The sequence below is a fragment of the Melozone crissalis genome, unplaced genomic scaffold (assembly GCF_028551555.1).
Source record: "Melozone crissalis strain CALT ecotype California unplaced genomic scaffold, PUWL_Pcris_2 ptg000018l_1, whole genome shotgun sequence".
In the NCBI taxonomy this organism is placed as follows: Eukaryota; Metazoa; Chordata; class Aves; order Passeriformes; family Passerellidae; genus Melozone; species Melozone crissalis.
In genome coordinates, this window is record NW_026535796.1 from 27617553 (window position 1) to 27689641 (window position 72089).

At 37.2% G+C, this 72089-nt stretch overlaps 1 protein-coding gene across 1 annotated transcript; it reads left to right on the plus strand.

Moving 5' to 3' along the window:
* The first annotated feature begins 6471 nt into the window (after nucleotides 1-6471).
* Nucleotides 6472-52582, plus strand: AQR (aquarius intron-binding spliceosomal factor). Its single transcript, XM_054275997.1, has 34 exons — nucleotides 6472-6573; nucleotides 7416-7456; nucleotides 8460-8495; nucleotides 9540-9660; nucleotides 10941-11081; nucleotides 12648-12716; nucleotides 13210-13310; nucleotides 13967-14043; nucleotides 15254-15318; nucleotides 17210-17326; nucleotides 18786-18899; nucleotides 19658-19761; nucleotides 20269-20371; nucleotides 21387-21507; nucleotides 23245-23386; nucleotides 24090-24268; nucleotides 26053-26220; nucleotides 26635-26804; nucleotides 29918-30159; nucleotides 31656-31799; nucleotides 32319-32388; nucleotides 33335-33445; nucleotides 34594-34703; nucleotides 36044-36179; nucleotides 37844-38053; nucleotides 38864-39001; nucleotides 39875-39946; nucleotides 41373-41560; nucleotides 43158-43329; nucleotides 45592-45762; nucleotides 46540-46625; nucleotides 47426-47600; nucleotides 48892-49005; nucleotides 52059-52582. Exons 1-34 carry the CDS (start codon nucleotides 6472-6474, stop codon nucleotides 52302-52304), a joined length of 4356 nt encoding a protein of 1451 aa, XP_054131972.1. The 3' UTR covers nucleotides 52305-52582.
* The last annotated feature ends 19507 nt before the right edge of the window (nucleotides 52583-72089 follow it).

The window sequence follows — 72089 nt, forward strand, 5'->3', positions numbered from 1 at the left end:
ATACTGTAGTTTACATTACAGTAGAAGGGTTTTTACAATAAAAGGAATTATTAAAAGTCAAAACTTTTTTTTTTATTACACGGGTGTGAATTTGCTGTTTTCCATATGTATTCTGTTTTATTGCCATTTTATACTCCTTTAAAATCCTGAAATGCTAATGGAAATGTCTACCAAAACCCTAGAAAACAAAGAGAAAAGCAAGGATGAAAGCTTTAGGAAACTGGAGTTAGCTCTCAGCATGTTAGAATTGCTGTCTTGAGTTTTATGCTGCGTATTAGAAATGTTACAGTTTTGTCCGCAATGTGTATTTTCTTCCTTGATTGTGAGAAAAGAGGTGTGATCAAGAATGTACTTTTGCAATGATGCTGCAAATGGACCCAAATTTCTATAGCACTTCTCATGTCAGCACTAGCAGAAAGGAAATTAAAAATCTCACTTCAGTGATGAAATTTCTCCATCAAACAGATTTATTTCACATTAATTTTTTCCACACAGAAACATCACCACATAAAAGCCTCTCACAGGATTTTTATCAATATTGCTAGAGCTTTTCTGACCATTGATCTCAACTTCTAAACACTGTTCTCTCTCAGCTGGCAGGAACCTAGCTAGAAGTCTCTGAAGAGAATTAGAATAGTCCTGAGCCTGCTCTAACTTGAGCTGTTACCCAAAAGTGAGCCCAGCAACAGAAAGCTAAGAATGACACAAAGTCTCCTCTTTCACCATCTCCTTCACTAGAGGCATTGCTTGCTATTCTGGGATATAAAAGCAGCTGGGTTGCTGAATTAACCATATTTTCCTCTAGTCATGAGCTCAGAATATCCATTAAAGTTACTGTAAGTTTTGCACAAAAATCAAGGGCAGTACATTGGCCAGAATGTGTGCTAAATAAATATTTATACACAAATCAGAATGCTACTGATGGCTTCTTTACACTTTAAAATTCTAAATATTTTAAGAAGCATCTGTTACTAAACTGAGGCATCATTTTTGAAAGTACCCATATTTACTGAGTGGAAGTACACATATTTAATGAGATGAACACAGTGACAAAAGTCTTGGACTAGAAGAATGCACATAAATAAAATAGTAAAACCAACGTGACATGATTGAATTAAAGCTGCAATGAACAGACTGAACATTTAGTTTGTATGAATATTAACTGCTATGAAGGATGAGCTATAACCAAAGCAATAACCCCCTGTCATTGTGTCTAAGCTTTTTACATGTTAAAGGATTCCTCTAATCTTTTTTGAGAAGATTTTCCAAATTTTATTTACCTGAAATCAGGTTTAAATTAATATATTTTTTCTATAATTTCAACCAGTTAGAGACAGAGATTTCAGTTCTTCTTTGATAATGTACATATTGTTCTATTAATATGCAGTTCATCCTTTCATCACTTTCAAAAACTTATTTCATATAACTTAGCAAGAAATATTTCAAAATATTGCATATTAATAATCACTTTTGTCCTTTTGATTAGAAGAAAAGGGGTATGTGCAAGTTGGTATATTTACGTGATGCATGATGACACTTGAAATTCTCATATGTCAAGATTTCAGTTCCAGAGCTTTTCAGAGGGATGCCTCTTGAAAATCTCATGTGTACGTGCAAAAGTCAATAAACTAAGATAAAAGCTGATTTTAAAGCGATGTGTTCCCTAAGCTTTACAGACTCACTTCACAGAAAGCCTACCCAACATATGGCTTAGTGTCACTCAGGCTGAGATTCATCTGCTTTAAATGAAGGTGTGCAGCGTGCAGTTGGGCACCTCCCCAAAGCCAAGTGTACACATGTAGTACGATGCAATGACATTAGGCCAGACAACACATGCCCATACAGCAGTGAGGTGCATGCCAGATATTTCAATCCCCATCCTGAGAAGCATAGTTCTATTAAAAACCACCTCAAAATCTGTAAGTTGTGCACAGAGAAAGCACAATTCAGCCATCAAAACTTAGATGGTTTTGTCTTTCTGCACACAGAGCATGGCTGTCAGAACACTCAGGGCTCACTTTCAAAAAGGGAATGTAAACTTCCCTTGGCCTCTGAGTTATGGAACACATGGGCCAAGAAACACTAAGGGTATTCAGTATATGCAGAAAGGAGAAAAAACTGCTGTCGAAAGGGGAAGTACAGTCCCAGTCAATGATTTGGGAAGGAAGAAGAGTCTCCATCTATCAGGCCCCAGTGTCTCTATCAAGAAGCAGTTGAGGCCAAAGACTCAACAGCCTTGGTCATGTACTGGAACTTTATGCCTAGCTTGAAACGGTACAGGTGGACCAGCAGCAAAACAGCTCCTGGATGGGAGAGCATGGGGCAGTACAACAGTGCTGCTGTCAGTGAGCTGCTTTTCTCTCTTATGAGAGTGGTGTTAGCACACCCTCAGCTATGAGGGAAAAGAGTCTGCACCCTGGAAAGAAGGTTTTGATATCTTCAATTCCATCTTATGTCAGGGAAACGTTTGTTCTGCTCCCCTGGCCACCTGGACAGGTGACAGTAAAGTTGTGAAAGTAGCCACCCCATCATTCCAGATCAAAGAGCCAGGAATAGTCACTGCTCTGTGCTGCAGTGACCAGGCTGAGGCACATGGGGAATCATCTGACCCAGCAGAATGCTTCCTTGGAGGAGAACAAGTCAGTTGTCCACCTGACAAGATGCCTGTTCATAATTTTGAAAAAATTTGATTACTACAATGGGCAAGATAATGCCATTTTGCATGCTGAGTACAGTGTTGGTATTTTTTACCTGCTTTGGAACCAAACTTTCCCACCAGAGTATACAAAGGTACAAGATGGTATCCATACAGAGTCTTAGAGCAGAGTTTATGTCCAAGAAGCTGAAGTCTAAATCTTCATGTGATAGACAAACAGTCAAAAGTGAAACAGTGTTTACATTAGAAGTATGGCCCTGCTAAATCTGTGGCACTGCTGAATCTGCTAATTCACTGGTCATGTCTCACTGATGACTCTGTAACAGTAACAAACAAAATCAATAAATGTTTGAAATCTTTATGAATTGTCTGGAGTTTTCATTGCCAGGAATTAATATTTTCTGTGGCTCTAGGAAGAATCTAAAATAATCCACAAGGTAGAAAGCAGAGAACATAGACTCAACCCCTGCTGATTATCACTAGGTACTTCCTGTTCTGGTGGAACTGTGCTCAGGAGAGTATAAGTGAAATAAAACCAGTGGCCAGCTCACTAATGACCTTGCCTTATACAGTTTACAAAGAAAAGGAGAAAAGCCTATTTTTCCTGGTTACAATAATATAGAAGGGGAAGCATCCAAAACAAGAGGAGCTAATTAAGTGAGAAAGCAGCATGGAATATAAATTGACCAGGACTGCAGCCTAGGAATGAATAATAGTCTTGAAAACTGCATCTACTCAAATATGTGACTTTTAAATAATACATGTCTTCATTAATGAATTAACAGGTTTTTGAAAGGAATGTTTGATTTTCTTGACATGTTAAGCCAATGAGTATAGAAAGATGGAGAACTTCACAGAAGGCTGCTGGGATGATGGGGTACAGGATTTTATCTCTCTTCAGTTACAAAGGAGTTTGGAGTGGAAAGTGTCAGATGTGCCTCCACTCTGGGGAAACTGAGCATAGGAATTCAAGAGACCAGTCTTATTAGACAGTTGTGAGCTGGGGTGAGATTTGCAGATGGGGACAAAGGTACAACACTGGGTGTCATTGTGCTTGGTCTCCCACAATTCTTTAAAGGTTCCCCTGTTCTTGAGGAGGAAAGCAGTGTATTTTTCCAAAGCATTAATTTATACTTTTGTTATTCATTTGTAGTCCTACTGTCCTAAGCACTTTCCAAATAAACAATATCCTCTATAGAGAAAAAAATTAATATATTATTTGTAGGGAGAGGATGTTTGTCACTTGATTTGACATTTTCACTGAGGGATGTAATCTTACTGCCTAACATTAGGCATCTAATATTAGTTTCTGATACCAGAAGCTCCTTCAGAGAATGAGAGCACTTAGATTCGTTCTGACTTGCCCTTTGGAAGGACATCTGTTGCCACACTGACTGTAGTGAGGTTGAAGACAACTGACCTCCTCACTGGGACACTCAAATGCCTAAAGTTACATAAATGTGGATTCCTCCTTGAGGTTTCATAGCTTTGATAACGTATAGAAATTTGTGGGTTTTGACAGAGGCCTGATGATCCAGCATAACCAGAAGATTTAGGTTAGCCTTGCAAGGCTGTTCAAGAAAATTCACAAATTGTTTTACAAAATTTATGAAGTCCAAAATGCATTTGCCTGTCCTAATTGTCCCGTCTTAGCACAAACCAAAATTTTGGCTTTCATCTGAAAGTCAGTTCAGAAACGTTCCTATTTTCAGCCTATATATATATATATGATAAACTTACATTCCTTTGTCCTTTTTTATCACTGTTTTGTAGCTTCAATTTCAATCCTTGTTATTTACAAAATTTGTTATTGGTACTTTTGTAAATTTTAAATTTTACTAGTTCTCATCTTCCTGAATCTTCTAAAGGAAAGGCATGCAGTAGGCATATTTGTTTGAATGCAGCCATTGTCTGATCCTATTCAAGGTACTGTCATTACCTTTCCCACTCCCATTGTACATTCTAATTCAACTTCAAAAAGAATATTTAGTTTAACCTCTGCTTGAAGAAATGAAATGGAGATCACCTTGATAGGAAAACAAAGGAGGTCATATTCAAACAGACTTCAATGGGACCTGCCTGCAAGTTTAAAGCACTCAAGTGGCAGGTGATGGATAATGAGCCCAGAAACAAAGCACAGTGACTTCCCTGGGGAGTCTGGCAATTTCCTCCTTAATTAGTTTACCAAATAGGGTAAGTTAATTGCAAACCATTCTAAAGCATTACCAAACTGTTGACTTCCTTGAGCATGCAATTTTACCCTTGTAAAATTGCATACATTTCAAGAGATTCAACAGAGTACGCTGAGTTGGAAGGGACCCGTAAGGATCATCCTGGCCAACTCTTAAGTAAAAGGCCTTAATTTCGGGCCTGTGGATGGGACAGAGCGCTCACCCACGCTCAGGAGTCGGTGGCAACTGTTTGATATTAAAAAGAGTGTGTTTTTTTCCGCGTTAGATGGACAGAAAGCTGTGCTCTAAGTGATACATAAAATAGAGTCCCCCTGAGCGTTGAAAGGCTAAGTGTGGCAGCAACCCCGTGCGCTGACAGCCTCCTTCACCTTTTCCTGCAGCCTTTCACCACCGACTCCTGAACTCCGGCCGGCGGCAGGAACGGAGCAGTGGTGCAGGGAGGAAGCAGCAGTGCAGGAGGGAGCTGCGGCGGTGCGGGTCGGAGCTGCAGCGGCACGGAGGGAGCAGCAGATGGCGCGGCCGCCACCCGCCTCCCCGCGGCCGCTCCAGCCCTCCCGGCCCCGGAAGCGCTCCCGCCTCCGCTGCTCCCGGCCCGGAGATCCCTCCCTCGGCCTGGCGGCGCCGGGGCACCGGGGCCTGTGCCGGGCGGCTCCAGACGGCGGCACCATGGCGGCGGCCGCGGCCGCGGCGACGGCGGCGCCCTCGGCCCCGCCGAAGAAGATCGTGGCGCCCACGGTGTCGCAGATCAACGCGGAGTACGTGACACAGGTAGGGCCGGCGGCGCCTCCGGGCCGCCTCTGCCGCGGCCGCGGCTCGAAAGGACATCCTGGCGATGTTTAAATAGCCTTTGCAGGCCTATTGTGGGTGATAGGGACAGGGTCTCGCTGGTCGCAGTTGGTGAGGGATGTACGCCTCTGTCCTGTACGAGAGGTGCTTCCCCCGCGCTTCCGACCAGCGGGATTTACAAAGCAGCGCTGCCAAACGCATCCGTGCAATGCACTGCGCGTCGCTGTAGGGCGTGCTTTAATGTGAGAAAAGCTGCCGAGAGTTCCTTGTTAGTTAAAGTTCTACGTGATTTCCTACAAGTCTTCTTTCTTCTTTTCTTTCTTATTTTATTTTTTTTTTTTAAATCTGCTCTCCTTCCTCTACCAGACCATCAAGAAGCTTGAATAAAGTTGCACAGGAAGCTCTTGTCATCATTGCTCAGGAGTATTGGTGAAGTGATGGCTGCAGCAAAGAGCCTTAAAATGCTAGACTTTTCTATATCGCCTCTAGTTAGTTGTCACATTCCTCAAGGAAGCATAATCACTAGCCATTTGACATTTGCAGTTCCTAAAAGTTTATGGCTTATTTTTGATGGATTTGTTAGACGTTAGTTAAGAATAGGAAATGTTTGTTAGATAGCAGCCTATGCATCTGAAATTTTTCCAAAGAATCGCATTTCTGTTGAAAGAGGTTTAGGCATAAAAGCCTATAAACAGCAGTGCTTATCAGCCTTAAATAAGCATGGCTGTTAAAAACATGATTTTGTTACTTGTAGTTAGCATAAGCTGAAATTAAGCAAGATACTAGTGAAATAAAGTTTGGAGATGGGATATGTTGTAGAGATGTTGTGTCATTGACATGAAAATGTATGTATTTAACCTTTCTTTTTTTTTCCTTCTGCAGTTAGCAAATAAATACTGGGCTCCACATGTGAAGAAAACATTGTCTTTTGATGTAAAGGTAATTACTTCTACTGGAATTTTGTTGGGGGCTGTAAAGGAATGAGGATCAACCAGTCTGTGATGTACCAATATTTAGCGTTGCTTATTTTATATGAGACTATTAGGAGACTGCTTGGAAGGTCAGCTGTTGCTTGAGACAATGTAATTTGTTATGTATTTGTAGTTTATAAATGTAGGCACTACATTTACAGGAAGGTATGCTGTAGCATGCAGTTATTTTGTATTCTATTCAGTTTATTTTGGCCCGAAGTTATGAGGGCAAAAGACTTTCAAGCATCTCCTTGGAGGTGAAAAGATGCTTGAAGAGGTTCTACTTTTAGAAATCAAATGGGGGTGAAAGATGCAGGTATTACTGAACTGTGTTCTTTCTAAAAGCTTCTTTGGTAAGCTTCCATTGGACAACTTTATTGCCATTGTGGTGGACATGTGCATTTTGAATGTTTAAAATTTGGCATAGTGTGTTAGATTTTGTGTATTGCAGGGTACTTAAATAAGTATCCTGCAATATACAAAAGCTAAGTTTCTTTTCCTTGTGGATATTTGCCTAAATCTCCATTTAGCCTCAGTTTATTTTGTAGTATTTGTGATAGTTAGAACTGTAGATTGTTAGGATGTACATCAACAGCTGAACTGCATCTCTGTGTCATGTGATGTCAAAATGTGCCAGACTAGAAGTCTGTTATGACTTATAGTGCAGGTTCTTTCATTCTTGTTGGAAAAATTTTTTGGAAGTATTTTAATAGCTGTAAGCAGAGAGTATCTAATTCAGAGTAAAATGTCTTAATGCATTTTGAATCACATTTGTGGGTATATAAAAGTCTCTTAAATTTTTTTCCATAGGTCATTGAAGATGTTTATACAAAAGAAATTGTCAGGTCAAAGTAAGTAGACCGGTTGCTTTCTCTTATTTACTACCATTCCAACAGTAACAATGTTGGAGTTGTTTCTGATGTTTGATGGAACACTTTCAAACTTGCCTATATGTTAAAAGCAGATGAAAATTACTCAAGTGCATTTAAGTAATTTAACTATGATGGTATTTCAAAGTCTGAATGTGGTAACAAGAGAGTTCCTAAGCCCATAAACCTTAAATGTGATGGTTGGAGTGAATATTTTTCAGACCCTTTCCCTGGTGGCCTGTTGTCTTTTATGTTGGTTTTGTTGTGGTTGTTATAGAAGGCTGATCTCTTCTTTTGCCACTAAGGAATGTAAAGAACAAAAACTGCTGCAGAGTGCACTGCCTCCACCTTCCTCCTCTGTTCTGGCTGCTCTTACCAGATTCATGAAGGGAAAGTGGTTTCAGTGAATTGTACTGTTAGATGGGGGGAGACAAATCCGAGATACACTGCACTCTGCAGCTCTCTGTGCAGAAAAGAGGTGTAACTGTAGCTGGAGCTTTTTGGGGAAGATTGAGCTCTGCAGAGAATTCTCTTTATTATTCCTGTATGATAACAATCTTAAGAATTTGTCATATGGAGTCAAAGCAAACTTGCATTGCCAGTCACTAAGAAGAAAACACCATTATGAACAGATTAAAAATATAATTGTAGTTTTCCAGGAGACACTCTCATCCACAGGCAGTTTGTATCATCAAGGCTATTAGAAGTGGTGTTTTCATATTTAAAAGACCTACATGAATCTCTTTGAAATGTGAATTTAATTGCTTAATGAATCTCTATGAACTTTAGCATCTCCAGTGTTCCAGCAGTTGCTTCTGCATTCAAGTGGTTGCTATTGCATGGAAATGTCAGGACAGAAGTAATTCCTGAGTGTTTCTACAAGTTTCCTTCTATAATGAAATAAAGGAAAATATAGTAATTTTCCATGCAGCTGTGTGTGGGAGGCTTTCTTTCCTGTGTTTATTGATTAATTTTTCCTTTTTAGGTTTGCCATTAGGAAGATAATGCTTCTTGAATTCAGGTGAGCTAATGGGAGGGAAATTTGGAGTTACATTTTCCTAGGAACCTGTAAAGTTGAGAAGGAAATGCAGGGCAGTAAGACAGTTTGAAGGTAGTGTATTTGTTCATAGTTTGTAATGCCTTGAATTGTGTACTGAGAAAAATTAAGTGAGGAGACCTTAGTTTAAAGAGGAAATAATTCCATAAATATAAGTGACATCTCAGACTGTCTTGTTTTATGATTCTCAATTTCTAGTGTCAGTGGAACACCGAGAAGGAGAGTATGAATGAAATAAGTGAAAAACTTGGGTCTGTAATTTGGAATGTATCATTAAGCCTTAAATCAGAACTCACTGAAATCAGAGAAGTTTTTGGATTATGTCTCTTAGTATGAGGTTAAAAATGGATTTTGCTGCAGCAGCATCATTAATATTTTCTTCTCTTGAAAAAGAATGGAAATCTGTTTAAACAGTGGTTCACAACTGCTTCAGACTTTCCTGGAAGAATTTACAGAGTATGTCTAAAAAGATGTAAAAGAAATATTAGCAATATGTACTTAAAACCACAGTATTTTATGTTCTGTTTGGTTCTTATATCTCTCAAATCTTAAGAAAAAATATGAGCTGTTTTTTGTTTGAGATACCTTATATATTTCAGAAAGGCTCAAGTCCCTAAGTTAGTATCAGTAACTACAAGGGACAAACTTCCCTTGGTTTTTTGCATCTTAATTAGAAAAAGTGCAGAAGAAAAAATGTCAGTTGTGGTTAAGGGTTTGACACTAACAAATGTCATGCAATGGACTTCTGGAATTTGTATGTCAGCAGTAGAACAGGGTTAGAGGTTCCTGTCCTTTCTGTGAAAGTGTTAGTGTCATCAGTTACTGAGTCTAACAAGTTTTGCTTCAGTGACCTAGATGAGAGGTAACTTGAGGAACTACTCACAAACTATGAAGATGGCTTCTGGGGGAAGGAGGGGAAAAAAAGCCTTGTGGATAACTGCTTTTTTAAATGAGTGACAGATTATGTGGGTGGCTGCAACTAATGAAATACTCTTTATCTCTTCACAGTCAGTACCTTGAAAATTACCTATGGATGAATTATTCTCCAGAGGTGTCCAGTAAGGCATATTTAATGTCAATCTGCTGTATGGTGAATGAGAAGTTCAGAGAGAATGTCCCTGCGTGGGAGGTAACTGATTTCAATTGCAGCTAGAATTGACTTTGATCTGCAAGTTGCAGCTTTTACAGCGTGCTCACTTACAGTGACAGAAGGTGGAAGAGCTTGTAGTGTTAAAAAGGAAATGGTGCCTCAGCTGGAGTACCTCATGTGGTGTTTCAAACTTTGTGTTCTTTTTTGGGGAAGGGAATGGACAGGTGAAACATTACTTGATTCCTTCTGGTGTGAAAGTCCTTGGTTCTGCTGTGAGATGCTGAACATTATCACCAGCTTTTACTTTTTTGTCACTTGACAGAGGTTGGGTATTTACAGGGAAGTTCTTGTTCTGATATTGAAGGAAAAAGAAGGATTTCTATATCTGTATATTCAAGATGGCACTGCTGAAAGTCTAATGTATTATCCAATAACACCTTGCTTAAAACATGTGCATATTGGTTTCTACTTTTTTGCTTTATTTTAAAATAATGTCTTACTCTTCTTTTGTGTATATTGTTTGGTTGTTTGGTTTTTTTTTTTTTGGTAATAATAGGTTTAGAAATTATTTAATGTTTCTACAAACAATCCAGGTTTTACAGGCCACCTCAACAACAGAAGCCTAGTTATGCATGGCATTATTTCAGAAGCACACTGAGTTCAATGTGTGTGCCATTACTTGAGTGTTGGCAAAGCACAAAGGATTAATAACTTGCTCATATATTATCTGTGTGCTTTTCTTCTGGCACATGTGCTAGAAGTAAAATGTCAGGTGCACATTATGGTCCAAGCAGCTTAGTTCAATTTATTTGGTACATGCCTGCCCTTGTAAAGGAATGACTTTATCTTGGTGATTATTCAGTTTATCTTTTTCCTGCTCATATGCCTCAGTGGAAGTTCCAGGACTATAATTGATCTCTGATGGTTTTTATTTGCTCACTTTTTGCACATCACTTAAGGCTGCCATAGCTTTGGCCAAAACCTACCATTTATCTTCTAGCTGGGAGATGTTAGAGTATTTCTGTGCAGTCACGAGGTGAACATCCCCACAAGGCTTCACCTGTGCTTCTTGTTTAGTTTGTCCTGTGCATCACCTGTTAGACTATGCAGAAGGTATAGGGGGAGAATCCCTTGTCAGAAGGATATCATTAGTCTGTTTTGCTTGTGCTGCCTGGTTAGAATAAATGAAAATGAAAAAAACTAATCCCTTCATTTATAGATTTAAATGGATTTAGAGAATTTCTGCTATGGTATGTGAATGAAGATTGAAATTATTTCTATCAACCTGACTCAAAGTTACCTTCCTCTTCTATTCCTAGACATTCAAAAAAAGGCCAGAACATTTTCCTTTCTTTTTCAAACGCATACTGGAAGCATCGCTGGTCGAAAATGAGAGTGAGTACTCTCTGCATGAACAGACAGTCCTGCTGCTTTTCCTTGATCACTGCTTCAATAGTTTGGTATGTTAAAAGTAAATGTAAATATTTCCAGTGTGCTTATGCTGTTTTGTGTTTGTAGCAGTTTAGTTTGAGCAATTTCTTCTTACAAGACAAATGAAGCCAAATTCTGATTTAAGGAAAACACAGTACCAGAGGGCTTTTACCCTCTGTTTTGACTCTGACTCATCTCTCTCTACACATTTGCTTTTCTCTGGTATAAGGTCGTAGATGAGACTTGCAACGGAAGGATTGGCAGTTAGACAGGATTTAATACAAACTTTTGTATTAAAAATGGTACTGTAAAATTTCTGTATTTATTTTTGAAAAGATGCTTTACATTTAAAACCGATTAGTTACTACTGTGCTTTTTTTAGTTTGCTAAGAAATAGCACAAAAATTATTTCCATTAATTATTGAGAAAGACAGTGAGGCTTTTTTCACTTTTGAAACCAGGTTTAGATACAATTTTTATCTGCAGTTCTCCTAAGTTAGTTTTAAGAAAGCATTAGACCAACTTGTGTTCTCAATCTGTGGTTAAGACAGAGTTAAAGATCTTAAGTAGCAAGCAGGAAGAACTCTTTACCTGTTATGTATAGCAGTGCTCTCTAACCTCTCTTGCTACTGGGCTTTTTCCTTACTTATATTTCATGTGGGGTGTATTATCCAAAATCAGGTCTGCACAAATAAAATTATCTCTCAGACAAAACAACATAGAAAGTGTATTAGTTGATTTTGAGATTAGGAATTATTTTGGGAGCCAGTAACCATCTTGAACTTTATGTGTATAGCTTATTGAGATAGTGTTTTTCTGTAGTGGCCACAATGGTAAAATGCATCTTCATTTTACGTAGTTTGATGGTGACTACAGAATCCTTCTTGTAGAGCATATTTCTAATAAAACATGATAGGGAAACTGTTGAAAATGTGCCTGTGAAAACACACTGTTATTAGAAGCTGCCCTTCTTTGTGAAAGGCAGAATGGAATAGTCACAGTAGTGTTTTTAGTGAAGAGCACTGAAGTTTGAAGTTTCAGAGTGCTGAGAATGGAGTATTTGTCCATGAAGACAATTAATTGAAATTTTTCAGTAGCTCAGGAAAGAGGGAAAACTTTGTGGATCCAGATCATAGGCATAGTGGGAGAGAGCACATTTGAACTGACTTGGAGAAAATGGTTTGTTTCAGACAATGAGAAGAGTGTAGAAGTGAGAGAAACTTGATAAATTAAGGGCTCCAGGAGACAAAGAACAGCTTAAAACCAAGTAGAGAAAGCACGGTGGGTGAGTTCAGGAATAAGAAATGATGGAAGAAGGAACATCAGTTCTCAGCAGCTTTTGTCCTAAAAGTACTTGCAGGGATGGGGCCCATGGTGAAGTGTTAAGAACTGACAGACTCCATGAAAAGAACCTAAAATACAGAGGTGTCTCTGGGTAAGGTTATAGTGCAGGTTCCTGTTAGGAAATTGTGAAATCTTATAAAACCATATAAATATTTTTGTCAGATTTGTACATAGACGTATTTTGTAAGACAGGCATATCAAAAAACATAAGAATGTTCTAAAATTTTTTATTATCTGTGACTTTCTAACAGGAAGTGGATTTGATCAGAGGACAGGTGCAGCAGCTGATTTCCTTACCCATGTGGATGGCTCTACAACCTGTAAGCATAACACTGTTAACTGGCAGAGCAGTTTTAGGCAGTGTCCAAATCCTGTACAGTAAATTCTCATGGAATACTGTTGAGGAACTCTAATATTTACAGCGTTGCTATAGAATTACATTTTTGTCTGCTTTGCTAAATCCTTTTTGTTTTTTTGTTGCAAATTTCCATGTAATAATGTTTTTTATGAAACTTTTTTTTTTTTTTTTTCAGAAAACTGAACTTTGTTGTTTATAGCATCTTCAAGCTATAATTTGTAGACAAGGCCATGAGGTCACAGGGAGGCAATGGAGTTGACATCTAGTCATGGCTGGACTCTCTAGCATTATTTCCTTTTTGTTTCACAGTGATACTTAGTGAGAGTAGACAGAGACAGTTCTTTATTTCAGTTTGTTATATATTTTTTCCTTTTTTTTAATAAAAAGACTGGACTGTATTTTTATTTCATGAAAACAAGGCTCCTTGGTGACTGAATATCACTTTAACATTACAGAATCGATTGGAACAAGAGTTGAAAAAGACACCAAAACTAAGAAAATTCTGGAATCTAATTAAGAAAAATGATGCAAAAATGGATGAAGAGTCAAGAATGCAGTATGTACAGAAGCCTTTTTTCCTTAATGCATTCATTGTGTTTCAGCTAAAATAAATTGTTTCAATGAAAAAGGTGGTTTTTGAAAACCTGTGGCCAATGAGGATTCATCATACATGGTCTCCTGGAAGCTCTTCTGTTTTTCAGTAGTCTTTATGCAAAATACTGTTATAGAACTTCATCTTTTATTTGGTCAGTGAATTTGTGATTTCAAATCTTAAAACTAAAGGATGAAGGCACAAAAGAATATTCATGTAGCTACTCACTTTTTTTCACGACCTTTAGCAAGTGTTTCACTCTTAGGTATATATAGCTTATGCAAGAATTTCAGTAATGTGTGTCTATCTCACCAAAATTAAATGTTCCAATGCTTTTGTGCTGCAGTGTGCTAAGGTGTAGGAGGGGACTGACTTCTCCTTGACACAGTAAGAAGCATGGGTTGTTAACCAGTTTCTGTGCCCAAAAATGTAGGCTGCTAATCTGTCTTCCTGAGTGCAGAGAGGAGAGTTTTCATCTAAACAGTTTAGGTGTGTTTCAAAGCAGCCTACTGTTAGTATAATAATTTTGAGGCAGCTAACTTTGTATTTGTGAAAGCTACAATATCCTTCCAGTCTGCATTTAAGGAGTATTAATTATTTTGTCTTATGTCCAATTTTAGAGCATATCGAGAGAGAAGATTTCTTTCACAGCTCATTCAGAAATTCATTTCTGTTTTAAAGTCAATACCTGTCTCAGGTAACTGTGTTTCTTATGTTACTTTGTTATCTGGTAATCTGTTTGAAAATCTTTTTGTGTTGCTGAAGCAACTAGTCCGTAGGATATCAGTCTGAAGTTGGGGACCTTATTCAGATGAGCCTTGTAGTGGGCACTATGCCTGTCTACATGGATTTCATATCAAAATGAATATGCAAATCTGTATATACTTTAAAAATTAAACAGTAAAAAGCTACTTTAAACCTCCTTCTATTCAGTATGCACTTAGTAAAAACAATATTTCTGGGAACTGATATTCTTTACTGTGTGCTTAGAGCCTTAAAGCATTTCATACTTACTTAAGTACCTTATTAAATAGATGGTATAAATGGATATCATAAGGCTCTGTCTGTTCATACTGTTGATTTACAGTAAGAACAAAAGCCTAAGTGAAGTGAAATTCTGTAAGATTTGACTGCTCTTGAGTCATTGTGACAAGCAAAATTATCTCCTTGCCTGATTTAGAAAGGAAAAGTGTTTGTGGAGGAAGGTGTTAGCCTTTTAACAGAAGAGGGTTATTATGCTCTAAGCACAGCACAATTTGGGTGAAATCAGTTCCCAGAGTTTTCCTTTCTCTGTTAAACTCTTAGCAAACTTCAGCTCTTAACTAAGCTGTAAATTTTGTAATGTGGCTTCCTCAGAAAGGATACTTATCCCTTCTGATTTCCTAATTATACTAAACCCGTTTTAGATTTACTTCAACATTTCTTTGGAGGCTGTAAGAGTTGGAAAGTCATCAAGGGAGATGTGGTGTGTTTTGACATGATTCTAAAGGCTCCTTAGTAGTCACCTCTGAGTACCTTTGAATATGGTCAAGGCCTTTTGCACACATCTTGTTTGCAGCTTTTAAAAATGTATTTTTGAGTACCTGGCATTAAAAGTTCTTAACAAACATAATGGGCCAGTGATACCTTGTGGAAGTGAGCATTTTTGCTTGTTATTCCAGGTTTTTCAAAGCAGATAAAATCACTCCTGAAATTCTGGTTCTGTTACTCTTTCATTGTTAACCAGAAGAATTTTTAATATAAGAAAGGATTGTTTTAAAAAGAGAATAATATTTTAATTAGCTTTTAACAAGATTAAAATTAATACTTTTATATTTGTAGCATTTATTTAGTTTTTAAGGAATTGTTCAAGTGTAAGTATATTGTGATGTGGATCAATTTAAACTTTTTTTAATTTTTTTGTCTAGGTCCTATTTCTATGGACAAAGTTCATTATTGTGAGAGGTTTATTGAACTCATGCTAGACCTTGAGGTAAGTTTTTAAATGGATTCAGCCAGTTTCCAGGTGTACTTTTCTAGGGTTAAAGTGCATAAAGTAATTATTACAACCTTATTCCAAATAGGAGGTGATTATGTCACAGCTGTGCATGTGGTTGTTTGAAAGTGATTTAAAAGGGATTTTTCATCTGTAAATAAAAGATTGTAGCATTGCATCCATACTTGGAGCTGACCAGCAATGTTGATAAGCCAGCAGACAAAACTAGGATCCTAAAGTGCTTAATGAAGAGGATTTAGTTGGAATAGAGGTAATAATACTGGCCATTTCTGAAAATGTGTAATGCTTTAATTGGTAGGAATAATTCAGAATTATTCTTCCCCCAGTGCATAACAGGTCACTTAAAATCTCTTTTGTGTTGTTGGGTTAAATCCCAGAAAGCAGCAGTAGTCTGAAATGCAAACTATTCCTTTTTGGCTAGACTTCATTATTTAGAAGTACCAGGTCTGGGGATCTGCAGTTTATTAGAGTCATGAGGCATGGAGCAAGGCTTTCTGAAGTTTTCAGCAGATACCAAGGAAGTGAGACAGTTTTAAGCACCACAGTACCGGTATTAAAAGGCATTCATTTGCAATATTTTGCATGAGTAATTATTTTAGAGTAACTTCAGATTCAGAAGGCACTGTGAAATAAAACAAGCGTTTTCTGAAACAGTGTCACAGGGAACTTTAAAATGCTTTTGTGGTGGATTTCTGCAGACTCACTCTGTTAAATCACTGAAGTAGTCTGTGCTTGTAGTTGCAATAGATTGAGTAATTTAATTTAGAGCTTGCTGTCTTATTTATGTAATATACTCTGGTAAGAGAAAACATGTTGGAAGGTGAACTAAAGTCTGACTTAAAATGCTTAGAAGCATTTTTAAGATTGGTTCCCTCTAGGTATTATAGAAAGATTAGAATTCAGACAGGTTATAAAGCCTGTTCTAGTGACTGTAACAAGCAAACTAGAAGTTAGCTGTAAATTCAAGTCTTTTTGCCTTTGTAGCATGTACTGGGTTAATGGGCTCTTTTTACTTGGCTTTTTTCAGAATATTACTGTTTCATATTACAGTGTATATGCTGCATATCAAAACTGGTGATTTGATAATTTGAAAGTAATAATTCAGTGGAGAGTTCTTACAGTTTTATGAGTTTGTTTTCATCATTATTGTACAAGGCAACCAACATTTTCTATTACAGATTTTTTTATTTTCTTCATCTCAATTCTAAACATCATGCTGATGGCTTTTTGGCTTTCTAAATTCAGTCTGCAGAGAACAGCAAATTTTTCACTTAAATTGTTGTGGTCTTCTGTATGCTGTTCAATATTTGCTACATATAGCAGCTTAATCTATTTACATTGAAAAGAAAAGATCTCTATTTGTGTTGTTATTAAAGATTTGAAAAACACTTGAGTATTTTGCAAAGAAGAAAAGATACCCTGTCATATTTAGAAGAAGCAGTTGGCGATTTTAAAGACCTCAAGCTTAAAATTAATTTAATTAGTGTAGAAAACAGACATTTAAAACAATGCTGAAGCAGTTTTACTTATCATTTTTAGCACACAATCATTCTGTAGACATTTAGTAGTAGAATAATTGCTTTATTTAATTTACTTTTTGACTGGCTGGCAGGATGGATGCTCACTCATGGCAGGTTCATGCCGTGCTCCCTGTTACATAAAGGACTGTTCATGGCAGCTTACCTGCATCAACCCAGTGTCTTGGCATACATAACTGCTGCTTTAATACCTCTGTGAGGGTATTAGATATGCAAATAACTGCAGCAATCTATCTTAATATGCCTTCTTGCAATGGAAAATCCTGAGAAGCCAGGACTTCTTACTTTTTGAGGAGCTGCTTGTATTAACATAATGTTATTTACCACAGGCTTTGCTCCCCACACGGCGCTGGTTTAATACAGTGTTGGATGACTCCCATCTTGTTGTTCACTGTTACCTGTCTAGTCTTGCTAAAAGAGAAAAAGAGGGTCATCTCTTCTGCCAGGTGAGATACAAAGTTCTTGAAAAGAACTTTTTCATTCCCTTTGTTTCTGAATGCTGCAGTTGGTTTCTTTTTTTTTTTTTTAAATAGGCTTTTGTTTGATGCAAACTACATCTTTATTTAAATCTTTCACACAGTATTTTTTCTTACCTGTGCCTATGTGTGTAACTACTCACATAGCCTTTCATGGAATCACAGAGTGGCTTGGGTTGGCACAAATCTTATAGATCATTCACTTCCAATGCCCCTGCCATGGACAGGGACACCTTCCACTAGATCAGGTTACTCAGAGTCCCATCAAACCTGGTCATGAACACCTCCAGGGATGGGGCATCTGTGCGCACCCAGTTCCAGTGCTTCACCATCCTCACAGTGAAAAGTTTTATCCTGCTGTCTAATCTAAACCCACTCTCCTACAGTATAAGGCCATTCCCTCTTGTCCTATGACTACATGTTCTGTGAAAAGTCCTTCTCCATCCTTGTAGCTCCCTTTAGATACTGTAAAGGAAGCTATAGGGTCTCCCTCGAGCCTTCTCCAGGCTGAACAGTCTCGACTCTCAGCCTGTTGTTAGAGAAGAGGTGCTTCAGCCCTATAGTAAACTCCTCTGGACATTTGCCAGCAAGGTTTTTTAGTGTTGGAGACCCCAGAGCTGGACATAGTACTGCAGGTGGGGTCTCACAAGTGCAAAGTAATATTTCTGCTTCTGATTTTGAGTTCTTAAAAGTACAAGCTAGAAAGCAGTGCAGCTTCTGGCATGCTTTACCACACACATAGCAGAAGTTGTCACCACTGCATTCTTCTCTCGTTCATTTTGACTTCACCCTGTTTTGCACTGCAGCTGTTTTTCACTTCTGTCCTTCAGTTTACTCACTCATAGCTAGTACATTGTTTTTTATATGGCAGGGTCTGAAGATCTGTCCCCTTTCCTGCATCTCAGCTGCTTTTCCTGCTGCTTGCTGTCCCCCATCTCTGCCACTTGTTCGTTTTCTCTGAGGGTCAGTATTGATGGTACACAAAGGCAGCAGCACATCTGAATAATTTTCTTCCTCCAAGTTAAATAATCCTATTGAAAGATCAAATGAACTTCAGAGCTGCCATCAGAGAGGGCAGAAAGGCACAAGGCCTCTCCCTTTTGGTAGCAGGAAGCGGTAAGTTGGGTTCAATGACAGCCTCTGGCTAGATCACCTTACTGTGATGAGTTTCAATTTCAAGCCCTAGTATATCAAGAAACCCTATTGCTTGTGGACTATACTGAAATTTTGATGGCTTGCAGATGAGATACCTAACAAAAACTGTTTTGTGCATCAGCCAAGTATAAAATTCAGATACTATTCCCAGTTCTTCTAGAACTTCGAGGAGCTCTTGTTTGTGCATTTGTCCTCTTGAACTGTGGTTTTGTTTGTCGTATTTGTGGAGTGTCTCTTATTGTTAATCCACTAATTTATATTGATGATGTCTCAGCTTTTAGATATGCTCAAATTCTACACTGGCTTTGAAATTAATGATCAGACTGGAAATGCTTTGACAGAGAATGAGATGACTACAATTCACTATGACAGAATTACTTCTCTGCAGGTAAGTAGAGGATGAAGTGCTTATGAGAGACAGAGGATTTGGTTTTGCTGTTGTAGTCTGATTTGCATTTGGGATAGGTAGGAGGTTATTTCCCAAATCAAACCCTTTATTTTCCCTCTTGAGTTACAGGAATAACTTTAGCTTGGCTGTCTGAAGCAATTGAAGATGTGTAGAGGTGGATGAGACTATGACTAATTACTATGCTCTAGCAAAACATCAGCATTTTTGACCTTGTGTTACCAGAATGAACTGTTCCTGTTAAGTCTGTTAAGAAGGGAAAGCAGAATGCTGTAGGACCCTGTGGTGATGCAGTAGGTGGCAGCATTTCCTCAAGATCAGTGTGCGCATATGCCTACAGTGGTCCCTTGTACAAATTCACTCACACTTTATACAATTGTTTGTATCAGTTTTAACAGAACAATTCAAGGAAACATGGTTAAGTTAAACTTGTTCCTGGCTTTTCTTAGTTGCCTGCAAAGCTCTGTATCTGCTCCCTTATGTTTTATTTTAATGACAACAAATGGTGGTATAAGGGTGAAATAAGGAAGATAGTGTGTCAGAAGTAGAGGAGTAACAAATAGATGATGTTAAGAAAAACAGAGATTCAATCTGGCTTGTATTTCTACCCTGGTGGGGTCCACAGAGTGGGTCATGTTATGAACCAGAAGAAACTGTGCTTTTTTCTAAGTATTTAAACAGTTATTAAATCATTTGATTAATATGCTTACATCCACTTTCCATGCATGAATCTTTTGCAGAGAGCAGCGTTTGCACATTTCCCAGAATTATACGACTTTGCACTCTCAAATGTAGCTGCAGTAGATACTCGTGATGCACTGGTGAAGTTATTTGGACCTCTTAGGTAAGTTAGCAAATTGAAATTGAAGTTCTTGGTTCTCAGTGTGATTAAATTTAACAAATTTCCAGCCTTTTTTTCTTCTGACTTCTCATGTGCATAGCCAGTAGTTAATGTCTAACTTGTTTAGTTTATTTTTTTTACTCTGTTCTGTAGAAGAACTACAACAGAAATCATGAAATCATGCCACTGTATTAACTGTACTGTATTGTAAATTCTGTGAGTAAAAGGATAGCAGTGTGTATTTTGACAAAGGCAGTGTATGCTTTGTTGCTTGCTTCTGTGTCAGGTCTTGAAATAATACAAAAATATCCACCCCTTGCCATGTTTATTGTAGGTGAGGCGTTCAGCTTACACCTTATACACAAACTTCACTTAACAGCCTGACCCGTAATTGTTTAGCTCTGGTGGAATCAGACGGCTGGAGTTTTCTTTAAGGAAAAAGCAGCCGCAGTAGGTGCTGTCTCTGGTTTCAGTGTGACAGAGGCTTCTTGTTTTCCTTTCGCCGTGCAGCTCCAACGTTCTCCACCAGGTGGCGTCGTACCTGTGCCTGCTGCCGCCGCTGGCCGAGGGGGAGGACACGAGCCACGAGAAGGAGTTCCTGCTGGAATTGCTGGTAGAAACATGAATAATGCTCCTTGCACTTCTTCTATTGAAAAATCAAGGCAGAGCTACATCCAGCAGCTGCACTGCAGTACAGTAGTCGTTTACAATGTTTTCTGAGCCACCTGTGAGCCACAGCAGTGTTGTTGCAGTAATTGGAATGTTAAGATGGGGTTTAAAACCATATAAATTAAGTATTCGAAAATGCCTATTCATAAATATAGTTTCCATGAGAAACTATATTTATGTGGTTTTTTAGGTCAATAAGCAGAGCCTTTGAAACAGTTTTGAGTTCTTCTGAAAAAGTTTTTGTCCCATTTAAAAACAAAAAGATCTGCCAAAGTAGATCCAGATATTCAGTATCTATTTGGGCCCCAAACCAATTTGAAATATTGTTTGATGCACGTCATGGTTTTTTGGATATTCAAGGTGTAGCAATACTATTGTAGGCTTCTAATTTGATATCAGAATACTGTAGCTGTTTTTCGAAATCTCATTCATGAGTTTGTTTTGTGGTTGATTTTTTAAAAAAAATAGTTCATGTGGTTTTCTAAGGTATTGAAGGTAGTGATACGCCTATGGCTGCCATGGAAAGATATTTGTTCAGATAACATATTATAGTATTGGATAGATTTTTTTTGTGTCCCAAAGAGGAAACAAAGACTAACTGTTACTGAATGAGTAGTATTAGTTAGGTACTGACCATATTTTTAATGGAAAGTAAAGTAAGTTTTATTTGAAGTTGATTCTCTGCTGAGCCTTGACTGAGTATTTTCAATTCTGTTGTGCCATTTTTGGTCTCTGAATACCCAAAGGATTGTTTGATTCTTGTACTATGACCAGTAGTTGGACTATGTCTTTGTTCATCTTCTGATGTAACTGTTTGCATTTAGTTATATTAAAATATTTAATTAGAAAAATATTGATGGAGAAAACTCAAGTGATCACCTTATGAATTATTATCTGTTTCAAAAGTATCTTTATTGTTCCTTTTTGACTCAGAGATTTGAAATGCTTCCTTTCTTTAGGTTTCCCGTCATGAGCGACGAATATCTCAAATTCAGCAGCTCAACCAGATGCCTCTCTATCCCACAGAGAAGATTATTTGGGATGAAAATATTGTGCCAACTGAATATTACTCTGGAGAAGGTATGATTAGTAGTTCAGTAAATGCTGCAATTAAAAAAGGAATTCTGATGTGTTCTGTTTATTCTGTCCAGGAAACTTACACACGGTACTTTGGCATCTTCCAGTATCTTAGAGTAAGATCAGGGGGTATCACAGGTTGTTGTAATGCTCTGAGCCATTCAGGTTCTTAAATGCAGGTCAGGACAGCTCTACTGTCATTCATCCTGTTCTGGGTGGTTGACTTCTTTGCTGTGTGGTTATGTTTCATCAGCCAAATATATTAATGGCAATATGGGTTACAGAGGGGGAGGGAAGGGGGGGCAGGAGGAGAAGGCAGGTCATCATTGTGACTTTTTAATAGTGCATTAAAGAAATTTTGTTAATGATGAGATGTAATTTTGTCAAGTAACACTGGTTGCTAGTGGAAACATTTCCTCCTGTAGTGAACACGTTTGGAATTATGGTATTGATGGTGCTTTTTGTGAAGTGTTTCTTTTGCTGTCAGACTGTTACAAGTATTTTTTTTTCCTATTTTGCTTCTCTTAGTTTAGTTTACACTTTCTCTTTTTCATCTCCATGTGTTCTCCTGTCCTGGTTTCAAACAAAACAGTGTTGGTTTTGTGGTCTTACAAGGGTATTTTTGTGTTCTTAAACGTAATTAAATGAATTTGGTCTAAAATTTATGTAAGAGTAATTTAACCCAAGAATGTTAGGAGTATTGTTTCTATTTCCTTTTAGAAAATGAGGGAAGAAGAATGTCTCTTTGATGAACACTGTGCAGCCTTAAAGAGGTGTTGCTTCACACTTTGCCCTTTGTGCATATAACTAGCTTAACAGGACAGGGTTTCTTACTTGGCGTTGGGAAATGTATTAAAGTATTTTATCACCATCAGACTTTCCACAGTAATATAAATTACTGTGCTCTGCTGCCTTTCTTCATTGCTTTTGTTTCTCAGTGCATGTTAAAGTCAATATGCAGTACCTATACCAGAGAAAGGTTTCAACAGTGATATTGCAAGTTTCAAAAGCAAGATGTTTTCACAGGTCTTAAACATTGGTATCAACCTGGAATAGTAGTCCAGTAATGTTAGATGAGTAACTTACAGGAATTAAAATTATGGAAAATTTTCATCCAAGACTATCCTAAAACAATGGAAAAAGTTCTAGGACCTGTCTAGGAGTTCTAATACTCCTTGTGTAGTAGGATCTAATCTTCCTCTGTTTTTCTTTCTCATTTAAAAAACAAAGCAGTAATACAGACTTTAGAGATGAATGTTAAAATTTGATTGTTTGACTTAAAGATTTTTTTCTACATTAATGGTTTTTATGGCATCTAATAAACATAAAGCATGGGAATAGGGAAATTGTTGGATGGTTTTTATTATTTTATTAGCCTTTTTCATAATTTTTTAATGCTAGCTTAATTGTTGCACTTCCATTACTTTGTTGTGCATTTGATTTTCCTAAACTTCATTTTGTTGTCTGAATACATTAATGGATTTAATATTTAAGTAGTTCACTGTATTAATGCTAGAAGGATGAAAATTCCTTCATTCTTGTGCAGGATCTTTTAGAGAGAACCTGAAAAATACATGCTTTTTAGAGGTGTATATTGATAAACGGGTGGTTTTTAGAATCTCCAAGGATAACAGCTATGGCAGTTGTGCAGTAAAGTGTATATGTATGTAGGAATTCATAGAAACAGTGTATTAATTCATCTTTTTTTTTTTGTTTGTCCATCATCCCTTAAATCCTTAGGCTGTCTTGCACTCCCCAAGTTGAATCTACAGTTCCTGACTCTCCATGACTACCTGCTGAGGAACTTCAATCTTTTCCGCTTGGAGTCCACCTATGAGATCAGGCAGGACATTGAAGACAGTGTCAGTAGGATGAAGCCATGGTAATATTTATTGACTGGTGCAAGCCAGTCAGTTCCCTTCTAATCCAAGTGTGTTTAGGAATCAAAAACTGATACTTTGTGTATACTGAGTACAAAGTAACAAATGTGTTAAAATTATTACATAGATATTATGGTTTGTACTTACTCCTTCCAAAGGGTGTTGCCATGCCAGGGGTTGATATTTTAGGGGTTTGTGGTTTTGTATCTCTGCAGGTGTGTTAAAGGCAGCATGCTGGATGCTAACAAAAAGCCTTAGTTGTGTTAAGATGGACAAGTTAATTTTCCGTGGCTGACTTGACAAAACATGCAAACATCATAAACTCCTCTGTTTTTGGGAGATGTTTCTGAGTATTCTTGAATTTGCCATCTGCCACATTTTAATCCTCTTTTGGTTTAAAGGGTTTATTTGGTGTGATGTCTTTTATACTCAGTACTTGTTTTTTGTTACCTTTCCTTTATGTTCTGTTTCTGTGAGTTTTTTGAATAATGCTAGCATAACTTGCCTTTGTTTATTGAAATATAAGTCATGTTGTCCTTTGATTCTAAAATGCAGGATTGCATTAATCTAATTCAGTAGCACATAAAGTTAAGAATTCTATTTTTTTCTTAGAAGTTACTATGGGATTAATTTTTTCATAGTTTAAAAAAGAATTCAATGTATTATCAGCTAATGACTAACAAAATTTTGGTGTTTATTTCTTAGGTTATCAGAATATGGAGGTGTGGTCTTTGGTGGATGGGCTAGGATGGCACAGCCCATTGTCTCTTTCACAGTGGTGGAGGTGGCCAAGCCCAACATTGGTGAAAACTGGCCCATGCGAGTGCGAGCAGATGTTACAATCAATTTGAATGTGCGAGATAACATCAAAGATGAATGGGAAGGTACTTAGCGTGCTTTGAAATAAAGTGCTCAGAAATAGGTGCTCATCCAAGTACATTTTGATGTAGTCTTATTTGTGAGAAAAGGAGGTTTTAATCCATGGTACAGATTTGTCAGTCCTAATACAATGTAGAAGACAGTTACTCAAGTTCCAAGTTTAAGGAGTTTATATTTTCCTAAAGTGAAGTTTGAAATAATTGCTTAGATGTTGCATTGGGAACAGAATGTTTATTACTTCAGACTGATGTCAGTCAGTGACCAACTGTAAAATGCTGTCCTATACAGGACTGTGGAAAGTTAACTTAGCGTTTTAAGCTAAAAATGTCATATTGAAAAGTATGGGGAAAGTGATATCTATCTCATACACATGTGGAGAGGACAGATTTTTATTTACTTCAAACCAGTGCATTTCAGCAGTTTACAGTGTGTTTGAATATTATGAAATGCTGACTGTACCAAATACTGTTCCTTGTAAGTATGCACAGGCGACACTTCTTTTGCTTGGGGATTTGAACTTTAGTTGACTGTGTTGGCAAGTGGCATAGAAGCATGCAGCTGTACTTGTATTATCAGTAAATGTCACTCCTTTCTCTTTTGTTAGAGAAACCTGATAAACGTGCTGGAGCTGCGTAGTGTGATTGCAGGTCACATAGCACAAATGCTAAAGCTGGACTGTGTGATAAATGAGTAGATGCCGCTTTGGGGCTGTAGATTTCTCTTAAAGTAAAAAATCTAGGAGGATGGCAGAGAATTCACTATAATGAAGGTATCTATATAGTGATGCACTTAGCTTTTTAAGTACTAAAACAGCCTTTGTGATTTGTAGAAAATAATATTTTAACTAAATCAAAACTGAGATGGAGAATTCATAAATCGTTGCCTGACTTAACAGGATCTTGATGAAACTGCCTTCTGTTGAACAGTATCTGGTGCTTAATGAGGAATTATCTGTCTCATGAAAAATACAGCTTGTTCTCTCAACTTTGAAGGTGTCTTAGATCTCTGAGACTCTGGAGGTGTGCTGGAAAGAAAATTTAGTGTACAGAATTATGTTAATGAATTGGAGAAGCAGCATTTTACAAGTAGGATGTAGTTCAACAGGGATGATTATTAAGCAAGAACAAGTCACTGTACAAATACATGTTAGGGGAATAACTTGACAGGCAGTACCTCTACAGAACAGAAGGATCAGAGGTCATCATTGCTCACAAGTGAATGTGGTTCCCAACATTGTGTTAGTACTGAGGGAAAAAGACAAAATCTCAAGTTATATTGGAATTTATAAACTAGAATGTAGCAGTAAGCAAGTAACTTGGTTAAGCGACCTTTTATTTTATTAAATAGATAACTAAAGGAAGTTGGTGTAGGGTTTTGTGCCCAGTTCTAGGCACTGCACTTAACTTGTTGTAAAAAACAGAAAAAAAGGAATTGGAAGTTTGTCCTGAGGGAAGCAATGAGAAAAAGAGATTAATGCCACATTTCTTAAAGATAATTGAAAATAATTAGGTAAAAATAGCTAGAGTAAGATTATTGGGAGAATAATCTTGAAATAATGTTTGTTCTTATGGAAAAAGCATTCAACTTCTACTTTTCATATCTATTATATCATAGTGTCCTATGGTTTTGTATTTTCTAAGGTCAAGGCGCATTTTGAGGCAAAACAAAATATATACAGGTGGGATTTTATAAAAGAAATATGAGTGCATTCTTTTATATACATATGCTAAGGAGTTGATGAGGACAGTGCCATTCAGCCAAATCTCTGCCTGTTCCTTTTGGGGCCCAGGTCTGCGCAAGCACGATGTCTGCTTCCTGATCACGGTGCGTCCCATGCAGCCCTACGGCACCAAGTTTGACAGGAGACAGCCTTTCGTGGAGCAGACTGGCCTGGTCTATGTCAGAGGCTGTGAAATTCAGGGCATGCTGGACGAGAAGGGGCGTGTCATTGAAGAAGGTATGATAGCCCAAAACTTCTTCAAGAGATTTATCTTTCTGTCTCTGTGGGTTTTTTATATTTAACAGGCTAATTGATAATTTTTCTCTCTTTTAAAGAATGTTCATTGAATTAGTTACGTACATGGAAAAAAACAAACCAATTCCACAAGCAGTCTGAGAAAAGTCAGCTAGTTTCCTCTGGTAAAATCTGATGTAGCTACATTAATTAAATAAATCCAGTATTGAGTTAAGGAGTAAAAGAGATTCTGTTCAAAAACTATTAGAATAATGCAGTGAAAATGTATCCATTGCTATGCAGAAATTATTCAGAAATTTGTCTGAATTTGATTTGAGGAACAATTATGGATTTATTAGCGATAATTTGCTTTTAGCACTGAGTCAAATTCTAATCTTGTTGTTTCATTATGGGCAGGACCTGAACCAAAACCAAGACTTAAAGGTGATTGCAGAACATACAGAGTATTTCTGGACCCAAACCAGTATCAGCAGGACATGACCAACACAATCCAAAATGGAGCAGAAGATGTCTATGAGACATTTAATATAATAATGAGAAGAAAACCAAAAGAAAACAATTTCAAGGTAAGATACTTGCCTCTTAGGTCAGAAGGATGGAGCACTTCTCCTGCATGGGAAGCCTGAGAGAGTTGGAGTTGTTTAGTCTGGAGAAGAGAAGGTTTCAGGGAGATCTGACTGCACCCTTTCAGTAAGGGGGCTTATAAAAAAGATGAGCACTAACTTTCTAATTGTGGTAGTACAAGGGGTAATGTTTATTAACTAAAAGATAGTAGATGCAGCCCAGATAAAAGAAAACTATTTCATGATGAGGGTGATGAAATACTGGAACAGGTTGCCCAGATGTGGTAGATGCCCCATCCCTGGAAATTTTCAAGGTCAGGTTGAACAGGGCTCTGAGAAACTTGGTCTGCTTGCATTGCAGCAGGGGTGGACTAGATTAAGATTTAAGATTCCTTTCAGCCAAAACTATTCTATGATTCAGCCTCAACAGTGCAGAGCAGAAAGGAAGGAGCCACTTCCCTTCACCTGCTGGGCAAATTCATACTGTAGCACAAGGTGCTGTAGGCCACCTTCACTGTGAGGGTGCATAATTTTATACACCTAAAAATATTTCTTACTCACTTTCTTTGCTTTTTAGACCTCTAAATCATTAATGTTCCTTGAGTTTTCCATTTTGAAAATGCAGCATGAATGAAAAGCTACATTTCTTTTGGTGCCTTAAAATCATGCACTGCATAATTGAAGTGATTTTCATTTTGAGGGATTCTGTAGCAGGTTCTCTGTAAATGGATTAACAAGTAGGAGGACTTTTTTTCTTTCTGTATCTAGAAAGATAGCTCTGGTGTGAAGCAGCAGCTTGCAGCCTGCATGGACCATTGTGGTGCCATCATTTGTGCTGTGTACTTGCAGCTAATTTACAGGCAAATCCCAATGCAAGCCATTTTATGCTGGCATTTATGAAAGTCTCATACCTTCATTTTTCAAGACAATCTAAGGTATTTCCACATTCATCACATTGCTGCCAGTTTAGGTGTGTGCATTCCATGCCGTTTGCAAACCCTTCTAACTTCAGCTGGAGGAAAGAAAACAAGATGATGCTCTGATTAGTGTAGACAGTGTATGCAGCAGATGGAAGGCAGCTTGAAGTTTAAAGCTGAGCTTGTAGGAGAGAAGACAAGAAAACTCTTGTGCAGTCCTTGTAAATTAAACAGATGAGACAGCAGAGAAAGTGCAAATACAGTGTGTTTGCTGGAGGTGACACCACTGTGTCACTACAATTGGTCAGCAGTGTTAGTTCTTACAAGAATGAATGTTACTATTTTTACATGCATATAAATTACTTTTTGAAAAGCTGAAGCAAAGTTTTTGTGATGTAGAAGCACTACATTTGCTGTTAGGAGCATATTTCTTGCTTCCTCTTAGAAACTGATCACTGGGTTTAGAAATACTACCTGAAAATGTGATATTTTCTGATTTCTTTGTGCTTTTCTTAGCACAAACATATTATGCTGTGCTCAATATATGTTTGAGCCAGAAGTACTTGTTCTATATTTGCAACAAAAATATAAAAATTCTTACTTAATGTGGGACTTGTCCATCCCTATATCTTTGAAGTGATTCAGGCTTCAGAAGTGCTAAGATGCCTTCAACTTCATAGCTTTGCAGGTTTGTCTCAGAATCCACAGCATGATTGTGACTGGAAGAAACATATTCAGAGAATGGCTAAGGTTGGGGGGACCTTAGGAGTTGATTTAGTCCAAGACCTGTTTAAAGCAGAGTCAACTAGGGCAATTTGTTGAAGACCTTGTCACTATGTAGTGGGAATTGGATATGTCCAGTGATGGAAACTACCTAGCCACTCTAGACAGCCTGTTCCAGTGTTGCATTACCTCTACAGTAAAAATATTTTAGTGTATTTAGGTGGAATTTCCCATATCTCAAGTCATGTCCATTGCCCCTTGTCCTTTCACAGGGCACTACTGAGTGGACTCTCATTCCATTGACATAACTTCCTCCCAGTGAATTTTATTTATGCAAATCACTCAAATTCTCCAATGCTCCTTGAGTTTTGTGTTCTTGAGGCTGAACAATCCCAGCTCTCTGAGCTTCTCATACAGCAGATTCTCCAATCCCTTCATCATCTCAGTGGCTGTTTGCTAGAGCCATTCCAGTATGTCTGTGTCTCCTGTCCTGAGGAGCCCAGCCCTGGACACAGCCCTCCAGATGTCGTGTCACCCACGCTGAGTAGTGGGGAAGAACCAGGACCTTAACAGAGGTTGACTAAGCAGGGATGGTGATCACATTACTTGACTCTTTCAATGATACAACACAAGCAAGAAAAGAAAATCTTACCCTTTTGGAGATGGATAATAAATGAATAAAATTCTGTGCTTTGATTTGACTGACTTTTGCAAGTTCTTTTACAAGATTGGCATTTGGAGGTTCTGTGTTGTATTCTGGTATGGATGGCTGATTCACCGTGTTTGCCATTCATTTGTGTCCATGTTTGGTGGCATGGTAGCTCATAGGATCTGGAAATCAGTGCAGGCCTGGTATCCTGTGTTCCATGCTGCTGCTGAGAAGCAGATACATGGTGACTGAATGCCAAGTTTCAAGTGAGATAGTTCTTCAAGCCTTGCCACTAAAGTAGCCCTTTGAAAGGAAGGCTAAAATTCAGCTACCTCTTAGTTAAAAAGCACACCTTCTGTGCAAGTCTAGGGTCTGGAGCTTTGGTATTTTCACAAGAGGGGAAAGGAGAGACAACTTGTATAACCACAGATGATTAGATAAATTAATTTGTGGGTGAAGAGCAAATGCTTGAAGGAAGGCTTAAGCTGACTGCAAGGGTGAAGTTTATAGGCCTGTAAGAGGAAACCTTAAACTGCATGAGGATCTTCTATGCGTTTTTCCCTTGCTGTGAGTGTTCTGGGATGAAAATTTACTGATGTTTATGGTCGTCTTTACTAGCTCTTAGTTCAAGAACTCTGTCCTTTGATACTGGTGTTTTGTTGCATATGTACACTGTCCATATATTGACTCAATCTAACCAAACCCTGTCAATTAAAGAGTTCTGTTCTATAGTCTTAAAACAGATTTGATTGATCTTCAGTATGATTTTTACTTGGTGAAAAGTCAGTCTCTTCAATCCTGTTTTTTCCGGCTTTTCTTATTTACAGGCTCTTCTGGAGACTATCAGGAACCTGATGAACACAGATTGTGTGGTTCCTGACTGGCTGCATGACATCATTCTTGGATATGGAGACCCAAGTAGTGCACACTATTCAAAAATGCCCAATCAGATTGCAACTCTGGATTTTAATGACACTTTCCTGTCCATTGATCATTTAAAAGCTAGCTTTCCTGGGTACAATGTTAAAGTCACTGTTGACAATCCAGATCTGCACGTACCCCCCTTCAGGTGATCTCAATATTTCAAGTACTTCTTGATATTCTTGCTGAAACATGTTTTCAGGTGGAGTTATGTTCAGAGGTTGAAAGGAGATGCTCTTTATTTTAAAAAAAGATGGAGATATGTTTAGATTATGTTTAGATACGTAAGATTTAGATAGTTACATGGTAGAGTTAACTGTATGACAGCAAGACCCAGGACCAGCTTCTGTTCTCTTCTGTACAAAAATGCATCAGAGCATTGCTTGTAGATCAGCCTACAGAATATATGCTAAAAGAAAAGTATGAGATAGAATCAAGACACATAATACTCTCTTCTGTATTATTGCATCTAGTCTCCTCAAGATCAGGCTAGAGAATTTTAATTACATCGTTTCCTTACATGTCTCATTACAACAAGCTAAGAACGGCAATTTCAACACCAGTTAAGATTTGAGCTTGTGGAAACACTGTTCAATCAACATAAAGGATTAAGTCTGAAATCCCATAATGCTTATTTTTAGAAATGATTTCTGAAATAGGATTCCATTGGCAACTAAATGAGATTTACTTGTTATGTTTTAGTGGTGCTGTTGTTCAGCAATTTTAGACTTGACAATTCTGTCCCTCCTGGTCTGGTTCCTTGAATTTTGACAACTGAGTTTCACAGTGCATAGTATTGGAGAACAGTTCCTTCAGATGAAGAAACTTCATCTTTTCCTTGTGAAGCAATTAATCTGTGGAGGGGAAAGATGCCTTTCCCCTGCATCAGTCATTTTTTATCATGGCTAAACTGAATCTTGAAAAGCAGGGAGGTAATCTCCTGAGCTTTTTTTGGAAACACTACATGGAGAATTTGTGTGGAGAAGGCACTAACACTATATAATGATATAAAAATAGTCTGAAGGTATCAGAAAAAGATCTCACACACAGTTTTCCTCAATGACCTGTTGTTCAGTTTCAGTTCAGAGATACTGCTCTTTATGAATAGCTGTTGCTCTTCCTACTGCTACATTTGTCCTGTAAGAGATTATTATTGTTATAGATATCTACATTTTGGATGGGCATTGGGATTTCTTCACCTGTGATTTGTTTCTGAATTAGAGAAGCTTGCTAATATGCATAGAAGGCTATAAAAAATTGAAATTGGAGGATAAAAACCTTCATCTGTTGGAATAGTTTGGAATACTGACACAGCTTATGTTCTATGATAACTTTTCTCCTGTCCCTTCCATTTTCAATTATGAACTTCTTGTCTTCAGTGTTCTTCCAGCTGGCTCTCAGCACTGCTCCTGGCTTTTCCAGTTATGAAAAGAGTGCTTTTGACACACTTTTTGTTTAATCAGCTTCATCAATTCATTTGGCATTTCTCTTCTTTATTCTCCTTAAAACTTTGTCATTTGCAGCACTTGTTTCCCTGTTGTATGAGAGTTTGTCTTAATGGGGAGAAAAAATCTTTATCACCTTCTGAGACAGTCCATGCCATAGTGAACATGATGAACTGTAACCTGAAATTATGTGTTGCAGAATAACTTTCCCAATGAAGGAAGGTAAAGGAACGAAAAGAAAAGAGGATGGAAGTGAAGAAAACCCTGAAGAAGCTAAAACACTGATTGTAGAGCCTCATGTTATCCCAAACAGGGGACCATATCCATATAATCAACCAAAACGGTAAGAAATGGATGGGAACTTACTTTCAAATGACAACATGTGCATAGCAGTTCATTTTCAAAAGTGAGACTGGTTTGTTTTATATTTGAATCAAAATTGTCCCTCATCTGTGAAAAATTTATTCTGTTGCCCCCCATCTGTGAAAAGAGTCCCTTGAAGAACAGTGAGAAATATTGTCTTCTAGTGATTTTTGTCTCAGGAATTTGAATATTAGTAAAGTAATACCTAAATAATTTTACAACATTCTCTGCAAATAGTGACTAAAGACAAACAGGCTTTTAGATGGAAAGAGTTGTCACATGGACAACATGATTTACTGTCTTGCTCAGAAATTTCAAGACTGTTGTATCTATAAAAACGTAGTTCTAATGCTGATTTAATTTGTGCAAAATTTTGCAGATGTGTTGTTCAGGAATGATATAAACAATTAATTGAAATAAAACTTATTAAAACAATTGCTTTTACAAAAATTGTTGGCAAAATCTATCAATTATCTGATGTTGTTCTGCTTTGTTACAGCAATACTATTCAATTTACCCATACTCAGATTGAAGCCATCCGTGCAGGAATGCAGCCTGGACTAACTATGGTGAGGATGTTTTTAAGGATTCTAAACTCTTATTTTATTAATTCTGGCCTTAGGTAGATTCAGTGAAATCCTAGTAATGCCCCTTTCTGTAGCCTTGCTGAGGTAATTTCTATTAATAGTTTAAGGATATGAAGAACTAACTTTCAGAGGCTCAACATGCTCCAGTCCTCACAAAATCATAGAGCAACACATCTCTGTATCCTGTGTTTCCGTGGCTGAATGCTTTCCACAGCAACTGAATTTACTTTTGAAGTGGTTAAAGAGTCTTTAAATAAAGCAGGAATGCTTTCATAGCAATTTGTAATTTTATGTGTAGATGCTTATGAAAACTGCTATTCTGTGCTTCTTAATCATGTAAAAATTGTTTTGTGATGCTTTCTTTATAATACTTGGATACCTTTAAAATGTCTGAGCTGTCAATTTTGGAGTGTTTGTAGAATTGAGCCTATGAAAACATTAATTGTTATTATATGTCTATATCATCAGTTGTAGATTTCTGAGTAAATAGAAGGAATGAATTCTCTCTTTTTAAAAATTTTTCCTGTTCTTTATGTCTGTTTCTCCCTATTGTTTTTCAGTTGTGTGTCTTGATTCTCTTTTCACTGTTTCCCCCCTGTTAAGCCTGAGACTGAAGTTCTGAGACTAAACTGCCTTTTTCTATGAGAACATCTGTTTTCTTTTTAGTACTTCCTGTGCTGGATTACCATATTCCTTTTAGTCAGGAATCTGCCAAAATAGTCTAAAGGAATCTTTTATAGTATGTTGTATTTGGTCTGAAAGTTCAGCAGAGCCAGGAAGCAATGTGTAATGTCAGTGCCTTGTGAGATTGTTCTGGGTTTTTTCTTCCCCAGCCAACTCTGTTTTTCTTTATTTTTTAGTATTCTGATAAATTGTGTATTGATTTTTATTTGTTATTATTTTTTTGTGTATGTGTGTTTGATTTTAGGTAGTGGGTCCACCTGGTACTGGAAAAACTGATGTAGCAGTCCAGATAATATCCAATCTTTATCATAATTTCCCAGAACAACGAACTCTAATAGTTACCCACTCTAATCAGGTAAAGTGTCAATCATGTGTGGAATTTTCCTGTAATTGCAATGTAGAAGAGCAGTAGGTATTGACATCAGTAGTTTGGGAATTGCATTTGTCTCCTAACAGTGGAAACTTGAGTCAACTTACGTGCAGTTTTGCCAGTTTGATAATGAGAAATTAAATTTTTGAATTTCAGGTGTGTAGTTCTAAACTATTTTTCTGAAGTTTTCAATGTGTTTAATTGGTCGGAGGTCAAAAATAAGAAAGTATTTTTGAATAAGTATCATTTGGTGAGGAGTTACAGCGTGGAACAATACAGGCCAGTCTGCACTGGGTGGCAGGAGAGTGACAGTTGGGAGAAAGGGTTGAGAACATTGAGAACAAGTCCATTGAGGAGAAAAAGAAGGAGATACTTTGAGGCAGATAGAAGACTTCTTACTAGACAAGACTTTAATGAGGACATTAACTTGAAATTGTGCCCTGGGAAATTAACTGTATCTCAGCAGGGTCCATTACCCATGCTTTGATGCTGCACTTTAAGATGTTTACATCAGTTGCAGCTGCAAATGGAGCTTGTTTGTGTTTATTCTTATTTTCACAACTTGATGATCCAGTGCTTACAAGCTTGCTCCTTTGAAATAAACGAGTTAGTTGACAGTAGGCCACTAGAGAACTGAAGAGTTTAAGGTAGAAGATGTAGCAAACCTAGAAGTTTAGTTGAGGAAAATTCAGTTATCCAAAATGAGATAGAGTCCCAGTACCTGACAGCCAGTACCAGATCATACTTCTCTCATGTACAGTAAAAGTTAAATTGTTTAATGTCATCATACAAAAATTGGTGTTTGTGAGACAGTTTTGTAAACTCATAGCTTTATCAACTAAGTTAACTATATGATTACAATTTCAAAATTTAATTCTAAATCAAATGTGATTGTTGTATAAAGTATGCAAATAAAAGGGTGTTAGTAGGCTAATTTCTTTGTTGTCAAGGTTAGGAGTTTCAGTATTAACTTTGTTTTGTTAAAACAAATTATTTTTGTTTGTTTCAGCTTCCATTTATACTAAAATAGGAAAAATCTCTTATTTTACTCACAAGTAATTCCTCCATTTTCCCCTGCAAGAGCCTCTGAACTTCTAAAAACTACCTTTTCTCCTGTTCTTGTCAATCTTTAGGCTTTGAACCAGCTGTTTGAAAAAATCATGGCTTTAGACATTGATGAGCGTCATCTTCTGCGTCTGGGTCACGGAGAGGAGGAATTAGAGACAGAGAAAGATTTCAGCAGGTGAGGAAGGAGATGCTAATGATAAACTCCCTTGTATAGACATGGCAGGAAGATGTCTCTGTTGAATCCAGTCTGCCTCCCAGGCGAAGGAGCGGTGGTGGACAAGTGTTACCCTTCTCATGTTATTCAATCCCAGTAACACAGATTGCACTATTTTTCAGTACCAGGTTTATTAATTTTGGTTCTTACTCTGTACAAAAGCTGTGCTTCCTTGAGCATCTAAAGACAGTCAGTTGCTTTGTCACAAAATCAACTGCTTGAATAATAGATATTTATATATTTTTTTGACCCTCATACCTTCATACAATTAATCTGTGAGAGAAATTAGAATAATAAGGTGGATTCTTAGAGCTACAGTTTTTTTGTTCAAATATGGTATCACTTCTACTGTCATGGTGATTTTTGCATTAATAAACAGGAAATTAAACTTTCTGCTTTGAATTCTTCTTGAACTTTGCTTAACATCAAAGTTGCTTATTTCATTGATAACACATTTTGAGGTATACATATACATTTTGAGGAAAGCTATGAACTCTGTGTCATTACAAAGACTTAAGAACCTGTTCTTCTAAATATTTGTGTGTTTGTCATGCTTTAGTCCAATTGACGTCAGTAGGATTACCCACATTCATGAATGTAAGCGGGGTATAATGGTCATGCACTGGAAATATCTGAACTGTCCAGTACTGGATTATCATAGCAATACTTTGACTTCAAAAGCTGTAGTAAAAATTATATATAGTCACTAGAAGCTACCCACATATACATAGTTCAGTATTTAGCAAAATAAATGCCTTGTGATTTTTTTTCTTTTAAATTGGATGCTTTGACGTAGTCAAATTATTCCAGAAATTTGATAGCCAAAAACTTACTGAATGGTGCCATAGCAGATATTTATTTAGTACTATCCATAGTTCAGTATATTCCTTGAACTGTAGCATTCATTGTTAAAAGGAATTTTCTTTCCAACGCTATGTTGTCTGTTTTCACACTTTGTCAGGGTAACTCCAGACCTGTGGGATATTTGTGCAAGCACTATGGGTTCTGGTAGTTCAAGAGGGAGGGGTAAAGGTTGAGGAATATATTTGAAGGTGGGCTGCACTACTCTGAGAACTTTATTTCTCATTAGCTTGGCTTTGGGACTTTTTAGGGTTCAACTGATAAAAATAGTCATCATCTAACAAATTCTTAGGCTTTGGAACGGGGTTGTAGTTGTGAGAGTGTTTTGGCAGGGTGCTGGGGTTTTTTGTGATCTCTCATTGTGATATTGAGATACTATTTTGTGTTTAATAAAAATTATTATTATATATTACATATGTTATATATAATCTGTTTTGTAGGTATGGAAGAGTCAATTACGTGCTGGCTCGAAGACTTGAACTTCTGCGAGAAGTTGGGCGATTACAAGAGAGTCTTGGAGTCCCAGGAGATGTATCTTACACTTGTGAAACAGCTGGCCACTTTTTCTTATACCAAGTAAGGACTGAAATACTTTTGCAGGGACTGTATGACCTAAATATGTTACGAAACACTGTGTAAAAGTTGCAATGAATTTTTCAGAGTTGAGAGTAAAAGCAAAAAGCATTTTCCTTGGTGATTCACAATACAGTAACAGCTAAAGTTAAAATTGCAGCATGACTTGCTTGTGTTGCTATTGTTTTAAATCCTGCCTGCTGACTCACCAAGTCATTGCTGCCCTTCATGAATGCTGGCAAAGATTCTAACCTGAAGCTTCTCCTTCAGATAGGAAAATCTGTGGGCTGCTTTATATTTTGGACAAGCATTAGAGCATCTACTTGATGGTCCTGATAGGAGGCTTTTATAGCATTAAATGCCAGTGTGAAATCAAATGTACAGTGTACAAAATGGTATGTTGCATGTCCCTCATTTCTCCTCCATGTATTTTTCAGTGATGTGGTCTACATTTGCAATTAATGTTGCATAAGGAGGTTTACAGAGTGGAACTTAGGACTGAATGCACTTACTTGTGTATGTTTTTACAGAAGTTACTCTGGTCTAGCTTTAGTGTGGACCTTAATATTAAATGGACATTAGATGTTGAAGAGTGCTAGGAACACTGCTAGAGGTCATCTTCGGTTCAGTTTCCTCCTAATGAATCCCACTTGGTATTTAAATCAAAGTAGTGTGAGTAGAGATAATAAAGAAGTTTCCTTCTGTACTGGGTTTGTGTGGCAAGGTTTTGGTAGCAGGTAGCTGTAGGAATGCCCTCTGAGAAGAGGCCAGGGGCTGTCATGTGCAGGACCCAGGCAGCTCCAGCAGACCCACTGCTGACCAAAGCTGAATCCATAGTGAAACTGGTGCTGTCTCTTTGAAAACCTCTTTGAGAAGAGGCCAAAAACCAGCAGCAGATGAGGGCAGAGAGGGAAATGTGAGAAACAACCCCATATACCCAGGACAGAAGAAAATGAGGGGGCAGGAAGTGCTCCAGGCATCAGAGCACAGGTTCCCCATGGCTTGTGGAGACAGCCATGGTAAAGCAGGTTTTCCACCTGCAGCCAGTGGAGAACTGCCACTGCAGCCCATGGAGTTCCCCATGCTGAGCAGGTGGGTATATCCTGAGGGAAGAGGCAGCCTGTCAAAATCCCATGCTGGAGCAGGGAAGAAGTGTGAGTAGGAAGGGGTGGCAGAGATGGGGTGTTGTGAACTTGAATGATCTGTACTGGTCAGGGTAGGGAGGAGGTAAAAAAATTGGCAATGAAGTTAACCCTGGGAACAAAGAGGGAGTGGAGAGGAAAGATGGTTTTAGTTTTGTCTTTGTTGCTCACCATCTTACTCTGTTTTTAATTTTCAATAAATGAATTTAATTTTCCTTGTTTTGTCAGTGATGCTACTTGCTAAGCAATCTCCCTGTCTTTATCTCAACCCATAAACTTTTCTATCTTAATTTCTCCCATTGTCCTGTTGAAGAGGGGGAGTGGGAGAAACTGGGTTGGGAGTCTGGCAGCCAACCAGGGTTGAGCCAAGTGCATCCCACCACAACTTCAAAAATGTCTTTCTGACACAAGGTCAAATGCTACCTAAGACATACCTTACTTATGTGATAATTTTTTTAGTGGTATGCTGCAAGCCTGTATATTGCCAAATACCTTATGATATAAACCCACCTTGCTTTGTTGTAGGTAATGTCTCGCTGGGAGGAGTATATCAGTAAAGTGAAGGTTAAAGGTGGAAAATCACCAGATGTTGCAGATATCTCCAGTTTCTTTCCTTTTCACCAGTATTTTGCAAATGCTCCTCAACCAGTTTTCAAAGGCAAATCATATGAAGAAGATATGGAAATAGCTGAAGGGTGTTTTAGACATATTAAGAAAATATTCACTCAGCTTGAGGTAAGACATGTAACTGTTAATGGGAAGTGAATCTGGCTAATCTTGTAGAAAAATTACATGACTCCATAATTCTCATTTTCCCTACTTCCTAGAAGAAATTTACATGTCTAGGCAGCTTCATTACTTGGCAAGGTGAGAATTTCCACTTTTGAGTAATATAGGTATGTTACACACTAGGAGCAAGGGTCTGGTCTCTTTTAGTTGGATCATGGGAAGCAGCCATTCTGCATCCGTTTTCACTGATGAGGTTACAGGGATTGGTACACCTATCACTACTCCTCTGATCCTCACAGGGTCTTTGTATTTACGGTGAGATGCCTTTAATCAGATAACCTAAAAGTAACAGATTATCTTCTGGTTTTGCCAGAATTGCTTAAGAGGCTATTAAATATTAGGATAAAGGTGATCTGTGATCACTTGATTTTATTAACTGTAATGGTCTTTCTGTTACTGAATTTGATGTCATGTTATGATGCAGTAAAGTAGGAAACAAGAAGATATAGTAAAAGAAAATTTTGGGGGATTCTGAGAGGGTACCTCAGAATTATTTGAATATTTGTCTGTAAATTTATACGTATGTACAGGTTGGAAGAATTCTTTCATAGGTTTTTACAAGATTGTTTTTCAAAATACACTAAACCTGGAAATGACAACAAATTATTCAGATGGGATTGTTAACAGTACATAGCCTCAGAGCTTTCTTGTTTAATTATGTCAAGAAGGTAGCCACAGAGTTTGAGTGGATTTACTCTATAAGTGATATTTTTTTTCGTATTCTGACTTTCAAGACTTTTCTTTTGCCCTCCATAGGAATTCAGAGCATTTGAACTTCTCCGCAGTGGCCTGGATAGATCAAAATACCTGTTGGTGAAAGAAGCAAAAATCATTGCAATGACTTGTACTCATGCTGCTCTGAAACGACGGGACCTGGTTGAATTAGGTTTCAAAGTAATGACTTTACTAGTGTTACTGTACTGCTTGATTTTGGTGTTGGTTCTCCCCTATTCCCCACCCCATATGAATCTTTCTATCTGCCCCAAATGTAGGCCAGCTAGATTATTTAGAGTTGCGGTTTTTTACCTATATGTTTCAATTTTTAAATTTTACTGAAGAAAAATATAACTTCTGTAAGTAAAAGATTAAATCACTTCTAACTTACTGTATATACTAAAATTGTAAGTAGTGCTTTTTTTAAAAAGTCAGTTTTGCCATATTACATGATAAACAGCAGTGATAGGATTAATAAAATAGAGGTAGAACTGGCCTCTATGGCCAGTTAACGTGGCATTTACAGCTTTGTTTACCTAAAAAATTAACAATTTGACGAAAAATAACTACGATGCAATGCTTTTTTTCATTCCAAAATGGTAACTATAACTGTTAATTTAGTGCAGTCTTTGTTTCTGACAAAAGCCAGCCACCAGTAATTCTTCAGCATTATTTTTCACTGATCGTGTACTGTATTGGATCACAAAATGGCTTCTCTTCAGCTTCAGTGCAGAGATACCAAATTATTTTGCTCCGCTGCAGAAAACTTTTCTCTTGTGGTTATGGCATATAGGAAGCATGTAATGTAATTCAGTCTTGGATTCCTTCTAGGTATAAGTCCTGACTGGTACAGAGAGATCTGCCATTGGTGTAGTAGGACTTCACCTATTTGGTAATACTGATATTCTCCCTGTGAGGTGAAATCCTGCTGTAACCATCCCACCTGGAAAAATCTGAAGGAGTAATAGATGCTTTCTTTTGGTAGGCTGAATAAATACCTTTATTTGTGTTACTGTGTTTATGGACATCTCTTTACTTTTTTTTTTTTCTCAGTATGACAACATTTTAATGGAAGAGTCTGCTCAGATTCTGGAGATAGAAACCTTTATACCTCTCCTGTTGCAGGTTAGACTTGAAACATAAAAGATCTTAAATAAGACTTTGTGCTCTTGAACACTGTTGAATATTAAAATGAAAATTATCATGTGCAGGAAGTAACCCAGAACTGATCTTTGCTAGTAAGACCTTTCACATTGATTTGACTGATTTGATTTTTAATTATGAAATTATTTAATGCAGTGAAGTAACCATCTTATATTTTTTTTCAAACTTTTAAATGAGCATTGATTAACCAGCTGCATCTGGCAGTTGAGGGAAAGTAGGTATATGTGAGGAATGCAGAAACTGAACAGTTTGTATAATTAGAGTAGACCATTTCACCATAGAGACGTATTCTGAGGGATATTCTATGAGTTTATTTATGTGAGGCATCCAAATAGTCTTTGAAAATTGAGTGGGTTTTAATTTTAACAAAACCTAAGGATCTAGCCTTCCAGAGTAGCAGTGTTTGATTTTTTTACTTGCAATTCAGTGAGAAATCTTTAAAAACAGAATTCTGGGGGACCTCTTTGTCCAAGATTTAAATGGCTGATACGTATGGAAAACTATATAGAATGCTTCATCATCTGCAAAGAAGAAACTTCCAGGAGTGAGTAAAAAAAAAGACAGTAAGCTTTGAGTTTTTGTGAGTTTTTTTATTCTTGCTAATAAAAATTATTTCCATACTCTTTTTTTCTAAGGCGTTTTCAGCCTTGGGGAGTTGGACAGTCCAGAGTTCAGTTTTCTTTCCTTGCTGTCTGATCAGAAACTGCTTCAGAGCTCTTCCACTTCAAGTGTCAGGAAAAGGAGCTTTATGCTGTGTCTCAAATAGTGTTCCCATAAGAAAGGGAATTATCACAGGAGTGTGTAATGAGGATCTGACAGCTGGAAGTCTCCAGGATGCTAATTGTGAAGAGCATTCAGTCCAAGAGCCAAGATGGGAATTAGTTAGGGGCACATCCTGGTCATGGAAGAGGCTATTTGAGAATTACAGAAGTAAGCATGATCTACAGAGACACTTGAAAGGCAGGTTCAGTGTTGCCTCAGACATCTGAACACTAAAAACTGTTTCAGATGCTTCATATTCACTACTTCAGAATCCAAAAATGAAGTTCAGAGGACAGTTCTGGGTTGACTGCTGTGACTGTGAAGTAATCAGGGGTTTTAGCCTTTAAAACAATAAAATAGGATCTTTATTCTGATATTTCTCTACTAATTTTAGTAGATAAAAGTACTTTATTGGTTTTTATTGTTTTATAAGAAAAGAGACTTTATTTACAATTCTCCTCTCTGATTGGATGGAAGCTAGCAGTCTTTAAAAGACTCAAGTTCAGTGTAGCTTAAAAAGAAATGTTGAAGGGCTAAGACAAAGGCAGACAATCTGACTCTTGATGTGTTTTGAGTGCCTTGATTATATTGTAATGGTTGCAGTGGTGTAACTGTTCCATTCTAGAACCCCCAGGATGGATTCAGTCGTTTGAAGCGCTGGATTATGATTGGTGACCATCATCAGTTGCCACCAGTCATTAAGAACATGGCTTTTCAGAAGTACTCCAACATGGAACAGTCTCTTTTTACACGGTTTGTTCGTGTTGGAGTGCCAACTGTTGATTTGGATGCACAAGGAAGAGCTAGAGCAAGGTAAGACAGGAAATCCTTTGTCTAGCTTGTAAGAAAGTAACAAGTGAGAGAGCACACACAGCTAGGGAAGCTGGTTTTTATTGTTAGGACAGGAGTTTGCAAAATTGGAATTTAGTTCCATTAATTTCAGCTTAGACTAGGAAGGCAGATTTTACTTCTCTGAAATGCTATCAGATTAATTTCTTCATTGTTATTTTTATATAGTAGTACTCTGCTGTTACCTGAGTACTTTAATGAAAATTGTATTTCAAGGTACTTAATCATCTTAGATGTTCAGGGTTTTTTTACAAATGAAACTTTACAGAAGCTTTCTTTTCTAAACTAATGTTTAGTATATTCAAAGTTAAATAAAAATCTGATTTATTTACCATGGAATATACAATAATTCCCTTAAAGACTGTAAAAGGCTGCGTTTCTGTAGTATTTCAGGAGAGATACATCCAGAGGTTGGGCAGATTCAGGTTGTCCTCATGAGAACAAAAAGCCTTTTTTATAGTAAAGGAGATACTGCGACTCTGTAGTGTAATAGCTTTTTTTTATATATGTATTTGTCATTTCACAGTAGTAATTTAAACATCAGATTTATTGATTGTGTAAATTGTATATTTGTGGTGTCATGTTAAGAAGGAAAAATAAAACCAATTAAGAGAAAATTACTTCATATAAAATCTTGCTACTCTAGGTTTAGTTCTAAATCTTTATTTTAGGGATAAAGTGTAGTCAACAATATAAAGGATAACTTCAATTTTTTCATGTAGGAAATGCTTGGAATCTAGAATATTATTTTCTAGTGTTATGAATGACAGTTCAGTATGATATTTAAAATGAAGATTTTTATCTGAATGTGTTGGTGAATAAAGTTTATTTTTCAAAATCATAGTGAACTTCTTAGTGATAAGAGAGCAAAAGTCTTTCACTTTGCAAGTAATTTCTTGATCAAGAAATTACTTCCTGTGCTTTGTCTTTTGTAATCACAGGTACTTCCCCATGAGCTATCTGCTTCTTGATCTAGTCTGGATATTGTTAGGCATTTGTGAATGAGACATTTTGTTAGCATTACTGTCCCTAGAAATATCAGGAATTGTTCAGAATTAGGTAGATTTTGTTTGTTTCCATTGGTGTCTTGTGTCAATACTAGGAAATACACAAAATAAATAAGGAAATCAATTTCTTTTTACTGTAAGAAGCTTTACCGCAGTTAACGCAGAAAATACTATTTTCCTTATTCCTTCTGTTTTGTAAAGAAGGACTGATATTCCTTAAGTTTTGTTACCCATCAAAGTTTTCACTAGAATTCTCTCAAAATTTGTAGCTTGATCAGGAGGAACAGACTTAAACCCAAGTGTGCCACATTGACATGGCATCTGAAGTTTTCGGTGAGAGAGAACAAAACAGAATCATGACCTAAAAATAATATTGCTGGATAGATTGTTCGGGTGTGTTCATTTATATATGTACAGGCTGCCTAGCAGAATTACTCTTTTCACTGAAATCCTACAAAAGCCTTGATCCCATATGCATGTGAACTCTCTGGGATGAGCAGAAGAGCCTGCTGTAGCTCACTGTGTGTGCTTTGTGTCTGTGTGCTTTTGGACAGTTTGTGTAACCTCTACAACTGGCGCTACAAGAACCTGGGTAACCTGCCTCACGTGCAGCTTCTGCCAGAGTTCAGAACGGCCAATGCTGGCTTCTTGTATGACTTCCAGCTTATAAATGTAGAAGACTTCAATGGTGTAGGAGAGTCTGAACCCAATCCTTATTTCTATCAGGTAAGGGAATAAATAACATGTGTTATTTATTAACCTCAATAGGGTTTGTTGGATCTGCAGTGAGACAGACTATCAAAAACAGTAAACTGACATTCAGTTCATGTTCTCTGATAACTGAGTCATGTATGTGATTTTTTCCTCCTTTTAATGAGTTTTGAATGTTGAAAATGAAAACATTGTGTTGGGGCTTTTGCTCAGTGAATTACTTTGTTTTCTCATTGTTATGGGAAGGATGAGACTTGGTGTAATTCATTACAAAATGTAATTTTGACCTAAGGCAAATTAAAGTCCATTGTAATTCGGCTGTACTGCCATGATAGTGGAAAAATAGTAGCACTTCCCCTAAGCACAAAGAGTGGAAGCTTGCTTGATTGCTCATACCTGAGTTTGAAGAGTCACTGTGTTATTTGTGCTATAGATAGGAATGCTAAAATGCCCATTCATTAAAGAATAAAACAGTACTGCTAGTAATATACATAAGAGGTACAGAGACATTGAGGGTGAAGTAAATTGCCAAAAAACCCTAATCCTGGAGTTTCTCAACTAAGTTTTCAAACTTTCAACTAAATTTTGGAATTAAGCCATCATCAACAGTAATCATCAACAGTCTCTATCTATTTCTCTTAAATTAGGAAAACATTTTATACTTGTAATGAGATGCTTATATTTTCAGTCCTTTTATTTTTCTTGTTTTAAAAACTGGTGAAACAAACTATGGTGCCTAAAATAGCAAACCTGGGCTTTGGAAAAATTAGAGCTGGAGCGATGTGCAAGTTAAGGAGTTTAATTCAAACATGGAATCAACACCTTATATTTTGCTCAATATTATGGAAATCAAACAATATACTTTATGATGATAATATTCATGTTCATTTTTTCCTCTGAAGATCAGTGAGACTTTTGTGAATCTCTGTTTTTAAAAAGGTATGAAATATATTCATAAGTTTTGCTTGGGTTCTTCTCAGTGCTTTTTCAGTACAAATTAGTGTGGTGCTAGAGAAGAAAGCAATGGTTAATCATAATCCACTTTATCCCATTGCTAGATTGAGGACAGAATTGCTTGGAGATACTATTTTGGTTTTGTTTTTGAAACTCTAACATGCAAGTAGTAAAAAGTTGTCCAGTGGAACACAAACAGCTGAAATGAGTGCCTCATAATTTGGAATGCTAGCACTGCTTTAGACCACTCTTTGGCTAAAGAAGATTAAGATCACTGACATGAGGACACAGAACACACTTCTCATTATATCAGCACTCTCATGTGCACACTCTTCTAATACTTCTACCATTACTTTTTTTTTTGTGATCTTGATAATTGATGTGATAGTTAGCAGAATATGTTGGTGGCATTCTAGGTTTTTCATGAGATAACAGATTGTTGTCAGGTATAATTCTCTTTGTGAATTTTGGCTTTTCTTTCCAGGGTTAAAGGGGATTAAAATTTGTAGAATAGCTTTACACCCACAGGTGTTTGATATGCCTGGCAACTGCATTTTCCAAGTAATGCAGAGCCCACTTAGTAAGAAAAAATAAATGAGGCTGGTATGTCCAGCCTATTCAAACATACGCCAAGTGGGGATAAAATTCCTTGTATAAATAGAGCAGGAGTAAATGTCAGCATTTGAGAACAACTTTTTAACCTGAAAGATAATTTTTGTTGACAGAAAATGGATTTAAATAGCCTATGAATAACATCAGTCTGGAAATAGAACAAAGCTTCCCATAGCCAGAAGAGTAGTACTTTGGAACATACTCATAAAGTAATGACAGAGAGAGAAAGTTACAATATACAAAATAACAGCTGGTAATTTGTAATTGAATAGCATGGCCTGCAGTGGAAATAACTGGATTTGATAATCCAGATGTCTGTCTCCTAAGTAATACTTTAAAAGACTTTATACTTGTGTAACTAGTTCTTACTTTCACTTTACTGGGGAGTGAGTCATTGCACCTTTTTTTGAGTAAATATTGCAAAGTTTCAATCAGTGACTAACAGTAATATTGATGTAGCTATTTTAACAGTTGTCTGAAAAGGAATGAGACTGAAGGTATTAAACCTACTTGTGGTTCTTTCATTCTTTCAAAGTGGCTTGTGTGAAGTGAGCAAAGAATCATCAGATCTAGGGACATTTCTCTCAGCACTAAAATATTTGTCTAAATACCAGACAATGTCACAGGTGTTTTTCTTTGTAACCTTACATGATGAGTAACCATTTTTTTGGTCTTTTTCTTCATGTCTGTTTCTTTCATTTTAAACTTTAGAATCTTGGTGAGGCGGAGTATGTTGTGGCAGTTTTCATGTACATGTGCCTGCTTGGTTATCCTGCAGACAGGATAAGTATCCTGACAACTTATAATGGACAGAAACACCTGATCCGTGATGTCATTAATCAGCGATGTGGAAACAATCCTCTGATTGGAAGGCCAAACAAGGTGACTTTGAAAGTATATCAGTCATTGCACTAGTTCTGGTTTCTGTTGTCATATTTTTCTATTGTCATATTGTCAATTGTCAATTTCTGTTTTTTAAATTGTCATATGGCAAATCTGTCTGATTTAAGCTATACTTACACAGGTATCTGTGGAAGTATTTAATATATTCATAAGTATTTAATCACATATTTATGAACCTACATTCTATGGAATTTCTTAGATTAGTGCCCTTGTTTTTGCCTGTGGATAATTTGACAGAGTGAAGTTGGTGAAGGTGAAAAGACTACAGGCTGTGTGGGACAGAATAACTCTTTTTTTATAACTTATTTTTTTTTATCACAAATGATAAAAAATAACATCATTCCCCAAAATCACATCATTCGGAAGATCCACCCAGAGTGGAAATTATTTGATAGGATGTATGATCATGAAGAAACAAATAAAGAATATAGTTATAAATGTCTGGTGCTAATTCTGCAGCTTAAAACTGTCTTACAAAGCTAATGGCTTTCCGTAATCTTTTGGAATTAGCACCTTACTTCTCTGTCCAAATTTAAATAAAAAGAAGTAAAAGAAACACTATACAGTCAAACTCCTCCCAACATATTCCAAAAAAATATGGCTTTTTTTAGAAGCTAGCTAAATCAGTTAAAGAATTTTCTTTTCATGTTTACTGCAATCTCAGTCCAAAGTCAATGTTAAAATTGTGGTGTCATGTTTTAATTGAAATGGCAAAGATTAACTATAGAGTTTTTCCCTTCTCTTTGAATTCTCTAGGTAACAACTGTGGACAGGTTTCAAGGCCAGCAGAACGATTATATTCTGCTTTCCCTAGTGCGTACCAAAGCTGTAGGCCACCTTAGGTATGTAAGAACATCTTCCTGTAGTGCCATAGCAGTACTTGAACTCTGTATCAGATACAGAAATGTTTATGGTATACATTGTACAAAAAATTCTATTGTATGAGTATGTAGTAGGAATGAAGTTCAATGCTATGTATGTAATCAAGTTCAGAGAGACTTCCTTTTATAACTGCCTGGTACCCTCTTCTCGAGCACTTTATCCTTTGGTGATGGCTCTTACCCTATAATTAGTTTATATTGCTGCAGATAGGCTGACCTTGGTTTCACCCTAGTTGAATGATAGGACTGTAGTATTTGTTGAGCAAATGCAGGCTTAAATTTTCTCATAGATCCTTTCCTGTAATCAAGGTTTTTATTTATTTTGCATCAGAAGTGTTTGATCATTGCATAAGTTGCTTTATTGTGTGTGGTTTTAAATGTTTGCACTTTTGCTTTGGGATGTGATGGAGAAACAATCTTAGGTAGATAGATGAGTTCTCAAATTCATCTTTACTTGTTCAGATGCTGAAATGCTATTGGGATTTTTTCTCAATGTTTACTCTCAACTTCTGAGGTGTAGGAAAACAGTAGAGAGTGGTTTTTCATAGTGGTATTGGTACAGTGAACCAATATATTTATGTTTCTATATAATGGTACTAGGATTTGCTAGTTACTGGAACAATGTGTAGTAAAAAAAACTAAAGACAAGATAGTATTTGGGCAGGTGATTTTATATTTCTTTTTATTAAGACTCATGTCTAGTTATTTTTATTGCAAGTGTGTCATCGGTGGAAAATAATGTTTGATTTTATTTTCTGAAGGGATGTCCGGCGATTAGTTGTTGCCATGTCAAGAGCCAGACTTGGACTTTATATCTTTGCAAGGGTATCACTATTTCAGAACTGTTTTGAGCTAACTCCAGCTTTCAGCCAACTCACAGCTCGACCACTTCACCTCCATATCGTTCCCACTGAATGTTTTCCAACGGCAAGACAGGTAGGGACAGCTGCACTGGATTTTGGTATCTATAATGGGTGTTTGTGTTTGCTCACTTTTTTTGGGTAGGCTGCAAGAGGTGAAACTGTTTTCTCTGCCAGACTGGTGCATTTGCTTCTTGGCGTTGGACCAGGCTGCCCAGGAAAATGATGGAATCACTATCCCTGGAAGTATTTTAAAAAAGGTGTGGATGTGGCAGTTGAGGGTTTAGTGGTGAACTCAACAGTGCCACTTGATGATTGAATTTTGTTGATACTAGAGGTCTTTTCCAACCTTAATGATTCTATGAATAACTCCTTGGAGTGATCTTTTGTCATGATACACACCAGATGTTTCCACAAAAGTTAATTATCAGTACAGTTTAATTATCAGTAGCTGTTGGGCCTGCTTTTTCCCGAGTTCTGCCTGTGTGAATGATTCAATATTCCTTTTGTGATCAAAATAGTTTTTTAGTTCTTATATGTTTGTGGTCATATTATGAAACCAAATTACACTGTTTCTCAAGCAGAGCTACATAAAGCTACTCATTTCTCATTTAAAGAGGTAAAATTACATGTAACTGAGTAATTCAGGATTACAAGTTAATTTTTTTTCTCTTTAAATTGGTTTCAGTATAATGAGAGTTTTGCGGCTGAGATAGGTTTTTGTACTTATGAACCTAATTTGTAATACTGCACTAGATCTTTAGGGGAAAGGTTCGTATGGAGGGTCTAAGCACAGGGCACACAGCAGGATGCTCAATGAAGACACTAAGGAGCATATCTGCTCTGCTTTCTGAAGCTTTGAGAAGGGATACATGCATGCACCCAAAACTCAGTTACAGCTCTTTCCCTGGCTCAAATGCTGTTGACAAGTTTGGGAGGGAGCCCTTTCAGTTTAAACTTGCAGATCAACTGTGCAACAAGAATGCAGCAAGCGTGGTCAGTGAGTGTGAGCGAGGAGCTTGGGCTGCGACAGGCAAGAGGCTAAATCCTTATCTGATCATAAACAATTTGTGCCTTTAATATGTTAAATTACTCATGTCCAAAATGTACTTCATGGAGTAAGAATCAAAACCCAGCCTCCCCTTTTGAAGTTTCTTCTCCAGGCTGCAGTATCATGATTGATCCAGTTCCCCAAAATGTAAGACCTATGCTTCCTAACTTTCCAAAGAATTCACCAATTCTTTTTTTCTTTGAAAAGCGTTATTTAATTTCTTGGGGCTTGTGACTTCTAATATAGGTAAATAACCTTTGAATGGTGGTTGTTTTGCTTTGTTTGCTGAATGTCAACTTTTTTCTCCCTTCCTTAGAATGGAGAAAGACCAGCTCACCAAATACATGTTATTAAGAACATGCCTCAAATGGCTAACTTTGTGTACAATATGTATATGCACATGATACAGAGTACACGCCACCATCAACAGGTAAGGAACTTCTAAGTTTTGGAATGCATTTAAAATAAATCATTTTTTTGTAAATGACACAAGAAGCTGTTGAGATTCGAGTCTGTTTCTGTTATATTTAAAATTCAAGAAGTATTAATGACTGAAAGAATATTTCGGTCTTGTGAAATGTTGCGGTAGCAAAAGATGTATCTTCTAGTAGTGTAAGCCTCAGTTTAAGGCTCCAAACCTATCAGTAATTGATGACAAGTGCATTGATGGCTCTGTCTGGGCCAAAAATGCTGTTCATTAACACTATAGAACTAGCTTGTCCAGTACTAATTTGAGGGAGACTTGTGTGTTACCTTTCAGGTTAGTGTGGGATTTCAGCTAGTTGGATTATAACACCACTGCATGATGTAATAATGTTTTGTGAGGGAAACACCAGATCATGTCTTGAAACCATTTTCAACCAGATCCTGTTGAATCTCCCTATTATCCAGATTAGTTTGCAACTGTAGTGTTTTTTGTTCTGGAGCAATTTTTTTCAGCCATACTTCAGTATTAAGGACAATTGCATGGGGTTGGAAGCGGTTGTAGACACTTCTGTACCTAGTTTTGTCACTGTTTAACCCCTGAAGCAGAATTCAGAACCCATCAGAAAGTCTTTACAGTCTCATGTAAGTGAGTGGAGAATTAAGGTAGCTTAGATAGTGTGCTGAGCAGAAAGCTGCCTTTACTCAGCATGCTTGGAGCTGTAAGGCCTAGAAGTGGTTAAACCAAAAGGGAATGGTCTTAAATGCTCCCCCTTAACTGCATCAGCTTTCACACAGTGTCTAGGGTCTGTCATCTTTATATTATCTATATATTATTCTTCATATATTATATAATCCCTATATGTTGTATTACCTACAATTTATTCTTTCATGGTTCTCTGAAGTTCCCTTATTGGTTTTTGCTCTTCTGAAAGATTTCCAAAAAGTGGACAAAAGTGATGTAAAAGGACATTGCTTACTCTGTGTTAGTTGACTGTGAGAAGCGAATGTGAACATGATTGTCCTTGAACAGATAGTCTAAGAGATCTAGGTCCTGTTCTTTAATGCAGGGATGTCTCTGTCACATCCTTTTTTTCTTTCACTTCCATGTTTCATCTAATATGGAACAGTGTAATCAGTAGAGATCAGAACCCAAAAGCAACTGAATGTCAGACTTCCCAAAAATTTATTTTTCTCTGCAGTTCTTACCCAGTGACTTCTGGATTTTATTTTTATTTCTGAGAGAAAGCTTCAGCCAAATTTGAAGTTTTTTGTTACCCAGAAAAATCCTTTTCCAGGCTGTCTGAACAGAGAGGATGCTTTCTCACTATTTTGAAGAAATGCTTTGTAATTACCTGTGTGCTATAAAAAGAAGGGGATATACAAAGAGGACACTATTAGAATTTCTTCTTACTGTAATTTTTTTTAGTAGTAGTGAAGTAAGCTCACACTGTTTTTTTAGAAACCCAGTACTATAAGCATCTGACAAGACTTGCTTTGAAGCCAGTTTGTGTAATATAGTTGGTGATCTTTCAACCATGCAAAATGTTATGTGATGAGGACTCACTAGATTGTGCAGTAGATTGGCCACATTTAGGTGTAAATTAATAGCCCTGTCAAACCAGGGAAGTGTATACATGTCCTGAAAAGCAGATGATAGCACCTAAATTTTACCAAAAAGCATTTGCTTGACACTTTAATCAAATGTGGACACATTTGTTCTGCTAATACCCGTTACTCTTTTTGGCATCCTAATCTTATCCATTGCTAGCTAAAATTAGTTACAAAACTGCTGTTTTCCTACTGTGACAATGAATCACATTCTCCTTGCAGGAGAAGCTCAGAAGTGAACTACTGAAAAAAACAAAGCTGGCACTAAATTTCTTTTGTTCTATTCAGTACAACATTATTATTTTCCTTTTCTTTTACACTAGTCCTTACAGTAGTCATCAGAAAGCACAAGGTGCATCTAAGTGAGTCACAGAAGTCTGAGTTTATCTCATACATCAAGAATGTATTTTTGTAAGATCTTTGTTTGGAACTACACTTTCCTGTGTACAGATGGATATAGAGACCAGTCTGAGAACTTCAAAGTCTATAGAAAATGCTTTTTATATCTCTGCTGGTAATCATAATTGATTTGTAGGTTTGCCTCTGCAAATTTGTCATATTAGTGTCATCTAACTGAAAGTAAACCTTCACTGTAATTAACCACCTAATTTGTCATGTGATACAAAGTTGGTTTTTGAGCAAAACAAATGGTCAAGTTTTCAAGATTGCATTTCGTTGAAATGGTCCAAAGTATTCTAAAGAAATATCCATCATGTCATTGAATAATGTCAGGCTGCAAGAAGTATGAGTGCTTCTGTTCAGCCTCCAATTGAATAGCATTCATCCATACTCATCAGCTCAATGTATTTCTGGTATTTTTTGTCCAGTTGTGTTACTTGGCTACCATTCCAGCCTATAATGTTTTACAAACTATTTCTTTGGTAAGCACAACACTGTGAATATATGAAATTACTTTTTCAGAAGTATTGTGTGAAAATATTTAAGCATTGTTTAACTGCTATTGAAACTTGAATTGTGCAAGTACAGGTAACATTCACATAGTATTTTATAAGATGCTGCAAGGGGAAATTATGGATATGAGTTGTTTAAGACAGGCCTGTTGAAGGCATCAAAACCAACTTAAACATGTCTTGGAGTTTGAAATGGTGACAGATGAGATTTGGATAGAAATACGCATATTGCTCCAAGTAGGGATTTACCATAACCCTATTACTTGTCTGAGTGTTTAAGATAATGAAATGTGTTTTCTGTCCTGGAATTGGAAGTCCTGAGATTTTTTACACCCTCTTTTCAAAAAAACAAAATATCTAAGATGACTATATTGTGACCATTATTCTAATTTTTTTTATATATAGGCGTGAATTGCTTACAAATCATTACGACTTCTAAATTTTAAGTGTTTGTTGTTAATGCAAAATTCTAAATATGAGATGAGCAGTTCAAGCTTAAGTGCAAAAACTTAAAATCCTTCCTTTTTCAATCATCCAGCATTTACTGCCCCCACCTGCCATGATTGAAGAACCAGAACCGACACAAACTGGAGAGACTGAAGCAGAAGGTGAAGTTCAGGGCCTGCAGGAAGATGCAGCAGAAGAAAGTGAAGTAGTGGAAGAAATGATGAAGGAAGGAGAATTGAATGTGGATGAAATTGATGAACATCGAAAAATGCCAGAACACCCTGGAAGAGACAGTGATAGTGGAGACAGTGAACCTGAGAATGAGACTGAAAAATGATTGATGGAATCCTTGTCCTTAATGCATTTTGGGAAATTGGCAGGGAAAAGAGCAGTTGGAAAAATAACTGCTATTTTTACATTGACTTTCATTAAATGGTTGCCTCTGTAATACCTGGTTGGTATATTTTTCACTGAATACTTTGTGGACAAGCAACATATTTGGCAAACATTCTACTGAGTTCTTGTCACTATTGGTAATGTAATTTGTTTAATGGCCTCAAATTATATGCATTTTCCTTTTTATAAGTTGTTCAGTAAAGATGCTTTTTATACCAATTTTGAATATTTGACTCTTAATTCAGTCACCCAGTAAACCTCACTAAGTATATTCAGTATTGGTCAGACATGCTTTATGGTTTCCTTAGTGTTTTTTCTATGGAGAATTCCTCATGCAGGGCTGTGCTTGTATACACTGAGATGGTATTTTAGGCATAGGCTCAAGTTCATTAAGATATCTGATTGTATGTCTGAGAAATGTGAATTGTCATGGGACTTGGAAGGGATCAAAAGCTTTATTGAATTTTTACCTTATTGGATTCTCAGGATCCACATAGTGTAGCAATTTCCTATCATTCGTATCATTCTTCTGATGTTGTTTTTATTCTGTACAGAAGAAGGAAGGATGCAGCTTTTCAACAGCACTGGGTTCTGAATCAGTGTTTTGAAATAAATTTCTCTTGCTTGAAGGAGACACAGTAATTGTCCAGGCTAAAGCCGCACGGGGAAGAAAAGAGAAGGTAGTTCCCTGAATGCAGGCTATGTAAAACACACAATATTTATATTAATGACATAAGGGTTGAGTGGGGTTTTTTTAGGGTAACTTCTGAGTGTGCACATTTCATAAAGTGATCAGAGAAATGATTTGTCCCTGATTCATTATGAATACTTGTCATCATGTCAAATTAGTTAGTGATTTAATGAGACTTAGGAATTTCCAAGTAGGTTTTCAAGCACAGCAATTGCCATAAGAACGCCTTTTGGTGGCAAAGGGAAAACTCTTGGATTTCAAGTGTTGCAGTTGTGAAGCTGCCAGATGGACTTGCTAGAATGATTAGAAAATAATTAAGTTCCAAGCTTTTTTAACAGCATTGAAGTTTAGGTTTTTTTCCCTTAATATTTTTAAAGTGTAGTACAGGAAAAAACAGTATCAAGTGAAATGTATGCCAAGTTCCTTGAAGTTCATCTCTTGCATCTGTGTGTGCTGGGATCTCATCTGTCCCTCTTTCTGAAATCATTCTCTCCCTTCTCTCTGAGGGAAGCTCAGGAGTAGCAGATGTAAGTACTTACCTTCAGTACACAGTGTTCTTTAATGTTCTCCCTTTGCTGAAATGAAATTTTCTCAAACAAGAAACTAATAATAATGCAGAATTTGTGTTCCATCCTTGTTTTGTGTTTTGATTTAAAGGATGGTACTGTTTATTACTGAATTGCCTGCCTTGGAAGAACTAATTGTGTTGAACATATGGGTCTTAAGTTTCATGCAGTAACAATCATGTTCATGCAGAATTTAATAAAACTCAGCCTTCAGGCCACAAGCAACTAGCTCAGATGAGGGTTGTCATCTTTGTTTTTCAGCTAATTTTCTATAAACACTGAGTTTGACAATAATTTACTTGGTTTAGTATTTTAGGAATTCGAAAAGGATTCTCCAGTTGTTTGGGATTATTTTTTTTCTAAAATGAATAATTTAACTGGCAGAGGTTCTGTAAAAATTAGGGCAGAATGACTCTTAATGAACACCTGAAGCTGAAGGGGCTGCAGAGACCTTTTTGAGTTGTGCAGCTGGCAGGGGACAGTGTCCACAGCTGGCTGTGCCGCGCTGTGCTCTGTGTGCCGGCCCCAGGTGTGCCTGGTCACTCTGGCTCGGTGCTTGCAGAGCAGCAGCCGAGGACAGAGCTGTCCCAGACAGACCTCAGTGGGGCCCTGAAGGCAGGAGAGGAGTGGCAATGGAGGTTGTTTCTGGCTAAGGTGCAGGAAGAGCCAGTGGAACTGCAAACAATTGTAAAAGCTTGAACAGCTTTAGTTTGCAGCTTTCTGATGCACCAAGCACCACCTATAAAAAAAGTGGAAAGTTTTGTTGAGGTAACTTGAGCAAAGCAGGTCCTTCATTATCCTTAATGCCATCTTCCACATATTAAAGTTGACTTTTTTTCAGAGACATGTTAGGAGAATACACCCTCAGGAATTTGGGAAAATCATGTTGTCATTCTAGAAGTGGTTGGAAAGTTCTTGAGGCTTTGATTTGGAGTGTGAGGTTGGGTTTGGGGCCTTTTACTTCCAAAGCTTTTTTAGTTCTGTTTTTAATTTTTGGTAAAGGATGAATTTTGTCTTTTCCACCAAAATATTTTTTTATGATTGATTCGCATTTTCTTTCAAGAAGGATTAGGTGGGAGAAGTGAAAGAGTCTAAAACTGTAATTTTAATCTATGTGGTTTGCTTTCCAATGGCAATATTTGCTTAGGACTCAGCTTCTGTATTCAAGTGAACAACAATATCCAGTTGTTAAACTAAATGTATTGAAATTAAAAAAAAATACACACAAATGTAATTACTTTAAAAAGACAGAATCTTTAAATTAACAAAATAATTGTTAATTGTTTAAAAAAAGTCTTTTCAAACATTATTGCAAAAATTATAGCAGTGCATGAAAACCTAGTGAACAAAATGAACATCTTTCTGAGGGCAAGATCCCCTAAGAGTATGAACTGGAGGAAAAGATAGAAAATTGCTTTATTTTAATGTTCCAAAGCTAAAGAGTAAGAAATCCATTAAGGACATTTGAGTGAAACTAAAGTGCCATTAGGAATTTTTCTTCATATTTATTTAGCCAACCCTTACATGAATTGCCTCATTTTTCTCTTACACTGAACGTGTAAAACAACTTAGTTACTACTTTCCAGCCTTGCTTAGAGACTGGTTTGGAAACAGCTGAACCCTTGGGTGCTGATGTAGTGCTAAGGCAAAAATGATACTGTAAGGCAAGGTCCTGTTCATTTCTGTAATAGCCAGAAAAAGGAAGGTAAAGAGCAATTTACTTTGGGCTCTGTCATCCATATGTAGGTGAAATAATACTATATAAATACAGGCTGTTTTCTGTCTGTGACTGAAATAATGCAGGTTTTGCTATTACCAAAGAAAATGCCTTGGTAACTCAGAGCATGGTTTGCTTTTGCTTTAGTTTTTAGTATGGACTTTGAGAGGGCTTGGCAAAGGTGGTGGATAGGTCAGGACTAAAACATTCAGGAGCAGTTCTGCCAAGTGGAAAAGAAGGGACAAGTAAATGTAAGACATACAATACATACAATCTGTAATATTAAATATACTAATATTTGATAAACTTCTAAAGACAGGGCCATTACTTTTTGCTACCCTACATTGTATTTGCTTTTGTAGTGTATACCAAGTACTGCTCTGTGTGTTCAGTAAGGTAGAACTCAACTTCCTTTGGAGGGGAGGCAAGCACTGGCAGTTTCCCTTCCTTCTTGGAATGGATCTTGCCATTTCCTGGCATGTAAAAGGCTATGAATCCTCAAGGAAAGTATTCTCACAAGGAGTAGAAATTAGGGTGGTTTTTTTTTTTTTAATAGAATGGCTTTGCTGACAGGACAAGGGAGACCAGCTTTCTGAAATCACTGAATTCTTTTGAAAGAAGACCTAGAGGTGATAGCAATTACATGCTGGATAAACATGGTGACATAAAATTCTATTGAAATGGGAAGTAGGTAAGGCTTGAAATCTTGTAGCAAGCAAACAAAAAGGAATGTCCTGGTCAACAAATGAATCACAACCCACAGCAGTCAAGAAGCTGTGAGTGCTGTTAAGATAGATGACACCATAGTTTCCTTTGCCAAATATGGTAATGCTCTCAGGAGAGAAAATCAATGGAAAATGAATGTTTTTGTGGGAGTTTTGGAAGCTGTTTTTATGGCCCTTAGTGTTTCCTTTGCTATGCAGTTTCTCAAGTGTAGTTCTTTTGCAATCCTTTTCCTCAAAGTATTGGTTGTTTAGGTACCTGTTGGAAAAGCCCAATAACAGTGTAATATGTAATAGTTCATATGCTATAATGTTTTCAAAGAATGCTGTTTCCATTGCAAATTGCAGAACATTCTTGAAAGACTTTCAGCTAAGTATCCTCTGTAAATTATGTATTTTCCCAAGTTTTTGGGAGGTATCTGAAAAAGTACAGTGCACAAACTTCCAAACCTTGCAAACATGAGCATCTACAAAATGGCTACATTGAAAAGAAGAGAGAGAAACAATAATTGTAGTTACTCCCTCTCAGTTTCTAAATAGTAGTATTTCTGAGTAAACACTACTACAGTAATGAGAAAGTGATTTTTTTTTTCCCCACACTTATGGTAGGTAAGAGGGACAGATCATCTCTCCAGGCCTTGCTCTGGCAGGGCTTTAGCTTAATCTAAACAATATAAGGGACAATATAATATGTTGCTATTAAGAAAGATAATGTGTTTTATCTAGCTGCCATTATGATTTTCACTCACCTTGAAAAAGGAGCAAGGGCAAGGATAATTGAATGAAGTAATAGCATTAATTATGTGTAATACAGAGTAGCCTGTTGCTGTATCGCTGTATCTGGAAAATGAGATTGAAAAAGAAGGTGAAGAGGAGTTGTTTCAGCTATAGGTAAGAAGCTTCCCAGAGTTCAGGCATTATCTTTCTGCTTTAGAAATACTGTCAGAGCAGAGTATGTTTCTGTACAAGTATGTTCTAACAAAATGTAGACCCAAACCAAAGGTTGAGCCAGCAGCTGACAATGACAGTTCACCTATAGATGTCAGTGAAAAAGCTATATACGATAACAGTGCATGTTTGCTTAATCAAACATTAGAATTTTGTGATTCCAAAGAACAGCATAGAAGAATCAAGCTGGATTGCCAAATAAGGATCAGGAATACATCAGTCCTGGCACCATTTGCAAGAGATAAAAAGAAGCCGCCCGTATTGCATTTATCAAGTGTGAATTCCTAAATTGCTGCAACCCACTGTAAGAGAAGCCCTGCTACACATCTAGAGACGCTTCAGCATCCTGCTGTGCTAGTCTGACATCTCTTGTGTGTCAAGAGCACTTATTTTTAGATGGGACAGTCCTTAGGGACAGAACGTGTCTTAGCTGCTGTAAAGGAAGAAAGGAAGTAGTTCAGGGGCAGCAGGAGTGGGCAGGGAGAAGCTCAGTACAGAGGCACAAAGATTCTGTTTCTGACCACAAGCCACAGCAGTTTAAGCTTGCCCCATTTTTTCAGATTGAATTTTGGCAGCAGCAGTCATGTCCTATTGGGCAATACCTGTTTTCTAAAATGAGACCATGTTTTGCAGGCTGAGTCAGAGACGGGAGAAATCGACTCACCGATAATCTTCCTCTGCTGAGGACACATTCAAGAGCACTGGAGCAGCACTAACTGGGATGAAAAAAAGTCCAGCTGTGGAGAGATTTTCTTGCTGTCTGTCACTGACAACCCCTGGAAATGTGATCAGGGTTAAATAAAAAAACTGCTTTATTGTAATTATGTAATGTAATATATGATCTAAATTTGAAGAGAACTCATGCAAAGCCAAATATTGCATCTGTATAGCTCTGAATTAAACCTAAGAATCACTAAATTTAAGATAAGAAGATAAGAAGTGGTTTTGAATATGAGAAAGATATACTGAAAATTACTATTCTTTGATTAAAATATTTACTAAGTTTCTATTAGGAGTTCTGTGGTTTCATACAGATTTTAGAGGAGAATGCTACATATTCACCTTCAAGGAAATTTTGAGTTCTCATTTTGCAGACTGTTTTTTTACTGATAGCCTACTGTGTATTGATCTGGATTCTCTTATCTCTGTTGATACGTAGTAGTGAGAAATCTTGTGGAGAGCAAGGCCAGAACCCATGGCTTCCAGGTCAATTCTGTAGCATAACTTTGTATCTGAACTATTGCAACATGTGTTTTACATAAACTTTAAGTGATGGGCTATGGGTTTTCAAACAGAAAATAAATTACATTCTTTGGAAACGCCTGTGGGATATTGTTTTTTAAAATAATGGGGTTCTAGACATGATGACAGTTTTCCCAAAGTGATGCTTTCCCCAAAATGTTGCAATTATGTTGCAATTTGTTGGGCACTTGTTTAAAAACAAACAACAAATAGAAACTGTTCAAGCACCTGCCTTGTATTATTCATGGAAGAGAAAAGTACATTACTTTTCCCTTCCATGAATTATACATTTTTAGGAAGTCAAGGGATGAAATAGAAAGTAAAAGGTGCAATATTGAAAAACACCACAGACAAACAAAAAAAAAATCAACCAATCAAACAAAAAAACCCACCCACACCAAAAAAAACACCCCAACACAATTGATTGTTCCAAACTATGACCAGCTCTGGTCAAATAGGTTTGAATGTTGAACCATTCCTGCACAACCACTTGTGTCCCAGTTTTGGAAAATGGCCAATCTCTGTGCAGAAGTGGGTGATTCACGATGACCTTCATCAAGTTCAAGCTATTGGAATTGTCCTAAATGCCCTGCCTTCCTGTCCTGGTAAAAGATGTAGTACGGTTTCTTTCCTTGCCCACTCTGTCCATGTTTGAGGCACCTGCTAGTTTTACTCAGAGCTAAAAAATGCTAAGAAATTTTCACAGGCTCAGTCCTTTATCTCATTTGATCTCTAATGTCCTATGAGCTAATCTTGTTCCTGCATGCACAGATACCTCAGTGATGGGACAGTTGTCCTGGGTTGCTCCCTGCTCCCGCAGCGCTCCCCCACTGGCGCTCTGTCAGTCTGAGCTGCGCGATGAGAGCAGACACCGAGCACAGCTGCTGCTCCTGACTCATCCCAGTGCTCAGTACCTGCTGTAACTCTGAGCTGAAACAGTCACTGTAAACTGGAAACAAATACTGAGCAAACACAGCGGGTATAATGCTTTAAATTTTTATCTATTGAAACACAAATATCAGTGCAAGTACGCATGCAGACCTTCTGTAGTGGTAAATTTATATCAAGCTGATTCTAAAGAGAATTTCTTACTGTTTTCACAAATGTGTTCAGTTTTGCCAGTATGAAGCCTGAGATTTCATATAAATATAAGGTAAAGCCTATTTTGTAAATTATTATTTTAAACGAGCTTTTTGATACTATTTCATTTTAAGGAACTGAATGAATATGCGTTCTTCCTATGTAAATATGCAAAAATTTCAATTTAAATAACATAATAGGGTTTTTCCTGCAAATTTACAGTTATTCTATTTGCATTTATTTTATTACATTTAGAAATTATGCCTTACAGTGTTCCAAAATGAATACAGTGGAATAAAGGGCCAATGCAAGTTATTGTTATTGCTAATGCTTCTCTACCACAGAGGAGGTGTGAAGAAGGCAAGAGAAGGCAATCCCTCTCCTACATTTTGGAATTCTGCCAGCAAAGGAGAGTACTAGAGGAAAGTATGTTTCACCCAAGCTAATGAGGCTTTTGATCAAAACTCTTTATCTTGATTCTCCTAGACCTTAGAGAAAGATGCCAAATTTACCCATATATAAATTTGTCCTAAAAATTGCTACCCAAACCTTTTCATAAGGGATTGCATGGCTGTGAGTAACTGGGACCTGGACGGCAATAGGTACAAGCTGGTGAGACCATTAGATCAGAGGTGCATAATATGCCATGAGCACAGCAAGAGGAGATGCCCAGTAATGTGTGGCAGTGAGCTAAACGTGTCCCTCAGTGGTTTAGCTTTAATTTATGAATGTAGCAACAGCTCCGTGTTTCTTCTGGCAACGTCTTGTAAATGAGCTATAAATACATCTGCTTTGATAAAATATTTTCCCAGCTGACACCTGTCTGCACCTTAGGCTACTTTTCTCCTTTGAGAAGCAAAAGGCAACTGTGTTTGCTGCTGTTTTCACACTGATGCCTGCAGAGCCAAGCTCTCTTCCTCAAGCCAACCAGAACAGCCTTAATGGGAATCTTCCTCTACCCTCTGCCTTCTGCCTCAGTTTGCTGTTGATAGGAGCTTCTCAGCTTAGAAACTTTGCTGAATGGGTTTTACAGATTTTTGCACTCTAGGTAGGGCCACATTCAACTCACAGTTGAAGGGAAAGACACAAGGTGAGTCTCTGAGAGATTAACGTGAAAAAAGAAAGAATTTGTTCACAAGTAGAAATCTGTAAAAGGTTTATAAGAGCAACGGTAACACTGAAGTGTCAAACTGCCACTGCCTGACTCAATGTCAGCCATGTACATCAAAGTCTCTCCTAAGCCACACAACCCTGTTGCATTAGGTAGGAGATATGTGCAGATTTTCAGGTTATGGGTTTTGATTTTGATGTTTACATGCTGTTGTATTCACAAAAGTTTTGGTTTGGATAGGGGTTTTTCCTTTCAGATCTACCTCTATGCTGTTATGGGTATCAGAATCTTTTCAAATCAGCAATCTTGAAGACAAGGAACAATTATTTATAAAAATCTTTTGGGTAATTCTGAGAAAAGACTTGAATGTGTTCATAATGTTTTCATTAAATTTTTTTGACTATCACCATTTCAGATGCCCTTGTAAAATCTGTTTAAAATAGGGAACTCCCTCACCCAATAGAACCAAAAAAAAGACTTACTTTCTTCTTGTGTTCTAGCTTGAAGCCAGATTTGGGACATCATAAATATATTCCTAACTGGGAACTTTGAAGACAGATTTAATTAGCTATTTAATTGTTTAGGAAAAGCAATCAGAAATTAGGCAGAAATCTGCAATTTTTTTTCTCTGGGTACATGTTCAGAGTGAAGGGTTTGTTTGTTTTCGATTGGAAGAAAAAATTCAGATCATCTCCAAATTAGTGTTAAGGGCCTGTTCAGCAAATATGAGACTGAAGGTACAGTGCCGTTATTTTGCTGTGTCCGGTGCATTTTCTTTATTTGAATTTGTTCTTTTGCTTAAGTTGACTGTGTGTTTAAAATTTCAGCTGACAAGCTGTCAGGCTTGCCAGCAGCGTTTTAACTGTGAATATCATGATATCCGTATACTTAGATTTTCAACAAAAATATTTGTTTTGCAACTTCAGTGATGGAATAAATTTATGGAAAAAACCTGACTTCTTCATATACACTGTGAAAAAAAAAGTTGACAGAGTTCAAATCAACATATATTTACATTGACTATAAGATGTTTTGTTAAACTAAATGCTCAACTCATTTTGTGGCAGAGACTTTCTTTGAGATATCTCCACAAGAAGAGAGTTACTTAGAATATCTTACAGCATTTCACTCTGATGTGATTTAATATAGTCTAAGTGAATATTAACAGAATTTTCTGAAGCATAAACATTGTTGAATTATAAAAAAGCTGTCTATACGAAAGTATTTGTTAAATGCCTTTTAAAAAATTACCAAATGTGCTAACAAAAATACAGACTGAACAAACATTCCCTGGAAGCCATAGAATGTTCTTGTCATCTAGCAAAATGATGGCAAAGACAAGTTAATTGGGGGATTTGAGGAAGTGCTTGTATAATGAACAAAACCAGAAACTTTCACATAGGGGTTTTGGGACATGTTTTCCTCCCTGTTTGGTTGTTTCCTGTTTGTTTCCTGTTTCTTTGGTGTGCCTGTACCAAAATCACAGAATCACAGAATATTTGGGTTGAAAGGGTCACTGAGTCCAGCTCCTGGCCCTGCACAGCCCCATCCCCAAGGGTCACCCCCTGTGCCTGAGAGCATTTTCCAAACATTTCTTGAGCTCTGTCAGGTTTGGGGCTGTGACCCCTTCCCTGGGGAGCCTGCTCCAGTGCCCAACCACCCTCTGGGGGAAGAACACTTTTCCAATGTCCAATCTAAACCTCACCTGATTCATGCCATGTGAATGACATGAAGAATATGCTGTTTCACAGTGATCACAGTGAAGTTTTCTGTAAGATCACTGCAAAATTTTTCTAGTCCTCTTTATTTTTCTATTCCTGTCATGGAAGGAATGGAGGGACTAGTTTTTAATATGTTCAGGTGTGCCATGTCTCTCCTCCAGAAGTTTTCACTAATCAAAACAGACCATCCACATGCATTAGTGTCTGTTTTTAGTTTCCTTGCCTCATGTTTTTGTAGCTGAGATCAGAAGAAACTTACTGTATTCACTGAAATTCCTCTGCCAAACCATAGCTGAGGCTGGAAGCTGCACCTTCAGCTCTTCAGAATAGGTGACATACAGGAGTCTTACCAGGGCAGCCATCGATGCCTCTTGGGATGTGCAGTCTCTGGCTGGTGCTGGTGACATCTGCACACTTCTGTCCTTGCCCAGCAGCTCCAGATTGCCCAGCCACCAGCTGGGATTCCATGAGCCAGCACGAAGATATTTCCTGCCATGGCTGCTGGTTTACAGGTGTGAGTGTTGGGGAATGTCAGGCTCAGGACCCCTCAGCTCCTGAGAGACATTTGCTGACCACAGAAGCCCCTCCGTCCCCTGCAGCCCTCCTGAGGCATGAGCCACTTGCTGAGACCACGCCTGTGGCTGTGGCATGGCTGTGTTTTGGCTACAGTGGGGTTGGTGGTGTTTGGGTGACACAAGAGGAGACAGGAGGGCGACAAACATTGTATTCACATTGGTTTCCTGCTTTGGTGAATACCCACTGGATCATTTAGAAAGCCATTAATCTGTGCTGTCAAGGTAAGGAAGGCTGTTTCCCATATATTTTTCTGGTTTTACTCATAATTGATAAATTTGTGTACTTTACAGTATGATATCTTAAGGCAGTAAAAATTCAGCTAGTTAATCCACACCTTCTGATCTTTGAGCCCTTCTTTGGTCCATTTTCATTAACAGGAATGATGAAAACTGCATTAGTGTGTTAGTTAGATTAGCATGTTAGATTTTGTGATTGTGTTAGTATGATCAGTGTGATTGCTATGAAATTTGCCCATGAGCAACACACTCTAGGTAAAGCTATACTGTTCAAGAAAGCATTCTTTCTGATCATACTTTAAATGCTTTATAAGCAGAACTTGTCTGAAGAAATGGAACTGTGTATGTTGCCCCTACACCCAGAGATGCTCTCATTTTTCATGTCATTGTTTACTTTGTCATGATTGTAAAGAGGTGCCCCCTGTGTGTTGTTCATGTATTTCATTAACATCTGAAACATCTGAATTGCAGCAATCTGTTTAACTCAATAATACTGTACCATATCCAGCTATCCATCTCTCATTAGACTAATAAATACTACTTTTTACTACCCCAACTTTTGCTTCTCTTTCTCTCTCCTTGATGTTTAACCCCTTTATCACCTTGTACATACAACTAGTTAACAGCAGTCATCTGATAACCAAGAGTGTACAGAGTTCTTGGACTCTAATTTTAAAAGAAGCTTGTATTTTTACCATGAAATCTCAATTATGAATTATTAAAAATGAAATGTTGAGAAATGTCTCAATATTTTAGATATGATACTTTATTTTTCCATGTCATCCTTTTTTTAGGTTTATTTAGTTGTTGGACCTCTCACAAGACCATCAGAAAATGGCAGGTTGTGTTTTCAATTGTGTGGCGTTATCATAAATATATCTGCAATTTTCCAGTCTGCTGAAAGAATGAGCAAGGCAGAAATAAAATACTCTGACAGCCCACAACACATCTCAGTCATTGGGAAGATAGCTGTTAATATTCTTAGTGGATAATAGGCTTGATGGATCTGTTAAATAAAGCACATAGTCTCAGAGCTCATCACAGGGAGTAGGTGATAATGAAGAGAACCAGCAGATATGCAAACTTAATTAACCTGCTACTGGTTGTGTGCAACCTATTCCTTGTTAAGCCAGAAATGCTGTCAGCCTGCAGTGTTCTGCAGCCTTATGGACTAGCCATAGTCTTATTCTTGGGATTTTAATAATGTATTATATTCCAAATGTATTGTCTTCCAAACATTAATTTTATTCTTCATCTATAGCAATATTTTATCATGCACTGAAGGGACATTGAAACTTATCTCTGTAGAGCTGTGTTAAAAGTTTGCATCTAAGTCTTTCTGCTCTAGGATGCTACTCATTAAAGTGAATGTAGTATTTTCATTTCTTCCCAAGAAGAAACCCCAAAAGTTATGTGTGACTTGATATTTTTTTAAATTAGACTTTTGTTAAATAGAGGAAACAGATCTTTCTTGGCTGAAAATATCTTTCACTCCCTCTCTCAAAAAAAAAAATTCAAACAAAAGAGGTCTATCTATATATCTCCACAGGCACTCACAGTCTAAATCAACCCTTCTTTTCCACGTCAGTGGTTTCAGATGGCGAAACCACTGCCACCTGCATATCACGGAGATTATTTTGCCTCATGCCTTATATTGCTGGTGTTTCTTGGCTGGCCCATAGGTGCAGCCCTGTGTGCCCTCCCTGGATTCCTTTCTCGTCCCTTGGCTCAGCAGGAGCTGATGAAGGGAGCGCAGTGTCGCTGAAGGGCACAGTGCTGCTGGGGAGGCAGCGTGCTCGCGGTGCATGCAGTGCCAGGCAGTGCAGACAGCTCTGCATCACAGCAGCTCTCAGCTGCAGGCTGGTGCATTTCAGAGTTTACTCTGTTAATCCTTGTTTTTCAGGTATGAATCACCTTTCTCTTGAGCATGTCACAGAAACCTTAACAATCCAGAGGTTTTGTCTCCTAAAATATACAATGGAAGCTATTGTAGTGAAACTGAGTAATGATACCATGTACTTTCAGAAGGTACCTTACTTGGAAAAGGTAGATATATATGCATTTATCAGGTTTTGAACTCAGTGTCAAAACCTAATTAATTAGAAAAGATTGAAAACAGGGGGATAGGGCAGCCGAGGTGGAGATAGACTTGAATGTAACAGAAAGAGGGAGGTTATAGGGCTGATGAGATGTTGTTGAAAGATTTAGAGGAAAACAATGCACCCAGGAATGGTACTTATCTCCAACATGGTTGTGGAAAACACATATATTACTGTGACAGTAATATTGGTGAAAGTAAAGACCCAAACCTGACTGAGGAAAAAGCATTATGGTGCTATATGATGTCACTTCTGAATTTCAGCTTCCTTTTTTAAATCTCCCTGAAGACTTTGTGCAAAGACAATTCAGTGAAAGTATACCATGCCTACAAAGTCAAGAATCTAAAGTAAGGAATGTTTCTCTTAGTGGTTATGTAGAAGTTAAATGACTGCAAATATTTTCTTCAGCAGGGGTTTTGGTATCACTGCAGGGATGTGCTTTGGGTGTGATGCTTCAGACTTTAATTTTATTCAAACCTATTCCAGAGCTTTTCATATGTGGAGATTAATGTACCCTCTTGTTCTGCAGGTCCTTTGGAAAACTCTGTGGTGAAGAAGAGTGCAGGAAAATGCCTGAGGAAACCAGAGTCCATCTTCTCCTGCCGACAGCTTAGAGAGCCATCTCCAAGGCTGTTTTCAGTATTTATGTAATGCAGTTACTTTTTAGCTACTGAAAGGGAAGGATAGAGAAGCAACCCCCAAATATCTCTCTTGATATCTCAAATATTACCTCTTTTTGATGATGCACCTAATCATCAGGGTATAGTGAGAGATTCAATCCTGTGTACAGCTATCCATAATTACTCTTGTAAGAGCTAGAACTGCCTTGAACTTGGTTCTGAGAGGCAGTGACATATATTTCTACCTCAGTAGGAAAACAGAAGGATTACATACACTATTTGAGAATAAGCTATTTATGAATAAGCTACTGCAATTAAAAAACCTTTGGAAAATAAAGTTGGCCATAACTGATGCATTTTTAGCCTTTAGAAAGTGGTTTCAGGCTGTGAATACTGAAAACTGGCAAAAAAGAGCATCTAAGCTTTGAAGATGAATGGTATTTCAGAAATACCCTTGTCCTCATTTAGCCTCAACCTTCAAGCATCATCTTATGCTGAATTGGGTGATGATACACAGGAGAAATTTAATATTTTAGAGGATAGGACCAGAGAATACACAATGCTGATTCACTGGGGTTTTTTTTTTTGCTGATTCTGTTCTCTGAAACATTTAACTTCCCCTGCGTATTAACATGGGACCTGTGAATTCTGCTAGGGCAGAGCAGACAGATAAAACTTAGACATTAAACATTCATCTAACATTCATGTTAACACATCAGGTGGAAATATGAGATTTAGATTGGGCGCAGTATGTGTTTTTGATATTAAAAATAAGAGAAATAAGTACATCCAAACTCAAACCCTAAACTTTGTATGTGGTTCATGTGAGGGACTCCCTGTAGGTTGGTTTTTAAGTGCTGGCATGAAAGCATATTTTTTGTTTGACTTATTTAGCACAGGCAGGATGACTCAGATATTTTCTCTTTTTTCCCTCTTTTATAGCTCCATAATGATCGAACAGAATTGATAAAAACTTCTGAAAAATCAGATTTTTTTGTTGAAAATCAGATATTTTGAAATACCTGTATGTGTTAATTTTTGCTCTGCATAGAAGTCCACTTTCTAACAATCAATCTTGTAATTAGATCTCCTTCTCAACCACAAATGTTGCTGTGTGACTTCCAACAGCGATTGCACCGGCTGGTAAAATGGAACCTCCAATGTACAGACATCTTTCAGCTACTCAAGCCTGGCAGGTGCTGCTTGGGAGCACTGGAGCAGCAGCTGGTTGGCTCTTTGTGTCACTTCTGTCACACTCCCAGTTACACACCCACGGGGCACCGGCGTGTCAAGGCTGTGTCTGTGGCCCAGGGTCCCAGGAGGATTTGGGAGACATACACTGGGAATTGGAATGCTGAGTGATCTCTGTGAGCACCTCTTTAATTTGCTCTTCCCTCCCCATCTCCCTCAAATTAAAAATTAGTAGGTACTTGCTCAAAAACTTTTGGATTGCAATGAGTTTTGGAGCCCACCAATCAATTCAGATGTGAATGTCGGTCAGAATAGCCTCCCTTCCCTTTCACTCCTAATGTACTATCCATCTTTAGTCTCTTTAAGTCTTTCCTCTATTTTTCCTATTTTTACTGGGTTTTTTTTTAGTTCATTGTAATTTGCCTCTTCTTTTTTTTTTTTGCATGTAAGATTTTAATTTTATTTTTTAAAAATTTGAGATTTTTAAATAGATACTATATTTTCCTTCATTATATTTTCTACCTTCTCCATTACACTCTTTACTTTGTTAAAGTCCCTTTTATATTTAAAAAAGCTGCTTTTATGCCTGACATAGCAATCGTAGGATTCCTTGTGCTGAGTATGCCTTAAGGGGTTGTTGCATTTTATTTTGTGTTTTGGTGCTTTGGTTTTTTGTTGTGCTTTTTGGATCGCAGTCTGTTAAACCTTATGTTATTAAGTTTTCTTGTTCAGCCATCCTTGATCAGATTTTTGGACTACACATCCTGTTGTTTATTATTTCCTAGTTGGAATGGGCTTCCTGAATTAAGTGTTCCAGGCTGGTGGTCTCCACACTTTTTTGATTGCACACCTCTGTCAGTAAAAATTTTAAGTGAGCACATCCAATCTATGTATATTTATTAATGTAATAACTTATGTATGAGTGCTACTGTAATAAAAACCTATTAAAAGAAACAAAATTAGAGAGTGAATGAGATAAAAATCAAACAAACAAAATTTAAAAAATATTTTTTATCTTATCTATTAATGGTACAATGAATATGTTCTTCCTGCACCCCAGTGGATTGTCTTGTGCACCCCCTTTGGTCCTTGCATCCCACTTGAACCCCACAGAATTCACCTTTCGTAACATTCTTTTCCCTTACTCAAATTTCTAGGATAATTTCTTCAGTCTTCCTTTTAGAGTTCACCTATCTCACATGTTTTTTCCATGCTAAGTAATTAATCTCTCATGATATCATACAGGTTGTTTTGCTAGCAGTGACATTTTTATATCCAACAACATTCTCCCAACAGTTCCACAACTAGGAGGTAAACCAAAAATATATGTTAAGCTGTGATTTTCAATCCCTTGTGTTTCTGTGCTCAAGATTTTTTTTTTCCATTTGATTAATGCAGAGATAATTTTCCTAAAGGTAAGGCCTCCAGTATTTAGTTTCCTTTTTATTAATAATTGAAGGCAGAATCTTACTGCTCTTTGGCTTCAGGTGGGTATAACTGCTGAAACCAGCAGTACTTTCCAGGGCTTTCAAGAAGATCAGCTTGGAAAACATGGCTGAGCAAAGGAGTTTCCTCATGCTGACAACTATGCCATCATGTTAAAGTCATCTGTAAAACTGCATGCCACAAAACACTCGAAGGAATGGGGGATACATAGAAAATTTGAGGACTGTAGGACTGATGCTTAAAACACTGGAGTGGTACTTCTAAGAAGATTTTTTTTCCTATTTTTGGGTTGATAAACAATTTGCTTATCAATAAATCATTTAACCTGTACCTCATTGCTTTATGCATAGAAGTCTCACAGGAGTTTTGGGAATGTAAAATTCACTAAGAAGCATGAACATCATAGTTATATCAGACCAGAAGACCTCTGAAGACCCAGAAAACTACTGACTTTAGGACAGAGACAGGCTGTTAGCTAGCCCAAGAATGTAATTATAGTGCATATTCTATCTTTTTCTCTTAATGTTCAGGCTTTGAGAACTCATTTAGTTTGAATGTAAGCTTCCTAGTGTATATGCTCCCAGGCCAACTGGAATTTTCAGAGTATATTTAGACATGATATTTTCAATATTCATGCTATTATCTATTTAATCTTTAATTTATTTTATGCTTGTATGGAAATGCATCTTCTTCTTGGTGTTACGGAAATTGACTCAGCAAAATAATGTCAGCTGCTTAGTTCAACAGGAATGATCCACTTTCTGCTGTGGTTTGAACTCTCCCAGTATCCTTTCAAGGTGACAACCTAAATTAACAGCTTTGTAGGCTACACAGTGACTCATATTTAATGACCAGAGTAAACATGCTAGTTATATTTCTACCAAACAAATATTTCTTTATCCTTGGGCATTTGCCTTCTATTTAACTATAAATAGTTGTTGTGTCCTTCTTAATTTGATAGGAAACAAATACACCTAAATGAGCCTTCTTGGGCATATTCCAAAGCCAATAAATTCAGTGAGGGACTATAAAGAATTTTGGTGCAGTTTTTATGAACTCCTTAAGCTTTCTTCTAAAGATTTTCTCTCAAACATATCATGCTTCTGAATTTCCTGGAGTTAATTCCCATTTTTCTTGGACTGGAATACTTAAAACCTGCATTCTGAGTGCAACGGTTTAATTGTTTAATTCTGGCAGCAGCCATTTAGACAGCTTCCATCTGAGCTGTCCTAGGGTCCTCTCTGGGAATCAGCTTGACCATGAATGACACAAAAAGGAAACAATGAAGATGAGTCTTACAAAGTATTTCTTTTCAGTTTCCAAAAGCTTTAACAGAATTTACATTTCAGGAGAGATTCTTGTATTTAAGGCCTTTAGCTTTAAAATCATATCTTTTTTGAAAGCATGGTAGATTTTAATTGTTGCTTTCAGAAAAATAGGTGTATTGTGCTAAATGTAAGGAAGGCTGGGGGTGCTGCACACCTAATTCTTAGCTGCCTCTCACTCAGCAGGGGTCTAGAGAATTGGCATAGGTGTCTTGGTTCCACCTGCAATACGTGAGATGGCTTGGAACTCTCAGCAAGAAACTGCTCTTTTTTACTACTTTTTGCTGAATCATTTGTTTTAAGGCCATTTTATCTCATTTTGAAATGCAGTATGATATATTTGAAATTTTTTTCATGTCAAGCTATGTCATGAAGACAGTACAATCCAAGACATTTGGCACTGGGAAACAAATGCTCATCATGACAGCCTTTCCTCTGAGGGCAACCTTGTAGTTGCCCTGGCAACCTGGTAGTTTAGATACCATTTTGCAAAGTATTTAGATTTTCCTTGTGGTCCCTGCCTTTGGTTGTACTATGTATATTATTTTCAAAAATATTTTATGGGGAAATAATTGCTTTATGAACCATTGAATTGACCTTTCTTTTTTTTCCCCTGAACATCTACTATGCTTAAGGCAATCTATTAAAACCATGTTTTCAGCAACACTTTCCCCAACTGACTTAAATTATGAACTTTTGCCAGTGAGATTTTACTGATTTCCATCTGGTACTTTCTCTGATCTTGAATTATTGAGATTTTAGGTAGATTACCTGCTCCTTGAATAGGCATTTAACCTTTCAATTTTTAACCTTTTAACCTTTTTTCCCAGAAGTTTCCCAGAGTTTTGCAATTATTCAAACCCCCACCTGCAATGGATCATTGTTCCCAAGCTTAGAATAGTTCCTGTTAGTCAATTCTTTACTGGATGAATGACAATCAATAGAAATTTTAGCTGTGACTTAACAGCATTTTAAATGGAAAATTCTCTTACTGGTGTCTACAAATCCTACCTGCAGTACATACTGGACAACTTTATACAAAATACTAATTGAAATTTGTATTTTAGATACCTTTGTAGCAAACATAAATAATTATTAAGTTTGATGAGCCAGTAACATATCTTCCTATGTTAAGGACGACAGTACCTTGAATAAAGTATTCCAATACCTTGGAAATCCAGTTTTCTGTTCTACAATTAACTCAGAAATGTCTCGTTTTCTGTCATGTTAATGAAATCTTGGCAAATGCTTAGTCTTGTATAAAACAGGGCTTTTTAGCAAGAAAAATGAGGGACACCCTGACTTATTTTTTTCTGTAGTTGGGACTTTGAATAAATAAGTGACAAAATACGTACTGGTAGAAAATATTTCCCACTGTCATTCTAGAATACTATTTAGAAAATTATTCAACCCTGAATGTAATCCCCTTTTAGTCCACTGGGATTGTTTCCATCACCAAGCATTCTATAATGGTTTAAAATGTGGTTTTGCTATTCTCATTTCACTCTGATTTTTTGTTGTGGTACTGGTTTTCTTAGCCTGTAGGTACTCAATAGGAGTAACTCAATAATTGCTGTCTGAGATGTTAAAAGTCTGTCAGTACTGTTAAAATGTTGCACATATATTTTATTGGTAAAATGAAAAATGTCAGTCTGCTATGGATTCTTATTAGCTGTACTGAATATATTACGGAAATTCTGGATTGGAATTAAGATTGCATTACTGAAGACAGCTCACTGTAGGACATGGATTTTGTAAATATTTGGGTGCTCTTTACAAAACATGCTATGCAAGTAACTATTGATAAAATCTGGTAAAAAGCCTAAGCCTACCTGCACAAAAAATGCAGCCATATTATCAGTTCCCTGTGAAAGCAAAATTCGTGATCCAGTGGCTGAGTGAAAATTCAGGAAATGGAACCCATATTACATAACCATTCCTTCCCTGGTAAGTGTAGATTTTTGAATTATGCTTTCTGTCTCAATCTTCCTCTCTCTCTTACTAGGCATAAGGAGAAAAAATGGGAAAAGTTGAATAAAATTTGCATTTGTAACATGATATGCAACCACAATATAAAATATTTGAATTTACATAAAATACAATATACAATATATCAGTTTACTCTTATAAGATTTTGGTTTTCTATTACATAGACTCTCTTTATAAGGTAACACTGTGGAAGCTTCTTCAATCTTGTAGCCAGTTGCTTAATTGCTAATTGTTCAATTTTCAAGGGAACTGAAACAGTTATGTTAATTATTAATTAATTAATATTCTTTATTATTAATTTTTCATCTTTTGAAAACAGTGAGACAAAAATAATTTTTCTACTGAATTTGTCTGGGGGACAAAAATATCAAAATACTTAGAAACAAAATTTGGAAAAAAATAGTTCCCATCAAAAAAATTTTTTCTTTGCAATTCATATAGGGTTT

Coding starts and splice junctions, on each gene's coding strand:
- AQR (XM_054275997.1), top strand. CDS start 6,472: ATGAAAATGTATGTATTTAACCTTTCTTTTTTTTTCCTTCTGCAGTTA. Junction 21,508..23,244: donor TGAATATTACTCTGGAGAAG/GTATGATTAGTA, acceptor TTAAATCCTTAG/GCTGTCTTGCACTCCCCAAG. Junction 24,269..26,052: donor CATCAAAGATGAATGGGAAG/GTACTTAGCGTG, acceptor TTTGGGGCCCAG/GTCTGCGCAAGCACGATGTC.